The sequence below is a fragment of the Heterocephalus glaber genome, unplaced genomic scaffold (genome assembly GCF_053883595.1).
Source record: "Heterocephalus glaber isolate CG9 unplaced genomic scaffold, H.glaber_assembly_v1.0 deba00001523, whole genome shotgun sequence".
In the NCBI taxonomy this organism is placed as follows: Eukaryota; Metazoa; Chordata; class Mammalia; order Rodentia; family Bathyergidae; genus Heterocephalus; species Heterocephalus glaber.
The window spans coordinates 27,736,632-27,808,720 of NW_028258327.1; the positions used below are offsets into that span (position 1 = coordinate 27,736,632).

The 72,089-nt window shown below is 35.1% G+C and overlaps 1 protein-coding gene across 1 annotated transcript; it reads right to left on the reverse strand.

Annotated features, from left to right (window-relative positions):
• Positions 1-20,453: 20,453 nt before the first annotated feature.
• Positions 20,454-30,715, reverse strand: LOC147825016 (cysteine-rich secretory protein 3-like). Its single transcript, XM_087188139.1, has 7 exons — positions 30,613-30,715; positions 27,663-27,779; positions 26,642-26,729; positions 25,003-25,148; positions 24,521-24,618; positions 23,731-23,819; positions 20,454-20,716 (listed from the first exon to the last, which is right to left on the reverse strand). Exons 1-7 carry the CDS (start codon positions 30,682-30,684, stop codon positions 20,589-20,591), a joined length of 738 nt encoding a protein of 245 aa, XP_087044265.1. The 5' UTR covers positions 30,685-30,715; the 3' UTR covers positions 20,454-20,588.
• Between the last annotated feature and the right edge of the window lie 41,374 nt (positions 30,716-72,089).

Here is a 72,089-nt window from a genome sequence, read left to right on the forward strand (position 1 = left end):
AGGTGCTAAGACAACCAAATCACAAATAAATAGTATCTTGGGACTTTTACATCATTTTCCACTGATTTTTTATTGGGAATTAATTGATATACACATTAAATAGGACAAACTCATGACATTATATAGTTAGGAAATTTAATGTTATTGTAACATGGTTAATAAAACATTACAAACATTAAAATATATCACTTAAAAAGTCATCAGTTCAAATTAATGCTAGGAGAGGAAGTGCTGATTGGAATAGGTTTTGTTTTATTCCCCATAAAGCATCCAAAGAGTAGGTGAATGGATCCTGAACAAGAAAACTGTATTGTAAAAGTTACATTCTAAAAAGGTTATTTCCAAAGGGAACAATTAAAATTTTAATGAAAGAGACTGAAACTGGGATTATTTGGGTAAGATTGTACTTGCCTTTTTTCTCCCAAATGACTGTTTTTCTTTTCCTTTCCACTGCCTACTTTGAAGTCAGTCACTAAATTCAGTGAGGACTCAAAAGTGTGCTGATAGGAATGAGGGGCTGAGCTGTTTTGACATTTTGAGGGAAGAGTATATACATATTTTATTTTTCAATTCTTCTCTAAAGAAGAGTTAAGGGAAGAGAGATTTCAAATGGAAGATGCGATCATATTTACTTATACAGACAAATAACCAAAGGTCTTCATTGATTTTGACAAAATAAAAAAGTCAGGGTTACTTTAGGAATAACAGTTGCAAGCTAATTGCATGGATGAAATACAATGAATGGGGAGAAAGTGGGTAGCAAAGAGGAATTAAAGACAGTACAGCTGGACACTTCTTTGGAGGTGTTTATTTAGGTGCAGTTACAGCAAAAGGAATACAGCCCAAGATTCATGTGACAAGGATATTATTAGCTGTTTTTATTTTAGTAACATTGGTTCTGGTAATATCTCAATTCCAGTCCATAATTCCTGTGGCTTGAACCACAGGAAAATATGACTTTTAAAATCCTCAACTCCATTAAATTTACTGAATTGAAATCACAAAAATCACATATCACAATAAAAAGTTATCATTTTTTTTTACTTTGTAACCCTTTTAATGAAACAGATTTCTGTAAAATAAGAAGCAGATCCAGGAAAAATCAAAAAGATTTTGCACTGTTTAAAATCAAATATGTAGCTTCTCTATATATAATTTTCATAGTAGTATAAGCCAAATCTAAGTAGGTGATGTGGCCTTTCTCCACATAGCCCTGCTCACGTGCACTGGCAGTTAATAAATTTTGCCTTCACAATTGCAGGAGGCTGGGCAATGGTTCTTGACTAATGGATTATTACAGGTCAATGATTTTTTTATATCTTCACAGTTGGAATATTTATCTTGATAATCACAACTATTGGCTGAAATAAAAACAAAGCAATTAGTCACTGCATTATCACTGTTCTCCACAGCAACCACAGGAAGAATACATTCAGTGAGAATGGAGAGGAGACTGAACACACAAGTTGTCATTATTGTACTGTGATAACAAATTTCATATCTTGAGGAACTGACAAAGTCCCTTAGTTAAACTCACTGGGTGATCTAATGATTCTTTTTAAAGTTGAGTTTTTTGAAAAGTTCCTAAGATGAATTTTCTTATTTTCCTCTGAAAAATGTTGAGTAAAATTAAATGAATCTCTGTAGAAATGCACTATCTAAAATAACCACTAGTTGTGTGCTTCTTTAATTGAAATTAAATTTTTATATCTTCAGCAACACTAGTTGTATTCCAAGTGCCAAAGTATGTATGGGCTACTCTGTAGGACAGTGAAAACACGGAATGTTTTCATCATTGTGGAAGATTATACTGGACACCATTGCTCTAGAACAGTGGTGGTGAACGTATGGGATGTGTGCTGCAGCATGCAGGCAAAGCCCTCTCTGTTGGCACAGGAGTCACATCACCCCAGAATCACACCAGCTACTGAGCATGATATTCAAGTTTAATTGCAGTGTTGGCACTTTGTGATAAGCAAGTGGGTGTTAGTTTGGGCACTTGGTCTCTTAAAGGTTTGTCATTACTTCTCTGGAATCTGAACTCTAATGGCACCAGGGGTTCTCAGAAGTGATCTTATGGCAAGACAAATATGTAGATACATTTCTTTTACATTAAAAGTGGAGAGAGTATCAATATAATTATTGGACATTTCTACTTCAATGTTTCTAAGTGGCCACAAATTAAACAAATATCAGCCAAAATCCATCATCCTACCCAAAGGCTTGACATTTCTTTGATATCCAACCCCACAACCCTCCTTTGAATTCACCCAGTCTCAAAGAAATGGCACTCCTAATTACTAATTCAAACAAGGAGCTGAGTCAACAGAAACATATTTTTTCCACTTTTTTTTTTGTTTTCTGTGATGGGGCTCATTATGTTGCCCACCCCTGTACTCAATGACCCTTCTACTTCATCCTCTCAGTAGCTGGGACCATAGGTGTGCACCACCATGCCCATCTCTCTTTTTATCAGCACTCAGAAATACAGGTAACCAAAAGTGAGTATTCTTTCTTCTTTTCTCTTATACTTATCTTTATTTTCATTCCTTTTGGACTAATGTCATAGAACTATCCATTTATTTTGGAGTCCTTGTCTCCTAACTAGTTTTCATCTAATTGTTTCTTCCTACTATTGGAAGAAGCTCCTTGTATAACACAATTCTGATCTGGCCACTTCTGCCTAAAATCTTTCAATTGGCTATTCATTACTAAAAGGCTAGATTCTAAACTCCTTAGCCAAAGTATTCTCAAAGCTGTGTATTCCTAGCTTTTTCTTCTGTACTTAATTTATAGCTTTCATATCATTTATAATCTTCTTTAGTAATGCATGTTAGTACCACAGAATAAAGAATTTAGTTGTGGGAAATTGGTACATGCCTATAACATATATTCATTATTTTCAACCCCACCATCCCCTCTCTTTTCCCTCATCCCCCAGTCATTTTCTTTTTCTCTAAAAGTATACTTTCTAGTTTCTTTCAACTCACATTAATTAATTAAATAATTAATATGGTTTCTTATATAAGAAAAAATATGATATTTAACTTACTATATTTGATTTATTTTATTTAACTCAATGATCTCTGATTCTCTCTATTATTTTGCAAATGACATGATTTAATTCTTCTTAATGGCTAAATAATATTCTATTATATATATCTTATTTTATTTATTCATCCACCCATTGATGGACATCTTACCTATTTCTATAGCTCAGCTATTGGGACTTGCCCTGCTATATACACAGGTATGCATGGATCATGGTGGTATGATATTTTTAAATCTTTTTGGAAGATATCAGAGACAAGTAGAGTTGGGTCAAATGATATTTATGTTTTCAGTTTTTTGAAGAGCCTTCATATTGACCTCTGTAGTGCATATACTAGATTACATTCTGCCAACACTGTAGGATGGTTCCTGTTTCCCCACATCCTCACATGCATTCATAGTTTTTATTCTTTTTTTTTTTTGTATTAAATTCCTTTATTGATATATTGTAGGTACACAACACAATTACATTTCTTATTGGGAATTGTACCTTTACATAATGCATCTTGGTTCTTATTTTTTCCCCATTCCTAGCCCTTCCTTCACGCCCTCCAACCTTCCCTATTTACAAAGACTTTATTTCCATTTTTTCCATTTCTCAGCATTTTTCCTTTCCCTTCTTTCCTTTCCCCTGCCATTTCAATACCCCTATCCCTTTGGACCTTTTCTTCCTATTTTACATAATTGATTATTCATGCTAATCATTGGTACATTTTAAGTATACAATACAATGGCATTCATCATTGGAAATTTGCACCTTTACATAGTCTCTCTTGGTTCTTATTTTCACCCTTGCCCAGCCCTCCATTCAACCCCTCCATTCCACCCTATTTACAAAGATTTTGTTCCTATTTTTCCATTTTCTCATATTAATCCCATTCCCTTCAATTCTTTCCCCTAGCCCTCCCACTTCCTTCCCCTTCGCCCCTTTTCTTCCTATTTTACATTACATATTATATATTTAGTCCTTATGTACACTTTCAGTTTTTCACACCAGAGAAATTATTCGGTATTTACACATGTGTGTCCTATTTATTTCACTTAAGAGTATTGCCTCAATGTGCATCCACTTAGCTATAAATGTCTCTAATTTCTAATTTTTTATAGCTGAGTAGTACTCCATTTTATAAAAAAACCACATTTTCTTTATCCAGTCTCCAGTTGATAGGCATTTGGGCTGTTTCCAAGTTTTAGCTATTACAAATTTCGCTGTTATGAACATGGGTGCACATATATCACTGTGGTATGGTTCTTTTAATTCTTTGGGGAAGATCCCCAGCAGTGGAATAGCGGGGTCAAATGAGACTTCTAGTCCTAGTTCTTTGAGGTATCTCCATACTGATTTCCACAGTGCTTGCACCAGTCTACACTCCCACCAGCAGTGGAGCAGGGTTCATCTTTCCCCACAGTCCCGCCAGCATTTGTTATTGGTTGATTTCATACAGCAGCCATTCTTTCTGGAGTGAAGTGGAATCTCACTGTTGTTTTCATTTGCATCTCTCGAATGACCAGTGATGTTGAACATTTTTTCATGTATTTATTTGCTATTTCTACTTCTTTGTCTGAGAAATGTCTGTTCATTTCAGATTCCCATTTTTGGATTGGGTCTTTAAATTTGGGAGGTCTGATCGTTTTAACTTCTTTATAGATTTGAGATAGTAGACCCTTTGTCTGAGGAAGAGCAGGTGAAGATTTTTTCCCACATTGTGGGTTGTCTCTTCACACTGCTGGTGGTTTCTCTTGCTGTGCAGAAGCTTTCTAATAAGAAGAGATCCCGTTTTTGATTGTTTGTGCTAGTTCATGGGCAACTGAGGTTTTGTTCATAAAATCTTTTCCTACACCAATGTCTACAAGAGTTCTACCTAACCTCTGTTCCAACTGATTCAGAGTTCCTATTTTAATATTTAGATCTTTAATCCATTTAGATTTTAGTTTAGTGCATGGTGAGAGATACAGGTCTAGTTTTAATCTTTGGCAAGTTGAAGCCCAATTTTTCCAGCACCATTTATTAAAGAGGCTATCTTTCCTCCAGTGAGGGTGTTTGGCTCCTTTATCCAAGATGAGATGCCTGAGTGTGTCTGGCATTGTTTCTGCATCTTCTAATCTGTTCCACTGGTCCTCAGATCTGTTTCTTTGCCATTACCATGCTGTTTTTATCACAGTATCTTTGTAGTATAGTTGCAGGTTGGGGATTGCGATTCCCCCTGCCATGTCTCTGTTACCTAGAATTGCTTTTGCTATTCTGGGACTCTTCTTGTTCCAAATGAATTATTGGATTGTTTTCTCAAGGTTCATGAAGTATGCTGCTGGGATCTCAATTGGAATTGCATTAAATCTATAAGCAGTTTTGGAAGTATGGCCATTTCACTATATTAATCCTTCCGACCCAGGAGCAGGGGATGTCTGCCATTTTCTGATATCATCTTCAATCTCTCTTTTCAGAGTGCTATAGTTTTCAGAGAAGAGGTCTTTGATTTCATTCGTTAGGTTGATTCCTAGGTATTTCAGTTTTTTTGGATGCCATTGTGAAAAGAATTATTTTCCCTATTACTTTCTCAGTGAGTCTGTCATTTGTGTAGAGGAAAGCTATTGATTTTTGTGTGTTGACCTTGTAACCAGGTACTTGACTGAATTTGGTTACTAAGTCTAGAAGACTTTTGGTGGAGTTCTTGGGGTCTTCTATATAGAATATCATGTCATCTGCAAATAATGACAATTTGGCTTCTTCATTACCTATCTTTATTCATTTTATTTCTTTCTCTTGTCTAATTGCCATGGCTAATGTTTCCAGAACTATATTGAACAAGAGTGGTGATCGTGGACATCCTTGTCTTGTTCCTGATTTTAGTGTGAAGGATTTCAGTTGTTGGTTTTTCATAGATGGGTTCTAGCAGTTTGAGGTAGAGACCATCTATTCCAATTTCTTGTAGGGTTTATATCATAAATGCATGATGGATTTTGTCAAATGCTTTTTCTGTGTCTATGGAGATAATCATAATGTTTTTGTCCTTGGCTCTATTGATATAGTGTATTAAATTGATTGATTTGCGTATATTGAACCATCCCTGCATCCCAGGGATGAATCCTACTTGATCAGGGTGTATGATCTTCTTGATGATCTTCTGCATTCTATTTGCTAGTATCTTATTAAGGATTTTTGCATCTATGTTCATTAGTGAGATTGGCCTATTTTTCTCCTTTTCGGTTGCATCTTTCTCTGCTTTGGGGATCAAGATCATGCTTGCTTCCATGAATGAATTTGGGAGTATTGCTTCCCTTTCAATTTCATTGAAGAGTTTAAACAGCAGTGGCAGCAGTTCCCCTCTACATGTCTTGTAGAATTCAGCAGTGAAGCCATTAGGGCCTGGGCTTTTCTTAGTTGATAAGTTTTTAATTACATTTTCAATTTCATTGGTTGATATTGGGTTGTTCAGAATTTTAAGCCTTCTTCGTTCAACTTTGGTAATTCATATGTATCTAGGAATCTGTCCATTTCTTCTGTGTTGTCCATATTATTGGCATATAGGTTCTGGAAGTAGGTATTGATGAACCTCTGGATTTCTTCCGGGTCTGTTTTAATTTCACCCTTTTCATTTTTAATTGCATGGATTTGGGCCGATCTTTCCTTTTTCTGATAAGATTGGCTAAGGGTTTGTCAGTTTTGTTGATTCTTTCAAAGAACCAACTCTTGGCTTCATTGATTTTTTTTTTTTTTTATAGCTACATGGATGCACATTGAGGCAATACTCTTAAGTGAAATAAATAGGACACATATGTGTAAATACCAAATAGTTTCCCTGGTGTAAGAAACTGAAAGTGTAAATAAGGACTAAATGTATAATAGGTAATGTGAAATAGGAAGAAAAGGGGCAAAGGGGAAGGAAGTGGGAGGGCTAGGGGAAAGGATAGAAGGGAATGGGATTAATATGAGAAAATGGAAAAATAGGAAGAAAATCTTTGTAAATAGGGAGGAATGGAGGGGTTGAAGGGAGGGCTGGGCAAGGGTGAAAAATAAGAACCAAGAGAGAATATGTAAAGGTGCAAATTTCCAATGATGAATGTCATTATATTGTATATCTGAAATGTACCAATGATTAGAATGAATAATCGATAACGTAAAATAGGAAGAAAAGGTCCAAAGGGGTAGGAGTAGTGGGAGGGGCAGGGGAAAGGAAAGAAGGGAAAGGAAAAATGCTGAGAAATGGAAAAAATGGAAATAAAGTCTTTGTAAATAGGGAAGGTTGGAGGGTGTGAAGGGCGGGCTAGGAATGGGGAAAAAATAAGAACCAGGATGCATTATGTAAAGGTACAATTCCCAATGAGAAATGTAATTGTGCTGTATACCTACAATGTACCAATAAAAGAATTTAATACAAAAAAATTGATTACATTGGTTATTATTGATGTTCAAGAGCTAAATATGTTATTATAAAATGTTTACATTGGTTAAAAAAAAAAAAAAAAAAGTAAGTACTGCACCTGAAAGAAGTTCTGAAGTACACCTATTGATGCTAAGGACCTAAAGCCCCTCCTCGAATTTACCATACTTTGGGGAGGTGTTCTCTTTGGGAACTGCCCATTCAGCAGTAACAGCTCTGTTCTGGTTTACATCTAGATTTCCTCTTGGTTTATGGGAGGATTATCACTGACCTGCCCTTGAAGTGGGGTCCAGTCAGAAGAGACAGGTCTCTGGGGTGTGGCCTGGAAGGTTCATCTCCCTCCCTAGATCCTCCCTTCGCTCTTTGCTTCCTGTTAGCCCTGTCTCTGTGCCATGTCATCTTATTTTGGAGCCTGGGGGCTATGGACTGAAATGTGAGCAAAATTAACTGTTCTCCTTTTAAGTTCTGGGTTTCAGGTATTTTGTCTCAGCAAAGAGAAATAACTAAGACCAACTCCCTACCATTGCATTACAGTACTACTGTGATTAGCCCTCGCTGGTTACTGAGGCTCTATGTACACCATTTTAAATTAGTGTTTCTTCAAACCAGAAGTTGTAAGGGCTGTAGTTTAGTCTTTGACCTTCTGAGTACCCTACATCATTTTTCTAAAAATTATCTGCTCTTCTTCAATACTGTTGCACATAGCTAAGTCAGGTAGAGACTGATAAGCAGTTAGAAAGGGACCATGTCCAAAATGGAGTCAGAACAGAGATGAGACGAACCAGGCTGTAGTGGAGGGTTGATCTGAGAGAAGGTAGGCCCCCAAATGGAGACACAGTGGCTGGGCCAGGGAGCCTCCACAGAGATAAACAACAGTCCAAAGCTGTATTCTAGTTATCTGATCCAGTAAGCCTAAACAATATGACAAACCTGAACAAACCATCTAATAAACACTTAGCAAAATGACCAGAACACTCTAACCCTCACTCCTACCCCTTCTGGAAATGCTTTGTTCTTCTCCACTCTTTGTAACCTTCCTTCTTACCTTGTTTTTCTAGTAGATCAATATTAGCTAAGTGACTATATTTGTAATCCTATAGGCTGGTTTTATAACTTGACTCGTGATAACCTGTGATGTGATATTGCTGTAGAAAAAACTGCTAGATAAAGAGGCTCAGAGGCACCCCAGTTCTACGAGCTCTCCTGACTCTCAGGAGCATTCTCTTAATCAAGTTTTCCCACTCTTAACCTTCCTCATTCTCGAGTCTATTCATTGGAGTTGTGAGACACAAACTCAGCACATTGTACATATTGGGAGTTAATTCCCTGTAACTATGCTTTTAACCCAGTCTACTCAACTTTGTCCATGGAGCCAGTGTTGTGACTTATTCTCTCTCAAGCTTTATCTTTAATACTGTACCTCAGTCTCCAACAAACAAACAAACAAACCAAAAACCAAACAATAACAACAAAAAACCCCAAAATATTATCTTTCTAGATCTTAAAAGGGAAGGTAATCATATGATTCTTTCCTTTACAAGGGTTACTAATACAATCTTTATTAATATCTTTGATATATTCATCTAATTTGCCTTACTAATTAAAATTGTTTTACTTCTAAGAAAATACGTTATACTACAAAAGTTTGAGGTATTTTTTTGGTATAACACTGGTGCTTGAATTCAGGACTCACACTGAGACACAGCTCCAGTGCTTTTAATTTTGAGGCAAGATCTTGTTAAGTCACTAAGTTACCCAGGCTAGAGGAAAAATCACTATACTCCTGCCTTAACTTTCTAGAGTGGTGATTAATTTTTCATTATATCAGTACATGTAAGGGTAAATACATTATAGACTAATGACATATTCAACAATGGGGAGACAAAATGCCTATATAAGTCAGAATACATTCACTTACTGAAGTATATTAGATATAAAAGTAATTATACATTTATGTTAGTTTTGTAATATGGAGGAAGTTAAGTTTTTAAAGAACAGAATATTGAATTGTACATGATAGATTGTTTTTAAAAGAACAGAATATTGAATTGTACATGATAGATTGTTATCCTTCTGTTATATATTGAATGACTATGTCCTGACCACTCTCACCCTCATATGGTGACACACAAACCCAAATTTTGCATTTCTTTGGAGAACAGACTACTGAGAAAGTAATCGAAGTTCAGTGAAATCACAAGGTTGGGATCCTGATCCAACATATTCATGTGCTTAGAAAAGGTACCAGAATGTGCTCCACCCCTACATGCACGTGCGCGCGCGCACACACACACACACACACACACACACACACACGGCAGAGACCATGTGAGAACACAGTGTGGAGGTGGTGATCTGCAGCCAGGAAGAAAGCCCTCATTGGGAGATAACGAGGGCAGCTTGATCTTGAACATGTAGCTTTCACAACTGAGAAAATAAATTTTTCTTGTTCAAGCCATTCAGTCAATCATATGTTGTTATATTGTCTGACAAAATTAATATGGATTCTCCTCTTTAGTACTTGAAGCCCAGGTTATTTCTGAGTGAGTTCCAAGGTCTGGGAGCAATGGAAGGTTGAACCCTGGAGCAGCAGGTCTGCGTTCGGGCATATGGGTCACAGCCAGGCACCATGAGAGCTGGTGCTGCTGGGACTGTTCAGTGCTCAGGCTCAAGGCAGCTGTGCTTTTCCCCTTTGCTATGTGACAACAGCTTTATGAGAGAGAGAGGCCGTCCAATGTTTAAAATAGCCTCAGAGGGTGTTTCCCTGAAAAGAGACAGTGATTACTCTGTACTGTAGCTAGGGCTGGAAATGGACACATTTTGATTCTCCTGGAGAAGAGTCCTTAAAACAGGACCTCATCCCCTTCTCTCATGAAACTAATGACCAGACAAAAAGCCAGGCAAAGAATTAAAGAGACTAAATAGAAAGACAAGGGAAATAGTTCATCTTCATGAAGAAAGGAATTATCTTACATGATTTCAAAAGTAGGTCAACATTGTAACCACAGTGATTCAGAAGGGAGAAAATTTTATAAAAAGAAATTAACTCTTGGAAGTTCTTCTGATTTTGCTAAATCAATTATTTCAGTTACTTTTTAGCAATATAGTGAAACTCATAATTTAGACATTGTGATGTCTTTGTCAGAAAGAGTGGAGGGACAGAGATATTATATGACCTCCTGATAACTTGGTTGCTTGTTAGATGTTGTTGAAAATGGACCTTTGTTTATTTTAGCCTCCATATTTACTTCCTATTATCTATGTCATGCTAATGCTTTTAGTCATGTTAAATCCTTACAGTGGATAATAGCTACATTCTTCAATGATATTTCTAAGTCTCTCTAGCTGATAAAACTCATGGGCTAAGTCCAAAAACACTGATTTCCCTCAATTTGTGCATTTGCATTTTGCTTTTACCAAAACTATATTGTGAGTTTGAGGAGATTACACTTTTATCTTCACATCTCCTTAAATGCCTTATAGCTAAGGATTATTTATTCAGTACTTTTCCACTGATTAACCTGCAGAGACTTTTTCTATAGCTTCCAAAGACCTGCTCTTACCTAGTTTTCTTGGCCAGGAAAATCCCCTGGTGATGGTGTCCAGTGGGCCTCCCGAAGAACACAAGGATTAAAGAGGCCTTCTTTTGTTTGTCAAGTCAGAGCCAATTAAATATGTACATTCCTTTCACTGTCATTGACCATGTTTTGCACACTCCAATCAGAACAACTTATTAGCTATTGCTGAGCATGATCAAGTGAACAGGATACAATTAATTTTTCTCTCCAAACCTCTAGGAATCGTTAGATGAGCCCATCCATCAAATATCCACCCCTGAGCTGTTGACCTTTTCCCACATGTGCAAACGTGGAGTGTAAAGTTGCATTTTCTTTTAGCCTGAACCATTCCAGTCCTTTCTGGAGAGAGATAGGGAAGAATCTTGACAATGTGGTGCTGAGCAGGTAAACATTTCAAATGTGGTAAACATGACAAAGATTCAACATCATCAAAACATTTAGTTCCCTCCCACCACTCTTCCATATGGGCTGCTGAAAACAGCAAGTTTAAGTGGAGTGTGAAATGCTTGCAGTTCATCTGGTAGAGAAATTCAGAAGGTTTTGGAAAAATTAAGGAAAATAATTGCTTCTATCTTGGCATTCACTTGTATGTAGGCAATTTCCAAATGTTTGCTGCTATAGATTTCCTTTGCTGTTTCCTATGAACAAATCTTCACTTCTTTTAATTCATTTTTCTTAAAAGAATTATTTTGTTATGTTCAAATAATTTAGGTTCCCATTCTTCTTTCTGTATCTCTCCTTTTAAGAAGACATTAATAATTCCCAGTGTGTCATCAGAGGGAAGCCAAATCCAGAAATATCAAAGATTTGCAATTTCAGGTCCTTATAGTTTGCTGCTAATTATGAATCTACAGCAGAGAAAATCTTTCTGAACTAGAAATAAATGTATATGATTTAGTTAAGCAGCAATATATACTTCTCGTTGTTAGAACCACTATTGTTTGAAGCACTTGAAAAAGAAAAAAATGTTCTTACATGTTATCATTGCACATTAAGTAACAAACAGATTTATAGAACTTTTACAAGCATGCCATGTGTTAACAGTCCACTTTGTAGAAATAAAGATTTCTAAACTACAAAGTAGAAAAACTTTGTTTAGTGGCAGAACTCATTGAATTGTTCATTTAAAAAGTAAGCCTACTATATCAGCATATTTTGCTGCCAATTCAGAATTAACTTTGAAGGAATTAGAGGAGCAAGGGAGAACCATGTCAACCAAATCAATACCAAAAAGCTAGCAAAAAATAAGAAAAAAGTGACGTGGTCTCTAGTATGTGTGTATGAATGTGTGCTTCTCTATGTGTATAAGTGTCTATACATGTGTCTTAGTTGCTTTCTTATTGCTGGGACAAAATACCTGACACCCACAAGGAAGAGAGGTTCAGTTTGGCTCACAGTGCAGAAGTGTCAGTCCATGTTCAGCAAGCTTAAACATGGAAAGGCCTGGTAGAAGTGCGTGCATGGAGGAAACCTGCTCCCCTTATGGCTACCATGAAGCAAACAGAGAAGTGCGGAGCCAGTAAAGGATATGCAGTCTTCCAGGCCACACCCCAGCAAACCTACCTCTCTGATGAGGCACCAGCTCCTAACAGCAAGTCAACTACAGAGACCCCATGGTCCAATCCTCTTCCAAAGCCCCGCTTATGAGCACACGAGTCTCTCGGTGACTTCTACATATAAACCATAACAACACGTGTGGTGAAGGTGAAGGGAGGGGGAGTGTTGCGTCACAAGGAAGCAGCTAGCCCGATGATATAATGAAAATAATGGCTTTTAATTCATATTCTTACCTTAAAACAATCCTTTCCCTTTATTTATAAAAAAATTATGCAGCAGCAGAACAGAAACTTGTTCTAGTGCTATAGATCAACAAGATGGCATCAGGGGAACATCTAAGTCATTATGGCTTAAATGAAGTAAGGTAGGCTCAGTGTATGAATGAAGTAAACGAGGCTCATGTTCTCATGTGTATGTAGAAGCTAAGAAGGTTGCTTTTAAGGAAGTAGAGAGTAGAATAATGGGGAGTGGAGGAGAGAAAAGCTGGGAGGAGGATGAGATACAGTGATTAGAGCTGGTTATCAAAATATAGTTAGATAGCAAGAAGTTAGAGTGCTCCACAGCATAGTAGGAGAACTAGATGTTACAACTTAATATATATTTTAGAATTACAAGAGAAGAGTCCATAGCTTCTGAACACTAGAAAATGATAAGTAATTAAGGAGATGAAAATAACCATTACCCCTACTTGATCATTATCTATTATATACATGCATTAAATTATCACATCATAAATATGTGCAATTATTTCATGTCAATGACAAAATTTTTTTAAATGACTGGGACTAACTCATAGAACTGTAAACACATAGATCCTTCATATTCAAACTGAAAAAAAGTCAAAGAAATCAGAAAAAAATGGAATATTAAGGGGAGACATCCTTATCTTATATCTGATCTTTGAGGGAAAGCTTTGCATTTCTCACCATTAACCATAATGTGAATTGTAGTTTTAGAATATGATTTTTTATTAACTGAGGACATTCCTCTCTAAGTTTGTGAGGAATGCTATCAATGGACACTGAATTTGTCAAATGATTTTACTGCATTTATTGAAATGATCAAGTGGTTTTTCTACTAGAGTATGTTGTGGGATAGATTATATTACCTAATTTTGAATGCTGAGCATATCTTGGTTATGTGTTGTATTTTGGCACTCAAAAGTTAATCTTCCACTATTTACCCTCTTCCCATACTTTGTAGCCTCTCCTGTTCATTATTCTACTATTTATAATAAAATTAATTTCAAGGTTTTCTACAAAGCTACAGGAATAAAGATAGCATGGAATTGGAAAAAATAGCATACTAGACCAATGGGAGGTGAGCGCAGACTACATAGAACTACATTCAACTGATGCTGATAAGAAGCGGAACATTCTGATAGAACTAAGACAGACTTTCACCTGAGTGACTCTGCAACAATTGGACAATCACAAGCAAGAAAAATAATTTTAGACACAGATACTACTTTATTCACAAAATTTAGTTCAAAATGTATCTCAAATCTCAATGTAAAAGAGGAAGCTTTAAAACTCCTAAAATATAACATGGGAAAAAAGAGATAGATGATCTTGGGTATGATGGTGAGTTCATCCATAAAATACAAAAAATTCCATCACAGAAAGAAATGATTGATTAGCTGCATTTATGAAACTTAAAATTTTGATTCTGTGGAAAACCTGTAAAATAATAAGGGAAGCCAATCAGAGAAAATATTTGTAAAAGATACATATCATAAGGGCTAGGGGTGTGGCTCAGGGGTATTGTGCTTGCCTAGAATGTGTGAGACCCTAAGTTCCATCCCTAGCATGAAAACAAGCAAACACAAGTATTTCATGTATTTTAAATATACAAATAACTCTTAAACTCAACAATAAAGTAATATACAACCTAATAAAATTAGGGAAACAACTTGAAAGGTAGATATGCAGATGACAAGTAAAAGTATGTTAAACATCAAATGATATAATTTGCATCTTAAAAAGAAATAAAATGATTTATCATGCCTATTAAACTAAATTACTGACAACAGTAAATGCTAATAATGATGTGGAAAAACAGGAACACTAATTTGTTTCTGCAAAGACTAATATTGTGAAGCCATTTGGAATGCATTTTGGTAGTTTTTTTTTTTTTACAAAACTATGTATATTCTTACTATATGATTCAGCCTGTGGTAATCACATAGGATTCTCACCCCTCCAGTTTAAAACTTATGCCCACAGAAAAACCTGATAATGAATAAAAAAACCTTTGTTCATAATTTCCAAAACTTGTAAGCAATGAATATGTTTTTCAACAGGTGAATGATTTCATAAGTGCTAGATATATACAATAAGGCAATGCACAGTGCTTCCAGAAACTGAGCTATCAAACTATGAAAAGAAATGGAGGAATGTTAAATAGATATTATTGAGTGAAAGGAGCCCATCTAAAAAGTGACCTACTGTAGGATTCCAATTGTATGACATTCTGAAAAGGACAAAACTATGGAGATAAAAAGACTAGTGGCTGCAAGGTGCTAGGGGAGAGGGAAAGACAAATACACAGAACACAGACAATTATTAAGACAGTGAAACTATTCTCTATTAACTTACATTGGCAGGTTCATGCCATTAAACATGTGTCAAAATCCATAGAATATACAACACTGAGAGTGAACCCTAAATAAATTGTGGGTACGGAGTGATGGTGTGTCAAGGTAGGGTCATTAGTTACAATACAGCACTGTGGGACAGGGCATTGTAATTAAGAGGTGGGGGGGGTGCTTATTTCAGGACTCTCTGTACTTTCTGCTCTACTTGCTGTGTGCATATTGTTGCTTCAAAAAATTCTATTAGATAATCTTTATTTTAAGATGTAAAAAAAACCAAGATGTAAGAACTCTGGTGTATTGAAAAAATACTTTCTGTACCAATATTTAAAAAATGTACCAAAACAACAAATACATGTATATAATTAGACAAGACATCTATTAGAAAAGATATTTGAGAAAGACATATTTCATTAGCATATATAGATATGTGTGTGTGTCTGTTTAGATATATATGTAGGTATGTAAATTTATATATATTCACTTATGTCTTAAAGAAAAGAGTAAAATAAAGCATTTAAAATAAGTGATTTGGGGCTGGGGATTTAGCTCAGTGGTTCCACTGTCTGCCTCGCAAGCGCAAGATCCCAAGTTCAATTCCCATTACCAAAAAGAAACAAACAAATAAATAAATAAAATAAATAAAATAAGTGATTTGCATCTTCATGGGTATCTAAGGTGAAAGAGCAGGAACTTGATAACCTCTGTCATCTGAAAGAGCTTAGAACATCTAGAACACGATCTGGGAAACAGCATTGGAGACAAGAGCAGCAAAGGTGAACCAACATTTGGCTCATTTCCTGCCTGGGGAAAGTTTCCAGCCAGAGAGGCAGCACAGGACCCCAGGTGGACTTCAAGGCCTCTGAAGTGAGGAGATGCCAACTAAAACATTCTTCTTTCATACAGAACTTCATCTGCCCTCCACTCTGTCATTTGCTAAATATTTCTTTTTTATCAGAGGGCTTGACTTTTATAGATTTAATATGAATACACATTGAGTTAGGGATCAGCAACTGCTGCAAAATTTAGATTTTTACAAATACTAAGATTGGAAACTATTTAAAAGTAATTTTTATCAGACATATCCACTTTTTTTAGTTTCACTGTGAAAATACATAGATTTAGGGATCTCAAAGTCTGATACAATGTTCAGCAGAGCTCTGATTTGATAAGATGGGAAATTAGTTAAAAAAATTAGCAGAAGTTAAAGGCCAAGAATATATTTTAATTTTATATTTTAATTTATTTCATCCACAACATTATTAGCTGGTATTGCCTGAAATAAGTTATTATAATTAAGATTATTTTGTTGAAAATACATAGAAAATACATGGCTAGTCATGTTGAAGTTTGTGAGTTAAATAATTAAAATTTCAGTGTTGGGCAAAACAAACCCAATAGGGTGAATCAGTACACCAGACGTTCCTGCCATCTAGTGGTATAGCACCTTAACTTTAAGTATTTTAAAATTTCGGTATTAACAATTTGAAAACTATTTTTAATGCAGAAAATGAAAATTTGTCCTATAAAACTGTTTCAATTGCACAGAATAATATATATATATATATAAATTCATTCACCTATATCATATATGCATGTGAGCATTTTTACCTGACCTTGTAATAAAAGACATTGATTCTTTATTCAGTGCTTTCAATTTTTTTTATTTAATCCTCTAACACCATTTAAAATTTTGTTCTAATAACACTTGATCATTTTTAAATTGTATTTTTTTGGTACCAGGAATCGAATTCAGGACCTTGTACTTGCCAGGCAGGCATGGCACCACTGAGCTAAATCCCCAGGCCCAATTTTTTAAATATGCTTTATGACTTTATTTTCCATTTCATTTTCTTGTCTTCTTAATTTCTTTTAACTTCTTTTACAATGTTATTTTTCCTCACGTGATGTATACTTGTTATCTAATTGTTCTAATTTTTTTCCAGCAAATCACCTACACAAGTATGCTCTATATAGCTCTTCCAGTATATTGTAAAATTTTTATAGGATTTTTTTTTTCTTTTTTTTGGTACCGGGGATTGAACTTGGGTCCTTGCAATAGGATCTTATTTTTGAAGAAGCTTTAACTTCATTCATTGTTTTCATAAAAGTGCACTTGCAAAGAGGCTAGGAAAACTGTGTAGTGGCTCTAAGTGGCCTGGGTTTCTAAAATCTGCTTCAGAAGAGACCCAGGACTTTAGGAACCAAATAATATTTCTCAATTGGTGAATCAAAGGGTCTCAAATGAAAAATGAATGAGAAAGTTCCTCTAGAGAATAGAACCAGTCTACCCCAGCAATTTCTCCCACTGCCGGGACAGGGAGTTCATGAAGTTCTGATTAAATGTGATTTCTTTCACAATTCTAATGAAACGATGGGGTTTGTTACTTCACTGTTTTTTATCGTGGTTTCACTCGCTTTTCCATTGGTGTATATTGGGTGTATATGGAGTAGGGGAATAGGGAGGCTGAGAAACATGAGTGTATTTTTACTTTGCTGGACTGTTTAGCTCTCCTATAGTTTTACATAGTAATGTTAGATATATCACCAGGATGTACCTAAATATGAATAAGATGCAATAACTGGACAAGTTATCTGTTTGCACCTTTTGGAGAAGGGATATTTTCTTGTAAGAAGAGTGCCTGGATACTTGGATGGCCAGAGTGACAGTTTGTGCAGTGGCTGTACATGATCTGGGTTTTCAACATCTGCTTCAGAACTTGCCATGGACTTAGGAAGAAGAACAGAATATCGGCTCTCCCAGAGATGAAAATCTAGCCATGCCAGTGTCACAAACAGCAGGACCAAGATCATCGGTGATGTTATAACATCAGTAAAATTCTCCCTATATGTTACAACAGTAAAATCTTCCCAGGACATTATTTCCCTCCTACTTGCTTTTAGAAATAGATTGTATTGATTTTTAGTTGGAACAAGATATCCAGCTAGAGATACTATTCTCAAACCTTTCTTCTGGAGTAGACAGCATCTCACAACTAATCACCAATACAGTAAGTGAATGTAATTTTTAAAGTCTTGAGGTCATGTATTTAATATAAAACTAATTGCTTTTCATTAGCTCTCTACCTCAGGTTGGCAATCCAGCAGCAAAATCTCATTTGGACAAAGGATGATCACCTTATTTAACAGTAGTAGATTTGTGTTACTGCTTTGTTTTTCTATAGGATCTCATGGAGAAAAGCCTACATTTTTGCCCCCAACTTTTATGTAAGAGAGTAAAAACAAAAAGGTTGTTTCAACTACAGGAGTTTTGCTAGTCGTTTTTTAAATTTGTTTTTACAATTATATCTTAACTCTTACTTATTCCTCAAGATTATTATGGCACTTTAATATCTGGGATTGTGATACCTCATGATTTGCTATTGTTACTCAAAACTGCTTTTGCTACTCTAGGTCTTTTCTGGTTCCATATGATTTTTTGTTTCCTCTAGATCTATGAGGAATGCTGTTGGTATTTTGACTGGGATTGCTTAAAATCGAGATATCAGTTTTGGGAGTATAGCCATTTTGACTGTATTAGTTCTGCCTACGCAGGAACAAGGCTTTTCATTTTCTGATGTCCTTATCCATCTCCTTTTTCAGTGATATGATTTTCATTATAGAGGTCTTTCACTTCTTTTGTTAGGTTAATCCTAGATATTTAATTTTTCTTGGTGCTATTGTGAATGGTATTGTTTTCCTAATTTATTTCTCATGGAGTTTTTAGTGTGCAGAAACACTTGATTTTTGTGTGTTGATTTTGCATCCTGCTACCTTGCTGAGTTTGATGATTAATTCTAGAAGTCTTTGGGTCTTGGAAATAAAAAAACTCCAAAAGACAGAAAAGAAATAAAAAGTAAAGGTCTATAATCTAAAGATGCACCTTGATATCTTAGAAAAACACATGGCAAAACAGTAGGAATGAAGAAATTGAGGAAGAAAGAGCACAGAAATTGAGGAAGTGAAATATTTCAAACAATAACACTATACACAGGTTAGCCAATGCAATTTAAAGTATACCTTTTATTTTGTATTTTATTCTATTTTTCCCCATTTTCACCTATCATTCTAACATATTTTACATAAATATTTTTATAAAATTTCTGTTACATAAATTTTGAATAAATTTACTATTTTAATTTTTAAAACATTATTTAAAATACACAAAGAATACATGCAAATCTGCCAAAATTAAATTCCTATGTTATCAAAATCACATATGAGTAATTTATTTAGGACCTTTGCATCGTTTTCCACAGATTGTTTATTGGCAATTAGTTGAGATACACATTAAAGAGAACCAAATCATGGCATGAGAATTAAGAAATTTAAGGTTGAAAAAAGAAATTTAATGTTAGTGCAACAGGATTACTAAGACAGTAAAAACATAAAATATATTATTTTTAAAAAAACACCATCATTTTAAATTAGTGCTAGAAAAGGATTGATGTTTTGGTCAGATTAGGTTTTTATTTTCCCTAGACTCCAAATTATGGAAACAGTCACATGGAACAAGAAAAATGCTCTAAAAATTGTATTTTTAAAAGGGTATTTACAAAGGGAACAACAAAAATCTTAATGAAAGAGACTGGACTATATATAGATTACTGGTTAAGATGGTATGTGCCATATTTCTCCAAAGTGACTATTATTTTTTCTTCCCATCCTCTAGTTTTGAAAGTGAGTCACTAAATTCAGTGCAGATTCAAAAGCTGAGGTGGGAGGAGTGCTGAGCTTCAATTCTTGAGGGAAAAGTATGTATATATATTATTTTGAATTCTTTCTTAAGGAAGCTTTAAGGGAAGGTGTGATCATACTCTACTGTGGAATTTATGCAGGTGAATAACCAAAAGTCTTCACTGACTTTTACATGATGAAAGTCAGGGTTAATTTGGGAATAACAGTTGCAAGTTAATTGCAAGGTTGAAATCCAGATGAGTGGGAGGAAAGTGTGTGGCAAAGAGGAATTAAAGACAGCACATACGGGCACTTCATTGGAGATGCTTATCTAGGTGGAGCTACAAAAAAAAGTACAGCCCGAGATCCATGTGACAATGTGACAATAAACTGTTTTTATTTTAGTAACATTGTGTTGTGGTAACATCATTCTCAATTTTAGCCCAATGTTTTAGAGGCTTTAATCATTGGAAAATGAAGCTTTTAGAATCATCATCTTTATTAAATTCATTTAATTTAAATCATAAAAGTATCATAACTCAAAGTTGTTATGACAGATTTTTTTTTTTACTTTTTAATTCTTTTCATAAAAGTGATTTCTGTAAAACAAGAAGCAGATCCAGAAAAAAGATTCTTTATTATTTGGAGTCAAATATGTAACCACTATTCTTATAATTTCCCTAGTAGTACAGGTCAAATCTAAGTAGGTGATGTGGCCCTTCTTCACACAGCCCCGCTCATGTGTACTGGCAGTTAATAAATTTTGCCTTCACAATAGCAGGAGGCCTGGCAATTGTTCTTGACCATTGGATGACTACAGGTTACTTTATTTTTCAAATCCTCACAGTTGGAATATCTATTTTCATAATCACAACCATTGGCTGAAATAAAAATAGAACAGTCACTTCATTATCACTGTTCTCCATAGCAGACCGAGGAACAATAAATTCAGTAAGAATGGGGAGGAGACTGAGCACACAGGTTGATATTACACTGCGATGACAATTTCAAGTCTTGAGGAACATGCAAGTTCCCTTAAACTCACTGTGTGATCTAGTGATTCTTTTTAAACTTGAGGTTTTTGAAATATTTCTAACATACATTGTCTTACTTTCATCTCTAAAAAATTTGAATAAAATTAAGGGAATCTCTCTAGACCTGCACTCAGTAAAATTAGTAGGGATAAGCTGTGTGCTCCTCTCAGTTGAAAATTTATATTAAAATGTTATGTCTTCAGCAGCACCAGTTACATTCTAAGTGACAATGTGTCAAGGGGTTACTCTACAGGACAGTGAAAACACTACTCATTTTCATTATTGCAGAGAGCTTTATTGGATACTGTTCTAGAATCTAGACTCTAATCTTTCTAGGGATTCTCATAAATGATTTATGGGAAGACAAAGATGTAGAAATGTAAAAGGTGGAGACAACTATCAATATGATTATTTGATATTTCTACTTCAGTGTGTCTCAGTGGCCACAAAGTGAACAAATCTCAAACTAAATTTATCATACTATCTACAAAGCTTGATGTTTCTTTGAAATCCAACCTTACAATCCTGGTTTGGTCCTGGGAATTGAACTCAGGGACTTGCACTTGCCAGGCTGGCACTGTATCGCTGAGCTACATCTTGGCCTCCTACAACCCTCTTTTGAAGTCACACAGTATCAGAGAAATGGCACTCCTAATTACTGGATAATTCAAGTCAGGAATAAGGAATCAACAGAAGCTTATATTCTCGAACATTTGTTTTCTGAGATGGGGCTCCGGATGTTGCCCAGGCTGGTCTTGCACTCTATACTCAGATGATTCTGTTCCTTCGTCCTCTCAGTAGCTGGGGCCATAAGTGTGCACCACCATGCCCAGCTCTCTGTCCTTTTTTCAGCACGCAGAAATGCAGTGGTACCTCTGTTCATGAACTCTTTCTTTCCTTGATTCTGATCACAAATCGAGTTTGAGGAGAAATGAATCAAATTCACTGGATAGGTTCAATAATGACCTTATGGGGAAATCTGATTCGGTTCTCTTCCAGTTCGATTTGCAACCAGAATCATGGAGAGAATTGAGTTTATGAATTAAGGTACCAATTATAGTAACAAAACTTTTTTCTTTTGTCTTATGTTTGTCTTTCTTTTCATTCTTTTTGGGCTAATGTAGTAAAGATATCCAATTTTTTTAAGTCCATGTCTCCTAGCTGGATTTCATATAATTGTTTCTTCCTACTATTGTTACAAAACACAATTCTGACCTGGCTACTTCTATTTAAAATCATTCAATTGGCTATTCAATACTAATAAGAGAGATGCTAAACTCCTTAGGAAAGGCATTCCTCAAAGTTGTGAATTCTTGTCCTTTTCTTCTTTAATGTATAGCTTTGATATTATTTTTATACTGTATTTATTTGTTCATGTTAGTACTACAAAATAATGAGGTTGGGTGTGGGAATTGGTATATGCATGTAACATATTTTGATCATTTAAAATCCCATTATCCCCTCACCCTTTCCTCTCCCCTACCTCTAACCCCTTTCCATATCTTCAAAAGTATAATCTAGTTTCCTGTCATCTCACACATCCCTAATTAATTAACTAATTAATTAGGGATCTTATATAAGAGAAAACATATGATGTTTAACTTACTAGGTCTGATTTATTTTATTTAACTTGATGGTCTCCAGTTCCTTGTACTTTCTTGCAAATGACATGATTTCATTCTTCATGGCTGAATAATAATCTATCATGTATTATATCTAATTTTCTTTATTCATCCAGCCATTTATGGGCATCTCATCTATTGCCACAATGGAGCTATTGTGAACTGCTCTGACATAAACATGAGTATGTATGTATCACAACAGTATGTTGTCTTTTATTCTTTTGGAAACATACCCAGAAGAGGTATAATTGAATCAAATGGTATTATATTTTTAGTTTTTTGATGAGTGTCTATACTGATTTTTATAGTGGTTGTACTAGTTTGCATCTCCAACAACAGTATAGGATGGTTTCTGTTTCCTCATATCCTCACCATATTTCATAGTTTTTTATATTCTTGATGATATCATTAATATTCTGAATTATATTTGTTCAATTCAGTCAAAAAAGCATGCTGCAGTTCAGTCAGGGGAATGCTTTTGAAGAGTCAAAATTGCCATGAATAAGTCAAGTAATTTGTTCATAATGATTTTAATAACATATTCCAATTACGCACAAATACTCTTGCAGTTCTATTCACAACACTGGAAATGAGATAATATATGTTATTTATTTTGCTCACTCTCTTTGCTAAAATATTTCTGAGGCTTTTGTGAACTTAGGTATGAATTTGATATTTGGCTTTTAAAATTTTACATAAACTTACTAGCAATCAGAAATGCTTGTGGTTATTAAAGCTGATGATTGTAGGTACACGATGGTGGAGGGGAGTAATTTATTGTGAGAAACTCATTGGTCTATGAAGAATTGAAACATGTGATGTGTCTCTCTGGACTGAGCCATATTTTATAATTTCTAACTCTTACAGTTTTGTTTTCTGTTTTAGAAATGCCAGCTTTGGTATAATAACAATGTTCTTGATTATAGGAAACTTAGCATTTAATTACTATGAATTATTTCCCGAGAATCATTTTTATAGATTTTATTTGTAAAGGGCTCAGTGTCAAAACAGTATAAATGGATTGTGGGTGTTTGTATTACATTTAGTAACAATTTTTCATTACAAATAGTGCATATGTAAGGAAGAGTGTAAAAATTGTACTTAAAAAGGCTATGAAAAGTAGTATTAGTTTTTTCCATGAAGATGTCCTCAAATTTGCTTACATTCAGAAGACTTCCTAACTCTTAAAAAGTGTATCATGTTATTTTATGAACTAGCAGGTTAATCCATCAAACTTACTGCATAGTCTGTCCTCACAGTGATCAGGGCAACTGGCACAATGGGGTCCTTGCTTGTAAGGGGCATATCGTCTTGCCACATAATTACCACTGAAATTTGAAAGGCAAAATACCAAAAATTATTTTAAAATTTTCTGCTCCATATATACTCATCAGCAAATGTGTGTATATGTATATATATTTAAACATTTCAAATAATTATAAGCCTAACATACTCCAAATAATGCTGTTTAAACTTGTATAGTACATCCTTATCATTAGTATATGTTGGTCATTATCATCTGAATATAGAAAGGAATCAAATTCTTGATTGCAACAATGGGACAAGAGGCCAAGGCAATGTGGCTATAGTCTCTCACACAGACTGAGAAAAAATAAAACTGTGAAATAGGTGTAAAAGCATTCTAGAAGTTTTTATCTTTGCTTTCTTCTTTTTTTTTTCCCCCACTCTGACTCTCACCTCAGAAGCCAGGCCCCAGAAGTACTCATCTTTTCACCAGGAACTTAAATCATCCTCTTAGAGTCTTTTCAATTCCTTCTTCAGAACACTAATAAGACCTAGCTGAAAATTCATTTCAAAGTTCTCACTTTTAAAATTGGATCTCCACATCATCTAGTTTATCTAGACTTAAAGTGAATCATGTAAGAAGCTTGATTTGTTGAGACCCTCTGCATTCAGTGGTAAAAAAAATTTCATGTATGAGAAGGAAATTAAAATCAACAGGTAGATTGTTAAAATAGCTTCATTACATTTGGTATCGTTGACAGTAATCTCTGAAGTGTATACTCACGCAGGACAGTAATGGCAAACCATGTAGTATTTGAAAACTGGGTTCCTAGGACAGTGAGCAATTCCACATCCCACACGGGAAGAGGAGTACCAAACCACCTACAAGCCAACAAGGGAATATATGAGAGTGTAATGGAGGAAAAAGAAAAATACAAAAACAATGTTGCAAGGTACTTTGTTTCCATGGCTTTTTATATGTGGTTAAATTATTGAATGGAATGAACAAAATTAAAAATATTACATTTCTCTGTGCATTCACTCCTTTATACTTTTAAATTATCAGAAAAATACAGACTATTTTTTCCTTACAAAAGACCTGCAGCCTATCGAAAAATAATAGCTCAAATACTCAACAAATACCAAGACTACTATATGTCCTCACAAGCTCCTCCCTCACATTCCACTTTGGAATCAGACAACATTTGGACACACTTTCCTTTTAGTTTATTTAAGACCAAGGGTATTTTATTCATTTTTTCTTACCTGAGTATAGTGTCCAATTACTGCATCGGGTGTCTTTGGCCCTACATTGAAGATAAAATTTCTTCTCTCATCATACCACCCTTGGATTGCAGATGACCATGAAAAGGGAGCACTTGACATAAAGAGGTTCTCACCACAGCCTACATCTAAGAGGGAACAGATCATTCATGAGGAAAGCAATAAGGAACACAATGGAACATACACACATGCACAAACAAGGCAGAGTCCCTGGTCTTTAAACACAGTACCCAGAGCTGCTGCTGTTGGGTAATCCATAAGGAAATTGCCTTAGATCCTTATCAGCTGTAAAATGAACACCAGCCAGGCTTGATCAGTGTATGTAGTATGGCCTCAGAATGCAGAGCTGTGAGTAGATAAAGAAATCTTTCTCTAAAGTCTGATCTCCTAGGACTCATTCATGTACACATTAAATTCTCCGTGTATATCTTAAATGCATCATATGTGCTCAGCTTTTTGTAGGAAACTTACTAACTCCCTCTAATTTCTCTCCTGTTCTAACCCATACTCACTAGAAATTTTCATATATAAAAATTTGAATATTAAAGATTATTGTTTTGTATAATCTATAAAAAAATCTTACAATCATTCTTTAAAATAAGCATGAAACAAACAATACCAGGAGAGTATTTTTAAAGCTTATGGTTGTCTCCTTAATCAACCAATCAGAACAGCACAGGCCAAAAATCCTGCTCCAAAAATTAGGAAAAAGTATCTTGCATCCCTACAATGTACTAATATTTTTCAAGCTCTGCTAATGATATTTATATTTGGATGTCAATTGTAATGTCTATATGTTGCTTAAAGAGAGAATAAACTATTCTTGGACAGTTTCTTTTAAAAGGAAAGAAAGAAGCTAAGATTTTCATAGTAGACTGGGATTTTAAAGACCAATTTTTATGTCTTCTTCTGAATATAGAACACTCATCTTCATAAATTGTAACAATTATTTTATTATAAATATCAATAACAATGAAGACCTGTCTTCAAAACAGGTCAGTTAATTTCAAACTAGGTTTGAATTATGGGATTTTGAAAATTCAATACATGTTTTATTTCATAGTTCATTTATAGGATATTTTGTTACTGTTTTCATATTCTTTGAGGTTACTGTTGTTTAGTATAATGTGCATTGTAGATAACCAGAACACACACAATTTTCTGTCATCAAAAATTTAAAAAGAAATAAAAGTAGGTTAATGTTAATACTAACTATATTTGAGAAAAATCAGGAATAATATTGTTTATAATTTCAAAATTAATTTTCAAAATTTAAACAGGCTACATAATAATATGAAATGGTTATTGGATTAGAAGTCAGAAACTCTAGTGTTATTTTAAATTTTTTATATGTGACCTAAATTACCAATCATTTTCCTGCAGATAGATGGTTTTCTAATCTTTAAAGTAGAGAAAGAGATGATTAATCTGCTTTACTCATGAGCTGGTTGACACATACAAAGGCGATACTCTGTGAGACAGATTTTCAAAACAGAAAACAATAAACACAAGGTAGTGATTCTCAGTTACTGTATCTACATTCAGAGATACCTAATTTGAAAAAGGCAGGCTTAGAAGCAGTATTTATTTATAAAATTTTAATATTTGTTGATTTACGCACTGAGTTTTCGGTCTTCTTTCCTACTGTGACGGTACTGGCACTGGTCTGCCCAGGCTTGGGCCTTCTTTGCAGCTGCCCTACTCCATTCCTAGGAGAGGGAAAGAAAAAAGAGATGTTCACTCAATGGTTGAAAAGTCAAAGACACATAATATATAGTCAGATTGGTAGGCTTGTTGATATCTCTATAAAATTTCTGCAATGGAAAGTTAAAAATTCCATCGTTTCTCTTATATGAGAAATACAAAATATAACTAGTTTTAATAGCAAAATAAAGATAGATGATAAGAAGCAGGGAAGTAAGCTTTGTTGCAATGGGAAGGGATCTAGGGAGAGGGGAAAACTGGATAGAGAAGAGGGGAAGGGGTGCAAAGGACTAAGATTCAGTACCAATTCCCCACCAACAATATATTTATTATGTATCACACACATGATAATAAACAATAAATAAAATAAAGTTTCTGTAAAGGCATTTTTAAATTTTTAAAATCCAAAGTACAGATATATATTTTAGTGTGCCCTTTTCTGCTACCTAAGTAACTGAAAAATCTAAGATAGCTACGGTCTGATTATCATAATGGCACAGCAGGCACAACTAATGACTTGTAGTAATTGTCTTACTCTAAATATTATTATTATTACCAGTTCATTCCTCCATCCAGTAAATTTGGAATACATGTGGTAATTGGTACTGTTAAGTACACTTAACAGCACTGACCTACAGGAAGAGTCCTCCTGGCCCTAGATCAGGAGAGACAAGAGAATGAGCAGAAAAACCCAATGACCTTTCACTGGATGCCTTAGGATATCCTAGTTCTATTGTCATAACTTAAAACAGTCCCATAAACTTGACAGGTTATTTAAGTGTTGTCAAGAAATTTGGCCCTGACCATAAAACAAGTGAAATGCCAAAATCAAGGCAGGACTTCTTAGGTAAAAATTTAGAGATGTCACTTGCCAGCTGCCTGCTCTTACCACAGCTCAAGGTGGCTCAAGTCACTTTCCCTACATTCCAACCTCTTACCATCTTTAGCATATCGCTGGCACTTGGAGAGACTGCTCTCCTGAGTTCATTGTGTTTATTTACAATCTCCTTTTGGACTTCTGGTAGGGTGGTTGACAAAGCAGCAAAATCTTGATTCTAAAGAGAAATGAAATCAGGTTTATTTTTCATATATTTGAAAATTACAAGTGAATAAGTCTTTGATCTTTCAAAACAACAAAGAGCATTTTGAAAAAGTGTTTAGTTCAAGCCAATATTAGCTGTTGAGTATTACCGATGATTCTAAGGCAAACCTATGACTTTTAAATAGAAAAGTAGTAGACTAAAGCTTTGAGAATAGAGAAGTAGCTGATGTCAGGACAAATTAAACTCTCCTCTTAGCCCACCAATGCCATTTTTGTTTTTAGAGAAGTATTACTGTGATTTTTCTAGAGGTATTATATGAGTGATAACATCTTACAATGACAAAGGTACATAGAAGGAACCAGTGAGAAGGTCACACTCAATTAGGTTGCAACAAGCGAGTGCTAAGGTGCAGGCTGATAGGTGGATCTTTTGGAAGGTGACAGGCTCATGGGCATGTGCTACTGGATCATGAGTGTGTGATATTGGATTAGTTCCCTGATGTGTTTATCACTGGGTGGGATGTGGGGGATGAAGCCCAATGGAAAGAGGTGGGTCACATGGGCACAGGTTGGAAGTGTATATCTATCCTTCCATCTTCCTTGATGCCCGCTGTTTTCTGCTGCTGTCATGAACTGTTTCTCCTCTGCCATACCCTTCTGCCACCTTACCTTGAAGCCAGCCAACTATGGACTGAACCTTCTATAACTGTGAGCTAAAATAAACCTTTCTTCTTTTAACTTGTGGGCTTTGGGTATTTTGCCCTGGGAAGAGAAAGTAAATGAGACCGAAATCAAGGGTTGGGTGGAAGGGAGAGGGAGGGAAGGAAAAAGAGATGAAAAAACAGAATTAAGGTTCATTATGTACCTGTACCAACTTCCCACAAAGCCTGTAAACATTATATACTACATACATGTACTAATAAACTAAAATAATAATAAAATATCAATAAAGAATAAGAGTAATTTGCTGGTCTAAGTTTACACAAAACCATAGTGTTTTGTAGAGAAGAACAAGATTTTAAATTCTAAATGTAAACTGGCAAGACCCTTATAGAATTTGCTGAAAACATGGGATAAGTCATCTGCCTCTCCCACCATACTGAGATCCCTCCAGATTTCTAATACTCTACTCATAGATCCGACCACATTGTATTGCCATCAGCTACTGTATGTCAATTTTTTTCTTCTGTTTTTAACATCCTAAGAACGAGGACAATTAGTAAATGTCTGGTACCATTAGATGCAGCACAGCAGTGACTCCTAAGATAGAAAGGAGATGCATGTTAATCATCAGTAGAGCCAGATCTCTGAAGCTCACAAAAGCACAAAGTAATATATCTAGATATTTCCTATTGAGCTCACAAACCAACTTCAAGTAGTTTTATTTCAAAACACTGACAAGTTGGTTTCTGAGAGAGAAGTAGTTCTTTTCTGCTTCTTACATCTTGGTTTGTAGATAAAAATTCTGAAGAGTTATATTTGTTTTTTTAAAATGAGTATCAATAAACCTTTTATTACATGACAAGAAATATTAAAAGTATTGAAAATAAAATATGATGTATATGTTGAGGAGTTTATATTGGATAGGTACAGGACACATCCTGTATAGAAAAACTGATTGAAGGGATGCTATGTAATATAGAACGAGTGATCAATTGGAGATGTTCAAGGTCAATAAAGCCTTTACAAAATATGATTAGGGATCTCTCTGGTACTGAATTTTAATAAATTTATAAATAAAACCAGGAGACAGACCAGAAAGGAAATTGATGAAAAGTGAAGGCCATACCCGGATTCTGCAGAAAAGTAGTTGAAAACAAATTACCTGAATGAAATATTAAGTGAGGAATAAACTGCCTCCAGGTTGACAATGTGATTGAGGCAAGACAATGGGTATTTTTTGTATGAAAAATGAAATTTTAACCAAGCGTTAGAGTTCTCTAGTGCAAGGAACCCTAGCTAGTGTATGTACAAAGCTGAAGCAGGGTGTGATAACCGGGAGAAATACCCTAAGTTTCTGGCATCCAAGAAGTTCTCTGCAAGATGATAAACCCTTTCCTTGGGCAACTACACACCCTATCTTTGAAGAGGATGAATGACCTTGTTTTCAGAATTATTTGAGGAAAATGCTTCTTAGAAATAACTGGAGTATGGGCAAAGTATCTACTTAATAATTTTAGTAAATTTTCACTTAAAAACAAGTATAATTTTTCTCACATATTGTCTGTAAAAATTAGATATAACAATGAATATGAAAAAGTCATACTAATTTGAGATTACATATAAATATATTGCTAATTTTCTGTGGGGGTTGTGTTTAAATGGAATAAATAAAAGCAATTAAAGCAGCTCTTGGGGCAGGAGGAGTTATATTAGCTTTAAACCCATAGACTTATGTTGTCCCATCAAAACACAGTTCAAATACCACATATGATTTCAATTTTATGTTGGGTACTTTAGAAAGGATAAATAGGTGAATTTAATAATATATATTACTTAACAAATATAACCAAAATACTGTTTCATTGTCATCAACATTAAACTTATTATGAGATACTTTACCTCCTTTTTGAGGGACACTACCTTTGAAATTTTGTATACTTTAAATGTATGCCCACCTTGATTTAGATAACCATGTTCCCAGTGGTCAATACTCCCACACGGCTAGGGGATACCATGTTGGTCAACACAGCTATGCACTTGTGTCAGTTTTCCAGAGCTACCAACGAGTATTTTGTGATGCACCTGACACTCCAGCCCTTTTCACTTTTGAAGACTGATCTAGTGACTTTCTCTCTCTCATGGTTTCCTGAGTTGTTTGAAAAGATTTTCAACCTTAAATTTACCTTATCCCCTTTTACAGGGCAAGATGGAAGCAGCATAGCAACCAGGAACAGGATGACTGGGAATAATGTCATTTCTGGGAAAACAAAACAGGGAACAAAGATCTCCATTAAAATATTTAGTACATAGAAGTGGAGGCATGAGGGGCTCCATTATCCAAATTCATTAGTAATGTAACAAGAGAAGAATGGCCAAAGGAATGATAGTGGCCTGGGCTGCAGAAGGACCCTCTATAGGGACAGTAAAGAACAAATCGAGGTACTTAAGAGAAGCTCTGAAGCATACCTATTGATGGTAGTTGTCCTTTTCCTCCCAGTGACACACTTGGATTGTGCACTTTGGGTACAAATACTTCCCTTTCTCCTTGACCATTCAGTAGTAGTGGTTCTGTTATAGTTTACACCTAGAGGTCTCCCAAGAGCCTCCTGCACTCATAGGAGGGGGATTGGAAAGGTGATTGGATTATGGGAGCATTATAGCTGACTTGCTGTTAGAAAGTAGGTCTGAACAGACAGGTCACTAAGGAAGTATCATTGATGGATTATCTCCCTCCCTGGATCCTTTCTTTGTACCCTGTTCCCTGTCCACTATATCCCTGTGCCATTTTGTCTTGCCTTGGGTCCAGAGGACTATGGAATGATAGGTTAGCCAAAATAAACTTATTCTCTTTGAAAACGTGGGCGTCAAGCATTTTGTCTCAGCAAAAAGAAAGTGACTAAGACAAGCTCTCCACCATTGCATTGCAGGTACTATAGTGATTATCCCTTGCTGGCTACTCAAGCCCTGTTTACATCCTTTTAAATTAGCATTTCTCCAGAGCAGAAGGTAGCAATGACATTTATCTTATGCCAGGGCTCTGGTTCATTCTTTGACCTTCTGAGAATTGTAGGTCCTTCTAAAAAGGACCTGCTGTTTTTCATACTTTTAAACCAGTCTGCTCAACTTTACCTATGCAGCTAATGTGACTCATTCTCTGCCAAGACTTTATCTTTAATACCATGCCTTGAACTCCAAAAAATCCCAAACAACCCCCAAACAAGAAAAACAAACAAGAAAACTACAACATTCTCCTTGTAGATTTTCAAAGAGAAGGTAATAATCTGATCATTCCATTTTAATGGGTTACTAACAAAATATTTATGAATATCTTTGATATTGTTCACAAAATTTGCTTTACTAATTCAAATTATTGTACTCCTAAGAAAATAATAAGTTATACTATAAAAGTCTGAGACCTTCACACTGAGCTACATCTCAAGCACCTTTTTTATTTTGAGATAATGTCTTGCAAAGTCTCTAAGGTGCTTAGGCTGGGCTTGAAATCACTATCTTCCTGTCTGAACTGTCAAAAATGCTGATAAATTTTCATTATATCATTATATGTAAGGGTAAATACATTATAAACTAATAACATGTTCAAAAATGGGGAGATAAAAATGCCTAAATAAATCAGAATACTTCCCTTTAGAGAAGCATATAAAAGCCACTATACATTTATGGTAGTTCTGTAATTGAGAGAGTTAACTTAAAAAAATAAAGAACAAATTGTGCAAAGTAGATCTTTAGCCTATTGTTAAACACTGGATGGGTGTGTCCCTAACGCCCTTAAATTCATATGGTGACTCATTTACCCCATTTTCTATGTATTTGGAGATGAACCCTCTAAGAAAGTACTTGTTCAATGAAATCATAAGAGAGGGACCCTGATCCAATAGAATTTGTGCCCTTATAAATGATACCAGAATGTGCTCCCCCACTCACACACACACAGGGCAGAGACCATGTGAGGACACAGTGTGGAGGTGGTGATCTGCAGCCAGGAAGAAAGCCCTCATTGGGAGATAAGGAGGGCGTCTTGATCTTAAATATCTAGCTTTTGAAACTGTGAGAAAATAAATTTTTCTTGTTTGAGCCATGCAGTCAATCATATGTTGTTATATTGACTGACTAAACTAATACACATTCTCCTTTTTAGTACTTGAAGCCCAGGTTGTTTCTGAGTGAGTTCCAAGGTCTGGGAGCCTTGGCAGGTTGAATCCTGGAGCAGCAGGTCTGTGTTCAGGCAGGTGGGTCAGAGCCAGGCACCGTGAGAGCTGGTGCTGCTGGGACTGTCCAGTGCCCAGGCTCAGGGCAGCTGTGCTTTTCCCCTTTGCTATGTGACAACAGCTCTATGAGAAAGAGAGGCCGTCCTATGTTTAAGAAAGTGTCAGAGGATGTTTCCCTGCAAAGAGACAGTGATTACTCTGATTTTTTTTTTTTTTTTTTTGTACCGGGGATCGAACTCGAGACCTTTTGCTTGAGAGGCAGGCGCCAGAACCACTGAGCTAAATCCCTGGCCCGACAGTGATTACTTTGGAGTGTAGGGTGGCTGGGAATGAAGACATTTTGATTCTTCTGGAGAAGAGTCCTAGAAACAGGACCTCATCCCCTCCTCTCAGGAAACTAATGATCAGACAAAAAGTCAGGCAAAGCATGAAAGAGACTAAGAAGAAATCCAAGGAAAATAGTTTATCTTCATGTAGAAAGGCATTCTTTTCAGTAATTTCAATAATAATTCAACATTGTAATCACATTGAATCACATAGGAGAAAATTGTATTAAAAGAGATTAACTCATGGAACTGATCTTGACTTTAAAAAACCAGTTATTTCAGTTATTTTTTTTTTTTACAACAGTGAAATTTAAAGTTTAGGGATTATATGACCTCCTGATGGCTTCATTGTTACTTAGCGAATTGGTGAGAATGGACCCAGGCTTCTTTTGGCCTCAGTATTCACTTCTTGCTAATTGTATCATACTAATGCTTTTGATCATGTTAATCTTTTGAGTGAATAACGGCTACATCCTTCAAGAACATATCTAAATCCTTCTCCACAAGGAAATGAATAGGCTAATTCCAAGAACACTTGTCCCTGGATAAATGAATTTAAAGTCTACACAGTAAACTTGTCTTGTATTGAATTTTTCAAATTGAACTGTAGTACCTTATTTCTATCAATTTATTCACATGTATTTGGCCTTTTTCCATAACTATGGTGTAAGTTGTGGAAGTGTGTTGTGGGTAAGGATTATTCATTCTGTATGAGCCCACTGGTCAACCTGAGGAGATTTTTGTACATCTCCAAAGGGTTCACTCTTAGTGTAGTTCTCTTGGGTAGGAAAATCCCCTGGCAATGGCTTCCTTGAGACCTTCTGGTCAACTCCATAACAAAAGAGAAAAACAGCTTCTTTTGTTTTCAAGTCAGAGATAATTAAGTATTTTTCTTGCCTTTCACTGTTTTCACCATACAAAACTTGACCTTGTTATGCAGACTCTATTCAGGACAACCTCTTAGTCATTGCTGAGCACAATCAAGTGATCAAGACACAATTTCTGTACCCAGAGCCCTGGTAATGAGTAGGGGAGCCCATCACTCAAATACCCATATCTGAGTTGTCAAATTTTTCCCTCTTGCATAAAAGTGCATGGTAAAGTTTTATTTTCCTTTACTCTGACGTATTTTAGTTCTTTCTGGAGAAAGGCAGTGACAAATCTAAACTACTTGGGGTTGAGGAGGTAGACATTTCAAATGCGGTGAATACATCATCAGAACATTTGGTTTCATCCTGTCCTCTTCCCTAAGGGCTACTGTAAACAGAAAGTTTAAATGAAGTTCCATCTGTCAGAAATTTTAGAAAGGCTTTGGAAAGAATTAGGAAAAGCAACTGTCTCTAATCCTGTCATTCATTTGTACAGAGGCAATTTCTAAATATGCAACATTACACATTTTCTCTGTTGTTTTCTAGGAACAAAGCTTGGTTGATTTTAAATTATTTTATCTTAAAAGAATTATTTTGCTATATGCAAATAATTTTATTTTCCATTTTTCCTTCTCTGCTTTTCCTTTTTTAAAGACATTAGTAATTTTCATGTGTGATCAGAGAAAAGCCAAATCCAGAAATACAGATTTGCAATTTCACTTCCTTATGGTTTGCTACTAATTATGAATCTACAGTACAGAAAACCTGTCTTCCTGAAGTACAAATAAATATACATGATTTAATTAAACTCCAAGATATACTACTTATTGATGTTAGGACCACTATGTTGAGCACTTTTCTGAAAAGGAAAAAAAATCTTCTAACATGTTGTTATTGTGCATTAAATATTTACAGAAATTTTACATGTGCCTTAAAAGTTCATTTTGTCGAAAAAAATGATTTCTAAATTATGACATATGAAAACTTTGTTTAGTTGCTAAAAGAATTCATCAAATTGTTCATTTAAAAAGTAAACTTTTTACTTATCACTATATCGATACGTTTTTCTGCCAACTCAGAATTAACTTCAAAGGAATTATACAAACAAGAGGGAAACATGGATTCTAAATCCAAAAACCTAGCAAGAAAATGCCATGACTTTTGGTATGTGGATATGAATATGTGTTTCTCTGTGTGTACCTGTAAGTGTCTATACATGTGTCTTAGTTACTTTCTCATTGCTGGGACAAAATACCTGACATTCACAAGGAGGAGAGGTTCAGTTTGGCTCACAGTGTGAAGTGTCAGTCCATGTTCGGCAGGCTTAAACATGGAAAGGTCTGGCAGAAGTGTGTGCATGGAGGAAAGCTGCTCCCCTTATGACTTCCAAGAAGCAAACAGAGGAGTGAGGAACCAGTAAAGGAGGAGATGCACTTTTCCAGGCCACACCCCCACGGACCTACTCTCTGACCAGGCACCAGCTCCTAACAGCAAGTCAGCTACAGAGACCTAATGGTTCAGTCTTCTTCCAAGAGCCTCATGGGCACATGAGGCTCTCAGTGAATTCTAGATACAAACCATAACAACACGTGTGGTGAAGGTGAAGGGAAGGGGACTGTTGCATCACAGGGCAGGAACTGGTGTGAGGATGTAATGAAAAAAATGTTTTTTAATTCCTGCTCTTACCTCGACAATTATTTCTTATTTTTCATATATAGAAAAATTCTGTAGTAACAGAACAAACACTAGTCCTGTTGCTAAATGTCAACAAGATAACATCCAGGAAACATATGAGCCATTGTGCATGAAGAACTAAAGAAAATCAAGATTAAGAAGGTCAACAACTAAAGGAAATAAAGATATGTGTAGCAAGACTGCAGGGCTATTGCAGTTACTCCTTTTATTCCTCCCAAACTTGAGGGCTGGGTGATGAAAAGAACCATTGTACTCGCTGTTGATCTTTAGTATACTACTGCTACCAAAATAATGATCTCCTTTATTTTGTTCTGTTTCTTTTAAAGCTGGATATAGGGATTGCATTTAGTAATGTTTTGTTGTATGATTTCTCTATTAATGTTAAAATTTTTTTCACTGAGTTTTCTCATTCTGAAGTATGCTCACGACCTTTTTATAGCTCTGTTAGATTATTTTTATCATTTGTTCGAAATTAATGAAAACAATTTTTTGTTAGAAATTTTTGCATTTCATTTATAAAACAGGCCCATTATTCTGGGTGTGGGAGTGCATGCTTATAATTCCAGCCCTCAGGAGGCTGAGGCATGAGGGTCATGAGTTCAAGATCAGCCTGGGTTAGATAGCAAGCTGGGGGCCAGCCTAGATTACTTAGTAAGAGCCAGTGTCAAAGAAACCGTAAGACTCATTACTATTTACTATTTTCCTCATCTGTTTTAGAGTCAATCTCAAGTCTTTTCCATTTGCTGCCATTCTTCAGGTTACACTTTATGGAAGAAACAGCACGTGGAGAAAACAGGGCTGCTAAGCTACAAAGTAGGAGCAAATGGAAATGGCTCTGAGACTGATTCCTACAAAAGATGAGGATGTCATTATATATCTCCACAAAGGGCCATGTGTTGGAAGCTGGTTGCCCAGGTGGTGGTTTGGGGAGGTATTGTGCAATCTTTAAAAGGTGGGGCCCAGCCCCACATGGTCCTTAGGTCAGTTGAGATCACTGTCCTTACAAGGCATTAGTTAGTTCTCTTGGAATTGTTTGGTACTTTTCAGAAGAGGTTATACAGACCTCACCCAGCTCTCTGTTGTCTCCTTCGGGAATGTGATTCCTCCATCCCGCACATGATCTCACAATGTCACCATGCTGTGACAGAGCTGGAAGCCCCAGAGCTGAGCTGATGGCAGAGCCATGTCCTTGAGCCTCCCAAACTAAGAGAACCTCTCTTCTGAGTACAGTTAACCTGCTCCTGGTGTTTCATTGCAGTGATATATGATGAGCTAGTACAGATGATCAAGGTATTTAATAGATAGGCCTCTTTTATAAGTAGAATGCAAAAATTCTACCAAAACATCAACTCATTAATTTCAAAACTGCATTAAAAATAACATGATCCAGTACAGTTCTATTAGAATTGAAAGGGGGATTCCATTAGAAAATTCATTAGTAAAATTTGTCACATTGGTAGGCTAAAATATCATAACACAAACATGTTATTAAATTCAATCCATACCCATCATTATAAAGTAAACAGAATAGATCATTAATTTAGTAGCAGTAATCTACTAAATAGCAATAGCAAGGAAATGGTTATTTAAAAACCAGGTACATTCAATCTAATACTGTATTAGGAATAAAAAAGAATGACTAATGCTGTTGCTTAACATTTTTCTGTGAGATAATAATCAAAGCCTTAAAAAGAAAACAAATGTGTGACATTTGTAAGTCTTGTAAATGAAAAGATAAAATTATTAGTTTTTAAATATGGTCATCTGTCTAGAGAATACAAAACAATCAACAAATTTGCTACATAGACCATCATCTTACTATATAGAGCAACACTCAAGCAGAAAATAAGATTCCAAAAAACCGCTAATAATAGTAACAACACTACAAAGTGTCCAAAAAACAACAAAGAACAAAAAAATCTTTTTGAGAACTTAAAAAACTCCACCAAATAATACAAAAGACTTTAGTAAATTAAAATTTTTATATTCTTAATTGGCAATGTACTAAAGTAATCATTAATCTTAATGCAACTAACTTATAATTACTTATCATTTGACTAAAATCTCAGATTAGTACATGAATAACTAAGTAAATGTTCAAACATGGTAGCACAGGCTTGTAATATCAACACTCTGGGAGGCTGAGACAGGAGGATCACAAATTTGAGACCAGAATGGGGAACTTAGTTACTCAGTGAGACCTAGTGTCAAAATAGCAAAATAATAAAGGGGATGTAGCTCAGTGTGAAGGCCATGGGTTAAATCCACAGTACAGAAGATAAAGAAAAAACAACAATGGAATAAATTTCTAAAGAAGTAATTGCAGCATTTTTCCATATTGGTTACTAAGACAGACACCAAATATTTGATGGTGAAATTTAATATTATTGTAGGAACAGGTTTCAAAAATGGCCCATGCAGGTCCTTAGGAAGTATAGGTGACAGATCAAATAAGGTAGCATTAAAAAGCAGTAAGGGAAGGACAGATTATCTAGCATATGATGTTGGGAAAACTGGCTCCCTATATGGAGAAAAATTAATTATGTCCTTTTAAGCATTATCTTTAAAGGCGAATATATGTGGATTAAATTTATAAATAAATAAAATAATTTACATGCAACATTTCAGAGCTATATCCCTTTACCATAATTTCAGTATGCATCATGAGACATATAGTGATTTTGTTTTGTACCAGGCACTGTGTTATTCTCTAGAAAGCAACATGGTAGATACTGCTACTCAATACTACAATTTACCAATGGCAATCTTGGGATGAGAGAATTAATAATGAGAAACCATAAACCTGCAAGTAGCAGAACCGATTGACAAGCACAGTCAGAGTTTGGTTTCAAAGCCCTCACTCCTATAATGAACAGCACAGGAAAATTTTAAAGGCTTATGCAGATCAGAAAATATGTCATTAAAAATAACAGCACATGTATGTGGAATGTGTGCATTATATCTATGGACACATTTAAAGACAAATCATAGCACAGAAAGGTATCTGACCCAATATTTTCTAATTTTAAATGTAATATTTAATCCTCATTCTGGTCACTTTCATCTTATCAGGAATCTATAAAACAGAAAGCAGTTATGCAAATATACAGTTTACAAACCTGTTAGACTTCATTTGTAAGAAAACTGGAAAGATATTTAAAGAAGAATAACTGCCTTGCCAGTTTTGATAACTATCTTTTTCCTTTCCAAGAATGAAATTTTTCCTAGTTCCTTGAATTGACTAAACAGTACTACTGCTTTTCTTAGCTGTATGTGATTGACTCTGCTTAAAAACCATCTGAGCTCATTCCAGGGGCCCCAATTCACCTCGCAAAGCATTATTAAAGAGTAGTTTTCAGGCTTGAAACTCGTCATCAATTTGACAACTTTTGATCCACCTTTAGCAGTTTAGTCATACAGACAGGCATTCTAGCTTTGTAGTTGAACCAGCAGAGACGAATCTGATCTCCACTGGCAGGAGGTGAGTGGTCCTAGAGCTCCTGGATAGCACGAGGTCATAGGGGTGAAAAGCACTTATAAACACATTTTGGTAGTAAAATCTTCCCTGAAGGGGTATATAATGCCTCCTGTTGCCTTAAGGTAGTTATGTGGTACCCAAATATTCTCTAGAATTGTTTTTTATTTATCATAAAATACAAAGTTCTCCATGGAAGTTATTTCTTATATAAAAATACACAATACATATTACGTTTAAATTACCTACAAAAATGTGGGAGACTAAGGAGACAGGAGTTGGACTGGAAAATTTCTAAGCCTCTTAGTTTCTTTTTTGTGTATGTTTCATGGGATAAATTATGTTTTATGTTGGTGATCATTGAGAAAAATATTTTTTTATCTCAAAAGAAAAGCTATAATTTTGTTTTGACCAATGTGAAACTATTAATGAGGATGCTTTCTCATCCTTACTCTAATGACTGTATTAAGGCATAGTCATATGTGTTATGATTATTAAAAACTAATGCTCAATAGAACCAGTTTTTCATTTTTCAAACAATTAAAATTGCAAAATATAACATTCTAATATACTCTAATATATAATTCTAATATAATCTCTTGGACATGAAAAATAATTGTATTGCTGCTTATAGAATGAAAAAAATTACACTTAAATATCAAATTGGATAAAGTGGTTTTTTTAAAAAATGTAGCTACTTATACATTACCTTCTTAGCTGAAAAAATGTTTATTAAAGTAGTTATTCTCAGAACATCTAATCAATGTTGTGAAAATCATAGCTTAGTTTATTAAATGTATCATTTACCACTATCCAGTTATAAATATATTCACATAATGAAATGTTCATCCTGAAGTAAAGGAGTTGCCACTTACCACTCTTGGTTCTCAGAGCAGGATGAAGTATTTGTTTCATCTGCTGGAAGAAGAAAGGTGGACAGGGAGAGAAGGTCAGAGCCTTACATATGTTACATCTATTTCCTGTTTAGCAAAGTCTGGTTGTACAAGTAAATCCTGGCTAACAATACCTGAATCAGGAGTTGTCATATCAGTGGTGTCAAATTTCATTGCTTGTTGTCTAACTGAACATTTCCCATTATTTAGCGATTATCCACATAGCTAATAAAAATAAATTGCTATGAAAATTTTCTTATTGCATATTTGTTCTTTGGAGGTATAATACTGTCCCCCCCCCCCCCCCGTACTAGGGTTCAAACTTAGCCCCTTTCTCTTGCCAGGCAGGGGCGGCAGCACTGAGCTACATCCCCAGTCCTGGAGCTATAATATTGTTAAAACTGATCCATATTTTTGCCAATAAATATTTTGAAAATTCTTTGTTCTAATTACTCTCATTTCAGCCACAGAGATTTCAGAAGGACTACTTCCATGGTAATAAAGCTAATTTTTGGATGTTGAGGCTAGAGATCATAAATTCGAGCCTATCCTGGGCAATTTAGAGAGACCTTGTCTCAAAATAGAAAATAAGAATGGCTGGGCATGTAACTTAGTGCAAGGAACCTGGTCTATTGATATCTGTGACAAAAGAGTATAATAGCCAGTGCCTGTTCAACAGACACACCATTTAATTTTAAATTGATTTTATTGAATGTGATAAAGTGATAGTATATGTGTAAGCTGCCTGCTAGGCTATAAGAATTTTTAGAGTTAGTTCTTTTCTACTTTATGTGCTTCTTTTCCTTGGTGTCCAGTCATCCTGCCCCTAACACTTGTCGAATGTGGGATTGCAACACATCACAGTTGTGTAAGGGTACAGAATCCTCCTGATGAATGTGATCAATATCCCTGACAAATATGTAAGAGTGAAAAGAAAAGTTAAAAAAGTGTGGAATTGCATTTGAACTTTATGTGAGATGATTTGATCGACTAAGCCATAGCTACTTTTGTGAGAAATTCCTATGAGAAATGCATTGAAAATGGTATAAAAAGGAAAAATACATTTGGACTTATTATTCAGACTTAATAGTTTTTTTCTAATTTTATATTTTATGACTACTAAGTACACCATGGTATTTTGCTTGTCAAATGTTAGCATCTTTACTGTTAAACTACATGCGAATACTGCATCAAAAAATACCATACTCTTAGTCAACCAACAAAATGTTCTTAATCTTCCAAAATGACTGCTTTTAGCCACTTTTGTTCCCTCATTACCCATTATTTGGTTGTTTTTTTTCTGTACTAATATATATTATAGTCATTCTTGGTCCTTCACAACCCTTGTTTCCCAATTTTAGAAGTGAGTATCTTCCAGCTCATTCTTAGTTGGGTGAATTAACTCTGATAAAAGGACAAATATACTGTCTGAATAAGCTACAACCAATCCAATTAACTTTCTAATGAAGTTTTAAATGAAACTTTTCATGTGTTTTTCTGTTAGTCATTGTATCCTGTTTAAGAATGGGAGCTCCTTGTCTCACTCCTTAAGAGTATTCTTATGCCAGGTTTGTGGGCGCATGCCTGTAAGCCCAGCCCTTGGGAGCTCAAGCAGGAGGACTACAGCAAGTTCTAGGCCAGCCTGGGCCATAGGGGGAGTTGAAGGCCAACATGAACTGTATAGCGAGACCTTGTATCAAAGAGAGAGAGGGAGAGAGAGAGACAGGGACAGAGACAGAGACAGAAAGAGAGAAATATTCTTATATTCCTGGGCTTTGTCTGCTAAAATTTAATCAGAATGTCTGTAGCAAGAACAAATAAACCTGGATAGTGAGTGCCTTTTTTGCTGACCACCAAACACAGATAAGCTACTGCAAAGGTAACTCGGATCCCTGTCTTACAGTTAACTTCTCATGGCCTTTCTTCCTGTGATTTTTACTTTTCACTTACCAGCTAGCTACAGTTTATGGATAGAGTACAGTTTTTGGAAAATGTCAGATATGGGAAATCTTCCGTGTGCTTCAGCTTTTTCTTCTCTAAAATGTGTATTTTAATTTTATAGCTTTGTTTCAATCATTCAAAGGCATGCTATTTGCATACTGAATATTGCTGAATAAGTGCATTTTAAAATGAGCATTAATTTAAGCACATACTCATGAATGAATAGTAGGATTATGAGTTGTGAGTTTGTTAAATTATCCCTTAAAATACTAGTTTAATTTAATGATATAAGTTTCCAGGAAATGGAGATTCTCTGTATTCATGTAGTTGCATTGCTGTCTGACTTCCTAATTCCTTATGGTTAGTTTCCTTAATCCCTTCTTATCATTTATATACCTAGTTATATGAACAAAATATCTGAATTCTGAGTTACTCAAGTGTCTTATTATTGTTTATGAGGCACTTATTATAGAGACACACATATCTATACACATATATATTTACACACACACATATATACATATAATAATATTTGTATCATAGGATGGGATTGCCTACAGTTTATTTTGCAAGTGAACTTCAGAAAAAGCTATAAGGTAGGCAGAAGAAGCATTTGCAAAGTTCTAAGGAGGAATGTTATCTCAAATGTTCTATGACCGAAATGGGGAATGCTCCTGAAAGCCTTCAAAAATTATTATTATTGTTGTCATTATTATTATTATACAAATTTAAGGGGCACAACATGATAATTAAATATAAGCATGCAATATTTAGTTATTAAATCAGTATACTTAATTTTCCCCAGAAATATTTGATTAATCCATATTAATTATATATATATATATTTTTTTTTTGGTACTGGGGGTCAAACTCAGGTCCTTGTGCTTGCGAAGCAGGCAGCGAAACCACTGAGCTTAATCCCCAGGCCCTAATTGTACATATTTATAGGGTACATTGTAACATGTATACAATATGTGCTTACCAAGTCAGAGTAATTAACATTGCTATCTCTCTATCATTACTTTGTGTTTAAACATTTGAATTTCTCTCCTCTAGTTATCCTTAGAATACATTACAAGGTATTGTGAATCATAGCCCAGTGTGCTGTGTAGAACACTAGAATTTAGTATTTCTATCCAACTGTGTTGTGGTACATGTTATCCATCCATCCTCTATTACTGCCCCCAACCTTCTGAGACTCTAGTAATTACATTTTACATTCAGATCAACTCTGACACTTACATATGGGATAAATCATATGGTGTTTAAAAACCTATAATCCGTCACACATGAGTTGCAGTGGGGAGATGAGATTTCACTGGGCAGATGGCTTTGTTGGTCAAGGGCAAATCTCTTGATGGGGGACAGGTGTGGTTACTTAGTAGTCAATCCCATAGCATCTGGGCAACAGAAGGACCGCTCCGGAAATGGAATCACTGTGTGATGTCTCAACCTCACCTTCCAGACATTTACAGGCATTTACAGGCATTATTGTAATAGTGCATAGTATAAAATTGAGGTGAGGAATAGTTAAGGCATTTATTTTCTCTATGAGTCACCTAAGTCATATGATGAATAAGGGGGCAGATAGATGCTTTTATTCACTAAGTCACTGGCTCTTGTCAGTATTAGGTTTAATCTAGCTTCTAGTTTCCTTTCCTGTAAAATAGAAATGTGTATAATACTTAGTGTTATGAGGATCAACTACATTTGACATACAGGAAACAGTATATGTCAATATCATACCTGTAGTAAATATCTATACGTATTACCAATTATGAGGGTCAGCAAAGTGGTGAGATTTCAAAAATTGTGGTAAAAGAACTATTCAACTCTATTGAATCATTTTGTAAAATTCACTTATTTTTTTTCATTGTAAAGTTAATAGAACTAATAACTTTTTAAATATTTCAAATGGATTTTTAGGTATTTGGCTTAACTGGAAAATCTATAGAAAAGAAGTTAATGAAAACATACCCCAAAATGAGGAAAAGAATTATTAAATTTTACCAAAAAACTCTTCTCTTTGACATTATTATAGTGAAAACAAATAAAATATATACAAAGGAAAACATTTTTCACAAGGAAAAAAGATATTCTCTTCCCTTCATGGCAGGAGCTGAAATATATATGTGAATTTTTATCATTGAATTACATAATAAAATTTTAATAAATATATGTGAAAAATATCCAGAATCAATAGAATAGGCAGAAAATGTACTCCTTACAGTTATTCAAGCTCCTTGGTTATAAAGCTAGAAGTTAATTTTAGAGTTGTGGTTGTCAAAATTATGATCATATATGGCATGCTCTGACAATTTATTTAAAATACTATTATGGTTTAAAAAATAACATATGATCTTATAAGTTGGAGATTAGAAATAGTAAATTTTTTGGTATAACTTTTTTCAGTCTCTTTTGCATATTTATTTTTGTATTTTTTTAATACAGAGTGGAATTTTGACTTTTTCTCCAAAGTTAACAGAGAAACACTGTATGATGACTTTGGAAGATGATCAAAAGATCAGAATTTTGAAAATCAGTTGCTGCTGAATGATTTTTTTTCACTGTATTTTCTCCTTCTGAAAATCAATATCTACTCAAGTTGCTCACAAATGCTATGGTTTGAGTGAGGTCTTTCCCTACCAAATGCATGTTGATAGTCTGTCCTAATATAACAGTGTGTTTGGGTCCTTCATTGGGAGCACTGTTTTTCTAGTTGAAGCAGGTTCTAGCTCTCTTGAGACTGGATCATTCACCGCAAGAGTAGGTTGTTACAAAACGAGCATGGCGCCTCCCCTAAGTGTCCCTCACCATATGACCTCTTTTCTATACAACATTCTTCTTTGCTTCCCACCACAAAATGTTCATCAGGAGCCATGAAGACATGGACTTCCCAGCCTCTCCCACAACCATGAACCAAAACCATTCTCTTTTCTTTGGAACTGATGCAGGTTCATATATATTGTTATGTCAATACAAAATGGGTAAGAAAGGGACAAATCATAGAGATGAGAAACTCATGACTCCATCTTACCGAGCAACAATGATTATTAATCACTATGCATTCTTTTTTTCTCTACTTTTAAGGCTCAAGAGGAAAACAAAAGCAAAATCTCCACAGTGGGAAAAAAGGAAACTAACTTAGGCATTTGGGGGTGAGATACAGTAGTTATTCTAAGAACTGTGGTCTTAAAGAGTCTAGTTTAATACACACTTCAACTGACAAGGAACAAAAGCAGAAAAAGATTAACTAACACAGAAGTCTGTGAAATCCAAATTCCATATCTGAAGTTATTAGAGAACCACAATGAAAAAGGGAACCTCACAAATACAACTATATCATGATTTTACATTTTTTATAAGCTTATTTTCCCTTCTTGGGTCAGTACTGTACTTAATGACATTTTTGAAGAATTAAATTAGGGTCATATAAGCCTTTATATAACTGATGCTTTTTTGTGGTCCTGCAACATTATAAATAATAGAGCTTCAAATAAAAATTTTAGGGGAAATCACCATTTCCCTGAAAATTCTGTAGCCAATAGAATTTATCGTCTGGATTATTCAAAACACTTAATCTAGATTTTTCAGCTTGAAAAACTACTGATGTCTAGGTCTTTCCCACAGAGAACAGTGATTCAGTAGATCTGAGGTATGTCCTAAACAGTGATTTTTAAAAACTCCCTGGATCATAACTAACATCAAGGTTGAAAGCCACTGTACAGAACAGACTCACTAGAAAGCAAAAGCAAGTATTACTGGGTTCCTACAACACACTTAGTATAACTTAAATACTGTGAAGCTTGAGACTTTTTTTTTTTTGGTACTGAGGATCGAACTCGGGACCTTGCGCTTGCGAGGCAGGCGCCGGAACCGCTGAGCTAAATTCCCAGCCCTAAATACTGTGAAGTTTGAAAAAAGAAATCTGACCCTAAATTGCTGATGAGATAAAACTGGCATGGGAAAAAAATCATATATCGGACAATGTATGAGTCCACCTGACTAGTGATAGTACGAAGGGTGCCCATAAAATGGTTATAAGAAGTTGGGAAAAAAGATGCACATTGTGGATAAGTAGAAGATACATACATAGAGAAAGTTGAAGATTAGTTGTTATTACTGAGCAGCAAAACTTCAGGCCTTCACAAAGTTAATAAAACCGATTGGATTTTACTTGTTTATTGCCATTGGAAAGGTATCTGTATTAATTTCCAGCTTCTTTACAGGTATACGTGAGAGAGGGAATCTCTGGGCCAGGAAGTATTAGATGTTTAAAGTGTAGGTCAACTGAGATGAAAACAATGTGTCACTGGATACATAATTAATTCCAATGTATCTTAATCTATTAGCAACATTGTATTTCTTGGTTTATTGTCAGTATTAATTCTGTCTATTTGGTTATTTAATATGATCAGTCTGAGGGGATTTTACTCTTCAATAAACTATTCACATTAGCTAAAAATTGCTTTGATGTGATTTATTTTGTATAGGCCCAGGAATGAAACCATGATTTCATAAATTTTCACAATTAGAGCTCTGTTAATTCTCAATGCTCTAGAACAAAGTTTTAAAATCTGAGTTCTGAACCAGTGCTGGAAATCAATGGAGTCTTAGGAATTAGAACATATGAAGGGCAGCAGAAAACTAAAGTCCTGATTTCTGACAAAAGAAAACTAATTTAACCATATTTTAATAAATTTTGATATTTGTGATAGAAGTAGGTCTATAATCATATATATCATTATACTTAGTTTTTCCACTTTTTTACCTTGAAATATCAGGAACAATTCTATTTGTGTATGTGTGCAATTAACAAAGATTAAATCTTCATTGTTGTGTGTATGTGTGCATGTAATAAGCAAAGATTAAATCTTCATTGTTGGGGAAAAAACTATGAGGAAAGAAGTTATACCTCTTTTGTAACTTGAGGAAGTTTGCAGGTTTAGAATCCTTTGAAGAGCTAAAAGATTAACAGCATAATTTGTAATGATGTCATACTTTATCTTTGGGAAATAGAGAGCAGTGCTTACACACCAATAAAGCATTTTCAAAAACGCCAACCATATAGAATCAGTATTCTTCATTCAAGCAATTTCCCTGGATTGAGATAGCCTTCAAGCTTTAGAAGCATGTGAAAGAATACCTAGAATATGCAGAGATCAAACTCAGGAGAGAAAAAAGGGTTTGAAACCCAGAAGATAGTGTGAGGTCATTATATCTAAAATGTGTTCCAGTACAGTTATCATGACACCTGACTTCAAAATATACTACAAAGGCATAGAAACAAAAATAGGACGGTATTGGAATAAAAACAGACATGAAGATCAATGAAGAAAAATAGAGGACCCAGAAATAAACCTATGCAACTACAGCCAGCTGATTCTCTACAAAGGTGCTAAACACATACACTAAAGATACCAAAGCCTTTGGTACAAATGGTGCCAGGAACAATGGTTATCTGTCAGTACAAAATTGAAACTGTATGGCTATCTATTACCCTGTGGAAAAATTGATTCAAGATGATATCCCTGCCCCAGCTCATAGAGAGTATTAAGTTGCAATAAGAAGCATTTCTAGGGTTGCACTTATTTAAAATACTGAGACTTTCTTAGGAACTCTAGAGCCCCCTCCATGATTTCAGTTGGGAATGCTATGCTATTGTTTTTCTCTGTCTGAGCCCTTTGTTTCTAATGTCTGTCACTTTTTATACCATATGTTATTATTCATCTTCATATTCTACACCAGTAGTTAAAAATGACAGGAATTATACTGTCCTCACTATTGTCCCTTCAATTTCCCCTTGTCCTGCTCCAGAACCACCCTGGCCACTGCCTTCAGGACACACATGGTTCTTCCCTCACCTGGCAACAGGTAAGTCTGTGTTTGGCACAGCAGTGTCCTTCTAAACCCGGGTCCAGTGCTATTTCTTAAAAAACTGTAATCATCAGTGCCTGTGTTGTACTTGTTATAAAATATTTTTTAAAGCTGCCCAAGAATACATGTCCTCTTTAGAAGAAGAAAATGTTTCATGTGTTGGCTCCTTCACACCTTATCCACTCTCTCCCAGTCTCTTTCCCCTGCCATCTTGCCTTTGCACCTGCTTCTTGAAACTCTTTCTTCTACTTGTCTGTCTCCTAAAGTCCTACAATTGTTTTAATTATGTTTAATGAGTATTTTTATGATAGCCTTTCTTGTAAAAATATTTGAATGCTTTTGCTATGTTCATACTTACTTTTTACATATCTCTATTTCAGTAATGAATATTTATTTTAGAATTACACATATAAAAATGTTTAAGATTCATTAGCAGGAATTCATGAATGTGAAACATTTTGAGCTGAACATTGGAGCAAATAATGGATATGGAAGAATGGAGATGAAGTTGATTCACATTCCCAGTGACAGTAATAACAAAAGCAAAGCAAAGGAAGACAAATGAGACACTGTTGGCTGGAGAATGACAATATTTGGATAGTAAGTGAATGAAATAGAAGAAAGAGAACTACTTTTATACCTTCATGCTTATGTGCCAGTTTGAAGAATTTAGAGCTACACTACTGGAACAAGTAAATCCTTGGCTTTATTTCCTTACAGTGACATTGAGTTTGAAACAATAGGCAGTTTTTTCCTTCCTGGGGTTGCTTCCAACTCCATAAATATTATCATCTGTACAAAAGAGAGATGCAAATCCATGCTAAATATTCACTAATCTTTCTGTACAGTACCATCCTGAGCTCTTCTTGTCCTTCTCTCATAGGCCAACTATGGCTGCTTTGGCCTTCTAATTTAATGACCCTTGAGCATGTAGTTCTTTATTAACTCCCTACAAAAAAAGGTTCAAGGAATAAATACATTCATTTAGTGATATATCTGGTTGTTGGAACAACTGGCTATAGTAGCCCTATCTTTGACATGTGAATTTTTGATGTTAGTTTAATAAATAACATCCGAAAGTTATTTATGAACAGATATGAGCCAATGCTTGGGACTGGCAAACTTTCTTTTTTTTTTTTTTGTATTAAATTCTTTTATTGGTACATTGTAGGTATACAACATAATTACATTTATCATTGGGAATTGTACCTTTACATAATGCATCTTGGTTCTTATTTTTTCCCCATTCCTAGCCCTCCCTTCATGCCCTCCACCCTTTCCTATTTACAAAGACTTTATTTCCATTTTTTCCATTTCTCAGCATTTTTCCTTTCCCTTCTTTCCTTTCTCCTGCCCCTCCCACTACCCCTACCCCTTTGGACCTTTTCTTCCTATTTTACATTATCGATTATTCATTCTAATCATTGGTACATTTTAGATATACAATATAATGACATTCATCATTGGAAATTTGCACCTTTACATAGTCTCTCTTGGTTCTTATTTTTCACCCTTGCCCAGCCCTCCCTTCAACCCCTCCATTCCTCCCTATTTACAAAGATTTTGTTCCTATTTTTCCATTTTCTCATATTAATCCCATTCCCTTCTATCCTTTCCCCTAGCCCTCCCACTTCTTTCCCCTTTGCCTCTTTTCTTCCTATTTCACATTACCTATTACACATTTAGTCCTTATTTACACTTGCAGTTTCTCACACCAGAGAAATTATTCGGTATTTACACATGTGTGTCCTATTTACTTCACTTAAGAATATTGCTTCAATGTGCATCCACTTAGCTCTAAATGTCTCTAATTTCTCATTTTTTATGGCTGAGTAGTACTCCATTTTATAAAAAAACCACATTTTCTTTATCCAGTCTCCACTTGATGGGCATTTGGGCTGTTTCCAGGCTTTAGCTGTTAGAGACTGCACTGCTATGAACATGGGTGCACAGAGTTTTGTTTTCTACCCTTTAATTTTCAGTCCATGAGTTTCCTTTTGAATTAAGTGTGTTTCTTGTATGCAGCATATTGTTGGATTTTGCTTCTTGACCCATTCATTCTGCCAGTCTATTTCTTTTGATTGGTGAATTGAGACCATTAACATTGATGGTTATAACTGAAATGTATTGACTTATCATTGCCATGACTTTTTCTTTTTGTTGCGGTCTCCCCCTTTACATTTAATATCTTGTCATGCCAGATGGGTTCATTCTGCTTTGCTTCCTGGGGTTGTGATCCTCAATCTCTGTTCCTAGGATATTGTGTAAAATTCTTTGGAGCGCTGGTTTGGTATTCATGAAGTTCCTAAAGTGCTCTTTGTCATGAAAGTATCTTATTTCTCCATCAATTTTGAAAGATAGTTTTGCAGCGTACATCAATCTGGGTTGGAGGCTGTTTTCTTTTACGGCTTGGAGTATGTCACTCCAAGCTCTTCTTGCCTTGATGGTTTGTGTTGAGAAGTCTGCTGTGATTCTGATGGGCTTTCCTTTGTATGTGATTTCTTTCTTTTCTCTGACTGCTTGGAGAACTTTGTTCTTCTTTTGAGTTTCTGGAATCTTAAAAATTATATGTCTATGTGTAGATTTTTCTTGATTAAGGCTATTTGGGGTCCTATATGTCTCAGTTATTTGTATGTCAAGCTCTTTTCCCATGCTTGGGAAGTTTTCTGCTATTATTTCTGTGGAGAAAATTTTTATGTCATCTCCACTCTCTCCTGTTTCTTCATTGAGCCCAATCAGTCTTATATTATTCTTCTTTGCATCATCTAGCAGCTGCTGGATTGATTTCTCATGTTCCCTTATAATTTTGAAGCAATTTTTCTTTTCCTGGTCACTAATTGCAATCTTATCTTCTATATCTGAAATTCTGTCCTCACATTGGCTCATTCTGCTGTGTAGACTTTCAATGGAGATTTTCATGTCCTGGAAATCTATTTGCATCTGTTTTATGGATTCCATTTGTTTCTTATGTTGGAATTCCATCATGTTCCTCAGCTCCTCTCTAGATTTATTAATCATGTCTTGCACTAGGGGCACAATTTCTCCTGTTATCTGAGAAATTATTTCTGATTTCATTTTTTCCAGATCCCCTTTTGTTGCCAGTTCAATGGGTCCAGGTGGTTGAGTATCAGAGTGCTCCATCTCATTTCCCTTTGGGGTTGCTGTACGTGATCTGGAAGTCTGGTTTTGAGACTTATTTATGTATTTTCTCATTTCGACTGGGGCAGGGGGCTGTTAGCGCCTGCACGGATTACCTCCTCTGAGCTGGGTGAGGTGGGACAGGGGCTGGGAGCAGCGGTAGGGATGGTGGTCCAAAAGCCCTTTCCTTTGGGCTGGGAGCAGTGGGAGGGATGGTGGTCAAGAAGCCCCTTACTCTGGACCAGGAACAGTGGGATGGTGGCTCAGAAGCCTCTCCCTCTGGGCAGCGAGTGGTGGGAGGGATGATGGCCTGGAAGCCCCTTCCTCTGGGCCAGGAGCAGCGGGATAGAAGGCGGCCCAAAAGCCCTTTCCTCTGGGCTGGGAGCAGTGAGAGGGATAGTGACTGGGAAGCCCCTTCCTCTGGACCAGGAGCAGTGGGACAGTGGCTCAGAAGCCCCTACTTCTGGGCCAGGAACAGTGGAACTCAGTACCTTGGTCTAGTGGTCTGGTGTCCTCTGCATCTTTGTAGTGTGGAACCAGGTGGCTGCCTGTCTGCAGTGGGGTGATTCGGTGTCTTCCGCATGACTCAGGACCTCTGTAGGGCGTGCACAGATCTGCCTGTCTGCAATGGGCTGATTCTGCATGTTCTGTGCAACTCAGGACCTTGGTAGGGCATGGGTAGACCTGCCTGTCTGCAGCCGGGTGATTTGGCATCTTCTGCGCAACTCAGGATCTCAGCAGGGCATCCAAACTTTTTAACACTCATTCAAGAAGAAATCTCATTTGCCTTTAATGTGCAACTTGTAGATTGACTATAGTTTTCTATTTCTATCATTTTAAGGTTAGTAATTATTTCTGTAATCTTCATAGATAGAATGAGGAAAATCTAGCCTTCATCAAGTTGTTAGCTTTAATCTTGGGGTTTTATTTATTCCAAATTAGTGAAACATGAAGACGACCCATGTCCATTTTCCTGACTTTTTAAGCCAGAGCACAAGTTTTAATGACATGCTTGGATTACAGAATACAATTATAGATTTGTACACACAGATCCATTTGTGTGATCCCAGATGATGTTATTTACTCAAATGATATTGTCCTTGGTAAATTTCTTTCCATTAGGAGGTACAGAATCTTCTCTTCTGCCTGCCAGACAACATTTTAGATATATGCTGTCCTCTGGGTTTCAAAACGTTCCTTTCTTAGGCTAAGTGTCCAGATATTCTGGGTATTCATTCACATGTTACTACTTCTTAAAAGGTATTTCTCAGTCCGAGGAATCTCCTCAGAGGAGAACACTATTTCTATAGGAACGATTCTGAAAATCAATTTGAAACAGCTTTAACTCACCCATTGCACCTCATTTGATGGTTTGATGTATTTTTTAGACATTCTCTCCTACCTGCTCTGCTCTCTAGATTTGTTCTTTACTACTAATATTACCTGGTGCTCCTCAAGCACATTCCAGTCCTCCTTCCTGAAGATGATGTCCCAACACATCACTTGATATCATTTGCCATGAAATCGCCCCCTCCTTTATACACTCTGCTCTGGACTCTGCTGAGCTGCTCTGTCCAGTCACTTCTAACCTCATAACAGCTTTAGGGTTACTTTCCTCATACCTACTTAAGCTCCTCTAAATTCTTTAAGAATTGTGCTCAAGTCTTTTGCAATGTCTTTGTTTTTTGAAAAATTTCTCTTTTTTTTTTTCCCATTAAGTTTATTGGTACATTTTCAGTATAAAATACAGCTACATTAATCATTGGGATCTTGTACCTTTACATGAGTATCTTGGTTCTTATTTTTTTCCCCTTTCCTTGACCTCCCTTCACCCCCTCCACCCTTCCCTATTTGCAAAGATGTTGTTGCCATTTTTTTCCTCTTCTCATATTTTTTCCTTTCCCTTTTTTCCCTTCCTGTACCCCTCCCAATTCCCCCGCTCTTTTAGACCTTTTCTTCCTGTTACACAATATCAGTTATATATTTTTTAAATTACAATATTAAGATCTAGGAGACATTACCACAGATTTTACAGAATTTAAAAGGATGTAGAAAACATATTACAAAAATTATTTTTGAAATAAATTTGACAACTTCTAAGAAGTACCTTGGAAGACAAATTAATGAAACTAACTCTGGAGGAAATATAAAATTTGAATAGCACCTATTAAAGAAAGTATATTCCTAGCTTGAAAACATACCTATGTGACAACAGCAGGCTCATAAACATTTTAACTGATAAATTATATCAAACAATTAAAACAGAAAAAAGAAGGAACACTTCTCCTCTCATTTTAGGAACTCAACATTGTGCTAATCCTAAAACTGGATAAAGATAATAGAAGAAAAAAGTATGAACATAGATAGAAATTTGTTTAACAAAACAAACTATTGGAAGTCAGATCTGGCAGCATGTAGAAAGTGCTTTTGTTATAGGGATGGCAGTGTTGGTTCAGCATTGGAAGATCCACCCCCAAAAGTCATCATTTTAACAGAGGAAAGGGAAAAGCTATATGATCCTGTCACTAGTTGGAGAAAAAGTATTGGACTAAATTCTACAGCTGTTCATAGTAAAAGCTATCAGGAGACTAGAAGTAGAACAGAACCTTCTCAACAGATTAAAGACAGGCACTCCATACTTCCAGTGAGAATACCTTATATGAATGGAGAAGATAAAATACTTTCTCCTTAAGGTGGGGAACAAGGGCAGATACCCTTACTCTTTATCTATCTATTCAACTTTGAAACCTAGTCCCCACCAAAATAGTCTGGCAATAAAATGACACAACTAGGATAGGATTGGCATGGCAGAAGCAAAATCTTTATATGTAGATGAAATGATCATCTACAGAGAAAATACTAAGAAATCTCTAGGAGCCCCTAGAACTTGTACTTGAATTTAGCAGGATTAGAAAACACAAGGTATATATAAAAATTCAGGTCTGTGTATACTTGCTATAAATGAAGAATTAGATATTGAAATTTAAAAGTTATGTAGGAGTACAAAGGACCTAGAAAAGTTAAAAACAAAAACAAAAACACTGTTGGAAGATGTTTAGTACCTAATTTTAAGACTTCTAAAGCTACAGGAATCAAGGCAGTGTTGGGGTAAGGAAAGACATATAGATCATTTGAATAAAACAGAGAATCTAGAAATAGAACCACACATATATGGTCCACTGAGTTTTGAAAGATTATTTAACATTAGCATTTTATAGAATATAAACTCAATTCAAGAGCCGAGGAAGAGATAGTGTTTTCAGCAAACAGCACTAGAACACCTAGTATCCATATATAAAAAATTAACCTCAACCCTTTTTTTCCATACATGAAAATAACTTGAAGGGATCTATGAACCTAAATAAGAAAGCCTAAAAGTATAATACTTTAAGAAGAAATTATAAGGGAAAATATTTATGAATTCAGGGTAGGCAAGAACTACCTAGGATACAAAAAACATGATGTATAAAAGAAAAAAACTGATAAATGAGATTCCATCAAAATTTAGAACTTTAAATGACATCATTAAAATGAGAAGTAGTCCTTAAACAGACCATATTTACAATACATATAATCTACGATCAGAATATAGAAAGAATAATTAGAGTTCATTAATAGACAACCCAATTAAAATGTAGACATAAGAAGATGACAAATAGCCAGTATAGCACAAGGAATGGTGTGCAACTCTAGAATCAGAAAAATACCAATCAGTACAATAATAAGATTGAATTGTGCACTCGTTAGGGAGATGAAGTTAAAAGTTTTAAAAGCTTTGTCATGACTTTTTCTTTTTGTAGGATTCTCCCCCTTTGCATTTAATTTGTCATCCCCAATGGATTCATTCTGCTGGATTTCCTGGGGTTGTGATCCTCTTTGTCTTTTCCTAGGGTATTGTTGAAAATTTTTTGGAGTGCTGGTTTGGTATTCATGAAGTTCCTGAGGTGCTCTTTATCATGAAAGCATCTTATTTCTCCATCAATTTTGAAAGATAGTTTTGCAGGGTACATCAATCTGGGTTGGAGGCTGTTTTCCTTTAGGGCTTGAAATACATCACTCCAAGTTCTTCTTGCCTTGAGGGTTTGCATTGAGAAGTCTGCTGTGATTCTGATGGGCTTTCCTTTGTATGTGATTTGTTTCTTTTCTCTCACTGCTTCTAGAATTTTGTTCTTCTATTGGATTTCTGGAATCCTAACTATTATATGCCTATGTATAGATTTTTTTTGATCAAGGCTAGCTGGAGTCCTATATGCCTCACTTATCTGTATGTCAAGTTCTTTTCCCCTCCTTGGTAATTTTTCTACCATCACTTCTGTGAACAGTTTTTTTATGTCATCTGCACTCTCTCCTCTTTCTTCATTGACTCCAATCAGTCTTTGTTATTCTTCTTTGCATCGTCTAGCAGCTGTTGGATGGATTTCTCGTGTTCCCTTACAATTTTAAAGCAATTTTTCTTTTCCTCCTCACTAATTGGAATCTTACCTTCTATATGTGAAATTCTATCCTCACATTGGTTCATTCTGCTGCACAGACTTTCAATGGAGTTTTTACCTCTTGGAAATCTGTTTGTATCTCTTTTATGGATTCCATTTGTTTCCTATGTTGGGATTCCATCATGTTCCTCAGATCCTCTATTTTTTTATCTGTGTCCTCTCTAGATTTATTAATCATGTGTTGCACCATGAGCAAAATATTTACTGTTATCTGAGTAATTATTTGATTTCATTTTTCCCAGATCCTCTTTTACTGCCAGTTCAGAGAGTACAGGTGGTTGAGTATCAGATTGTTCCATCTCATTTTCCTTTTGGGTTGCTGTAGGTGATCCAGAAGTCTGTTTTTGAGGCTTGTTTATGTGTCTTCTCATTTCCACGGGGCGGGGCGGGGGGTTGCTTCTGGCACCTACACGACTCACCTTCTCTGCCCTAGTAGCTTGAGATGGCAGTGGGGGAGCTTCCTTCCAGGTTCTGGGACTGGCTGAGCTTCTCTGCCCTAGGAGCTTGGGATGGAGGTGGAGAGCTTCCTTCTCAGTGCTGGGACCAGCTCACTTTCTCTGCCCTTGAAATATTTCTTGACTCACCTAGATTATATCGCAAATATAGGTTCATCATAAAAATTTGTAGAAGAAATGATTAGATAAATTTGGTATTAAACATGATTTTTGAGCAAATAAAATGATGCCAAAAGTACTGGAAGTGTGTGAGTAGGTGAGATGAAAAGGCCAGAAATAAATACATTAGCACATTATAGTTTATAAAATAACTTCACATAAATTATATATTTGTATTTTTTATGTTTGTTAGAGATAATGTTACTATATCCATTCCATATGGTTACACAAGTTCAGATTTCAAGATCATATCACTAATAAATAAGACAGATTAGAATTATATACTTACATTAAACAATATAATGATTTTTTCCTCTGATACATTGGCATTCTTTGACTTAATTTGAGATTAGTAACACAAGATATGCTAGGTGAAATGTCAGGATTATCAGGTGAATGATGTTAGTAACAAGTTAAATACTTTTATAGATATTCAAATATTTTCCCTGCTCCAGGAAAACAGTATTAAGCAATTTATGTGCAATCCTATATGCTACTTTTAAATTAGCCTCTTCCACGTTGCATCATCAACTGCTAACTTTCTGCTTTGGTTTTCTCTCCATAAGTGAGAATAATTATGGGATATATTTCATAAAGAAATTGTGAAATTAAATTAAATTAGATTGTATAAGTAAATATTTAGAATATTGCCTATTACAAAGTGTTGCTCAATATATAAAACTCTACTATGGCTATTTTTATTATTTTTTATTAGTACAATTAAATATACTTAGTAAAGGCCTTCTTTCAAGATAATACTAAAACTGTAACATAGATGACAGTTTTATCTGTAAATTATTGGGACTGCCATAGTTAACAACAGAAGGGTTCTTTCTTTTATTCGTTTCTCTTTTTTTGTTTTTTCCTTAAATTTTATTTAATTAGTTTATGTTTGTAGTACATACATTTTATAATGATCTTTTTCATTCCTATTGATATTAATGTTAGTTCATGTTTATGCCATGTAATGTCCACATTCATTGTGGTTATTAGGACCCTGTACATGGGGATAGCTTCATTCTACCTATTTCCGTATCTTATAACTTTGAATGGATGTGGCTTATCTTTGATGGTTTTCTAGGGTGTGCATTAGCCTTAAACAAGAAATCTAAGAATGAATGTATCTTGGTTGAAACTGGGTTTGACCTATAACGCTAAGTTTAAAAAGGGTATTAGTATAAAACACATCAGAACTTAAAAAGAATCATAATATTTCAGTGATTAGGAGGATATTATATACAATCTGGTTTCTAACCTAAACTCATAATGTGAATAAATACCTAGTTCTTCATACCCCTTTACAGGAATTGTGGAAAATTTAGTAATTTCTTGCACTTAGAAAGATTTGATGTGCTTTATGATTTGTTTTAACAGGGATTTGTTTCCTCTTCACCCTCCATATTTCTTCAAGTTAGATTGTGCTCAAAGATATCACTTATATATATATATTTTTTTCCACTTATATTTTTAATATAGGAGTCCCTAACCAAGACATTGAAGTTTAATGCCAATACTGTAGTTAGGAAAGAGCACTTGGACAATTTCTAAAATTTAACTTCATTTGCAAAGGGATTGATAGTAACTCCTACTAGGAAGAAAAGAACAATTACTACATTTTCCTAAAAGACTTTACATGTAGAAATATCTCCCAGTCTCTGATCTTATCTGCAATCTTTTGTCAGATTCCTCAAGTAAGAAGTAATGTCTCCCTATGATTAGTCTGAATAGTGGATCTCAATAGCACTAAAATTAACACTTTGATCTGATCATAGATTTTTTTTTAATATATCCCCCTTTGCTATCCTGGAAATGAAAACAAAGCTCTGGAAGGTGCAAACCCTTGAGGAAATATTTTTGTTTCCCATTATACTTATACAGTTTAACATACCTAAAATCAGCAGATAAGTACTTTCTAGTGGCCCGGTATAATTGATTCTATAAAAGAACAATTTACACACTGACCAGCAGAAATAATACATTTACCTGGAGCTGCGACCCTGCCCAGAGCTGGAGGCATCTTGTAGGCTCAGTCATGGTGCTTTGGGGTGTGCAGTCCCAGGTGAAGATTAGAGAGTTGAAGAGAAACCTAATGGGGAGAAAGAGACTGAGATCCACACAAGTCCTTAGCTCAGCTTGGGACACACTTCTGCGACAGCGTTAGTAACTTTAGACTATGCCATCCAAACAGGGAGACTGACGGTATCTTCAAGGAAGTTACTCCGAAGAGCAAGAGCCCCATGCTACCCAGGAACTGGGCAGCATCCTGCTTGACTCTGTCTTAGGACAATATGAAAAATATTTTAAAAGGTTGATTTTAATACTGTTTAAGTATAATATATCAGAGAAATAAAATGAAATTTATAATAAATTATGTCTATTTCATAAAATTAAACATAAATTATGTTTATTTAATAAAATTACACATTATGCCTTAATGGAAATGTCAAGTGATTTGCAGCTTTTTTCCTGATAGATTTGTGTTTAAGAGAATGAGGCTATCATAAATCATTCTGTACAAGTGTAAGAAAACCAACCACAGAGGCATAGACACTAGAAAAACAAGTTTAGAATAGCTAGTTTAAAAATCAGACATATTTGTATATGATGAGAGAAAGAGGGAAATAGTTTTAAATTAATTAAGGCTAATGGGATAGGGTGATTAAAATATTGACAAATTGGAAACAAGGAAGTAAGAACTCATAAATAAACTCAATGTTTTCTACAATTACACTGTAAACAAAATTTCTTCAGCTGTGATATGGATGTCAGGGAGCCACTATGCTTTTGAGTGATTTCTATGAAAATTTCTGTTTCCTTCCCTGTGATTGGGACTCACTGGGGTGCACAGTGCCATTCAAGCTTGCCTGTACCCAGGTAGGTGCTTGTGTGGCTCATGAGTCCTGTTATCCATTTGTCCCTTTAAATTGCACCCAATGTTCTCCACATAGAGTGAAATAATGCAGTGAAGGATGACAGCAATTAAATTTATTATCTTGAAATCCACCACATTTCAAGCACACTTTCAGAATAAACTTGGAGGCTGTCTTTTACAAGCGGTGATGGAGACTGTAGGAGAGTTTTAAAAACTACAAGGCAGGGCTTGCAAGCTCAAGGACCCGAGTTTGATCCCTGGTACCAAAAACAATAAACAAAAAAACAAAACTACAAGGCAGTTGACCTGGCTATAGAGAAGAGTATAATAGTATGAAAATAAGATTTAAAATCCCCATTATCTCTAGAAAATTTCCCTCTAGTATTTGGTAGGGAAGTTGGAGGGCGCTAAAGAATTGCAAGTGGAGGTATTATGTTGCAAATTTACAAACATTTCCCTGTTTTCATAAGCAATCTGTCCTTATGTGGATGGTAGAATCAGTGATTCAGTAAAGTGAAATCTGATTTAGAGTTAGTCTGCCACAGCATTTCTTATTTTGCTTTCAAATACTGAGCTTAAATTGGAACTTTTTGATTAGTGACATGTTCTGAGAGTTTAATGTGCTTTGCATTGTTGCAAAAGAATAAGCATTTATTTTATAACTAGAAAAACATGATTTTGCTTGCATACTTTGTTTTTAACCAAATGAAAATATTTTAGAAACCAGTGCAAAGCAGTACAAATGGAAATCAAGATACTATGTAATCAGAATATGATTATTTGCAAGATATTATTCTAGTTATTGAATAGCTATAATTCCCATTATTGAAAATTCTGTGGATGAAATACATGAAAGATTGTACATGTTAGTCTAAGAAAGTGATTTATTTGTACAATTTGCACTATGTGGTTTTGCCTTTAGCATGAACATGGCTCTAGGATCATTCTTGCCCCACTTTTAAGGATGTCCTAGAGCCTGAAACTTCATGTATCTTTGGACTGCAATCATGAGTTTTTGACGATGTAAAACAGTTCATCATACACTTGAATAAAATTAAATTTTATTGAATTTATTTCTGGCTGTTCTCCTGTGTTAGTGAATCTGCAGGGAATTTAGAGTTGTCTTGGAGTGGTCAAGTTTGATACACCCAATCTAATGAGGTATAGTACTTCTGTATATTATTTTGTTTCTATTGGGATAGAAAGAAGGGCACAAATATCTGTAACTGAAATTAAGCTACATTTCTGCAAATAGAAATGTTATTTCAACTACAAAATTGATGTGATAATATCCAGTTCATTCCAGCCTTATGTTTATAATGCAGATTATACTGAAAGTAGAATAGGAAGTGTAAATGAAGTTTCCTTATTTAGTACAATTATGTTTTTGGATTTGAGTAATACAGTGGTTCTGCAAAATCCTCGTGCAAATATTTACACTGTGCGGTTGATTCAGGAAGAAATATAGTGTTTTCTTTAGTTAGTTCCACTTATGTCTTTTTCAGAATTGTATCTTATTTCCATACCTAATGTATAGAATGAAAAAAACAAAAGCAATAATGATATTGTATATATGTAATACTATCATGACTGCCTTATGGATATGTTTTTCTTCAAGAGTTGGGGACACAAATTGAGAAGTAAATATATACATTATTCTGAGGTACACCATTGATGCTATCTAGTCATTTATATCTCAAACATTAAGAAGTTAGGAATAAATACTCTGATTCATTATTAATTGTATCAAAATTTGCATATATATTATAATTTATTTGCACTGACACCTTTGGTCCTTGTGTAATACCTCTGTAATTCTGAAGAATTTCTTTGATTCACCTCCTCAGTTCCACCATCTTTCCCAAGTAGGGTAAGGGATAGTTATGGATTTTTGTTTGGAATATCTTAACCAAAACAATTTTTTCCATTCCCTCCTTCAAGGTAGTACCTTCTTGTTAGCAGGTTTTTCTCCTAAATACATATAGCTAAGTCCTCACTTTCATATTTAAAAATTACATCTCTAAAACCTCCAATCAAATCTATATTAACAATACTGTTCTTTGCTCTCCAGAAAATCTAAATCATCATAAACGTCCAGGACTAGTAGAGAATACTATTATGAGACAAGTGGTGATTAACATTACACATTGTATTATTCAGGGTTTTCCAGAGAGACAGAAACAATTGAATACGTATCTCAAGAAACACGAGAGAGGATTCGTTAGGGAATTAGATAACATGTTTATGGTGGTTGAGGAGTCCAATGACAGGTGGTTTGGAGGATGGAGACACTGGATGCTGAGTAGGGTGGCTCAAGCTAAGTTCAAAAGCCTTAGAAATAGCTATCTGAATGTGGTAACTCTCAGTTTGAGGTTAAAAGCATGAGTAAAAAGAGAAGGTATTGATCTTGTAAGTTCTGGAGTTTGTGGATTGACAGGCCTGGAGTGCTGATGTCCAAGGCAGGAGACAAGTGTGCCATAGCCTTGGCTGTATGAGGTCACATGCCAGCTCTGCCTTGTAATTGGCCCCAGGCAAGTGGTTGCTGCCCACCCACACTGAGGGATGGTCTTTCCTACTCTGTGCACTCACACTAAGATGCCCGAGTCCTCTGGCAATACCCTCAGGGATACACTAAATACAATGGTTTTCTGTCTCTAGGTAATCCTAAAGCAGTCAAGTTAATTAAACACCACAGGAATTCCAGAACATTCTAAATTAAAAAATTAAATAGTAATAGTTTATGTCAAATTTGAGAGAATAATCCTAACATCTTAGGTAACCTTCACATTTTCCACTGAGAAGCATCATGCTTTTTTGGTGATTATTATTTTTAGGCCAGTTTTATGAATGGTATTTCTCTCAATTTATTGCTTTATAAAAACATCATTTGGGGGTAGTTCTAGCTCATTGGTAAAGTGCTTAGGTGTCATGCACTTGGCCCTGGGTCTGATTCCCCAGCATCAAAAATAAATAAATTAAAAATCAACAAACAAATAATTAAGAGGAACCCAAAGTTCACAGAATTATTCTTTGGTTCCATGTGGATATGCTATACAGATTTTCCAGTCTCCTTAGACTACCACTAGGACTTTGGCTATATGGTATTTAGTACACCATGGCTCCATACTTTCTACATCTAAAATTTTAAAATAAATAAGTGATTTGTGGACTTTCACTAAAACATATGTGACTATGATCATTTGCAGAAAAAAGAATTAGCTCAATTTTTAAAATTTACTTTACTGTTTTCCAAATGGGACAGTCACTGAGGACTACAGGCAAAATTTCAAGGGAATTTTGGGCCCAAATAGATTAATGGAAGTTCTCAAATTCTGTGTCTGTACCTTTTCTTAAAATTGACTAGCCAGAGAATATGTGCATCACTTTTTAAAAAATTTGATTTTGTACTTTTTAAAGATTTTGTATTGATTTTAACTCTGCTGCTTTTCTTACTATTCCATTTATGGTTGGATACTTCCCATCCTACAAAATAAAAGTACATCTCACATTAATGGAATCACCATTGCCTCAAGTTATAGAACCCTAAGTAAAGGAACACTCTGAGACTTTAGTATAAGAAGAAACTTTTTAAACCTGAAGTTCCAACACCTCATTGTAGTTATTTAAGTTTCTCTTTGTCATATTCATATTGTACTAAAAAACCCATCATATTAAGACAGATATTTAGGATGGGTTGTAATATTCTGAATTTTTGATATACTTTGGAATGGAGAGTGGAAATATTATAGTTTTCAAACAATGTTTTACATCTGCTAGCCTCGAGTTTTGTCAAAGAATTCACTGATCTTGAAGGATAGTTTCCTGTTAAAAATGAAAAAAGTTTTGCTAAGAATTATAAAAATCTAAGTGAAAAATACAAGTTTTCTATTTTTTCCTTCTGCCTTGCATACCAAACTTAGAATTAAATGTGTAAGATATATTCATTAGATGTCTATTATGAATTATTAGTTGCAATGAATTCATTCCTTTCCATATATACCATTCTCAAGAGAAATAAGCTTGTGGATATTCTCCTTAGTTGGTGTCTCAACTGCACAGTCTGCATGGTTTCAGTGGGGAAGAGGTGACACTCTGAAGTGCTAAGGCAGGCAGATTGAAAGTTCAAGACCCGCCTGGACAACTTAATGAGTTAGCAGAACCCTATCTCAAAATAAAAATAAATAAATAACCATATGCTGGGGTTGTAGCTCAGTGAGAAGGCACTGAGTTCAGTACCTAGGTCAACAAAAATATGTCGAAACAGTGACATGTCCTACATTTACACTTTTGATTAAAGAAAACATTCTGAAGAGTTTTATGTTTTTGAATAAAGTTAAGTATTAAATAATACAATTCAACATGTTTTTAAATGCAAGCAAAAAATTCTTGCTCACAGTAATATAGTCATATAAAAATTATTATTCTAAATGGGACTAGGTTTTGTTTTTAACAAAAAATTTATTTTTCACAGAGAACAGGAACCTCACCCTTTGAAAGTATTCATGTACTAACAGTCCCTTGTTCATAGGCTGTTTTCATGATAAAAAATAGTTTAACTTTCATTGGTGCATATACAGAAAAATAATCAAATATCATCAAAATATCAAATCATTGGAAAACAAATGTGTATATATATATCTGAGAACAGGGTTTACTAATTTTCTCTCTCTTGATGTCTCTGCCTTACTTTCTGAAACAATATCTTGGGATATATAAATTCAGAAAGTTCAGTAGGAGGCAGTGCACCTGGTGGTTACAACACAAGGTGTAAATAGAGTCCATTACCCAACCTTGCACAAGTCCTCTTCATCCCCTTTCTGCCTTAAGTGTTTTATTTGTGAAATAAGATAATTCTCCACTGTAGTGTAATTGTAAGGATTAAGTGATAAACCATTGGTAAAATGCTTAGGCTAAAGGTAATGTAAATTCACTATAAATGGAATCTATTATTAACCCATACGAAAAGAATAGAAGGTAATAATTTCTCATTTAATTGATCATTTTATTTAATAAAAACTTTTTGAGCTCCTATAATATGCTTTAATTTTTACATGTTCTGGATAAGACATGGCTCACCTATTAAAAAAATGTTGTATTGAAAGGATGCATGACCAAATAAAAACACAGTAAGTACATTTTACATATCACTTAGGCAGATATCTAGTGAACAAGAGCAGTCCTTGCTCATCCTATGGCTATAAACTAATTAAAGTTGCTCTATTCCTTCCAAGTAGCCTGTTAAGGAAGAGAAAAAGACTATACATGTCAAAATTTTAGTTGTGTTATATTGGCAGATTTCATCACTAGGAAAGAATTACATTAAAATTTTAATAGTCAAAGCAGATTTTAGCTAACTATAAAATGACTTGAGTTAATGAATATGTGGTAAATAGATTGCAGAACATATCCAACCAAAACTTAACTAAGCACACAGAAATACTGCATGTTAACAAAGAGCTCTATAGGCATTTTATATGATGGATTTACATTCATGTAAATGCTTTCCTATAATTTCCTAGATTTCTCTATTATATGAGAGAGCTCTGATCTTGAGAGTATGTTTTTAACCATCTGAGTAGAAGCATAGATTAACCACTCTTTCATTTTTATAAGAGAGTGCTTAAAAATCTTTAAGCTTTCTACTAAATACCTGGTAAGTAGTTAGAGAGATTATATCCTTTGGGCTTATACAAATTTAATTTTAGCACAGTTATTTGAAGAAAGGTCCATACATTTTGCAGTGCTTCGAATGAGAAGTTTCTCAGTAGTGGGAACTGTGATCCTCTATAGGCCGAACACAGTGGCAAATTAGAGAACTTGACTGGATATGGCTAGGCCTTTACCTTGTTTACAAATGTTCCAGTAAGTTGGTTACATTTGATTACCAGAAACTGGCTTCTTGTTATATACCCAACTAATTTGGAGTTTGTTTATGTGTGTGTGTTAGTTTGCAATTCATTATGCCAAAATTAAAAGTGTGGAGAACTCTTGCCTCAAAGGCCTCCTGCCTATTTAGTTTAGCAGTCTTCAAAAAAACCCACATGGACAAATGCATACATGTCAACACCTCATAGTTAATTTACCTGGATGTTAGCTACATTTTTTAGATAGGAAAGCATGTATGTGTCCACAGTTTTCCAAAATTAGCAAGTTTGATCAACACTATGTTGTTGAAAACATAGTACTGTTGAACACTATATTGACAGCTTTGAAATTTAAACCTAAACTGAATGATATTTCCTCTTGGCTAATGAATGTAAAAGAATAGTTTCAGTCTTTCCATTGTTAGTTTACAATGCTTCTATTGGGGGGATTATTATATTCATTACTTAACCAATTACAAATTTCACCATATATAATATATCTACTTTTTTCAAAAGCCAAAACAATCCCAGTAGTTCTAGTTACTTGATAGACTGTGAGAAATTCAGTAAGGCTATTTACCTGAGTATTGTTAAACTTTAAATTGGTATAACTGGAAAGGTAGTTAAACTGATAAAAATTAAGAGTAAGATGAAAGGAAAATGGCCATGTATTCTTACTTTATATCATGTGTGTCCAATGGGACAGAATGTGCATGTTTGGAAATAGTCAAGTAATTTGCTTATTGTATAATAAAGTCAGAGTTGTCTGTATATTTTGAGACTCACTGGATTACATCTACATGCTTGGGTACAACACTCTAAAAGGTCCGTCAAAACCTGTAACTCAGCCAGAGAAATCTGAGAGGCTACAAACTTGTTTGTTCCTTCAGATCCAATCTCAGTCTCTTTCCACCCAGATCCCTGCCCTAGGAGTCTGATTCCTCACAAATGCTCTTATATTTTGGCTTGATGTTCAGTTCTGCTAGTGAGAGAAAACATCAGGCAATCTGAATGTGGAAAAAGAAGATTTCTCATTTAATCTGAGTTATGGCCCCATACTAAAATTTGGGAGCGGTTCTGTACCACCTATCCAGCAGCCTGTCTCATTTTTCCCTATATCTTTCCCTTCTCTTTGATAACAGATCCCTTTCTTTACTTTGGCATATATTAAAATATGCTTTTAATATTCAAGTATTGTGAATATAAATATATATTATACTGATACGACATATAATATTGTTATCCATAATATATGTTCATGTAAGTAATATATTCTCTTTCAGTTACTGGCCCTTGAGCATTTCATTTAACTTTTTAAATTGAACCAGATAAAAAATGTGTCTTCAGTATCTGCCTTAAAAGAAATCATCCTCCTTATGGTGATCAGCTGCCCTGGTGTAGGTGACAAACATAAATTAATTTTAATACTGAAAGTCATGCTAAGCAAACTGAAACACTTATCTACCCTCTAGTTAGGTATAAGTACTTACATGATACTGATGTTAAGATATTTAAGGCTCTGGTAAAAATAAATTCTTCATGGTTGAAAGGTAGGGAGCTGTTTAATCTGGAAGGAGAAAGTTATGATTTACTTTGAGATAGTTGACTTATTTTACAGTGAGTAATGTAGGTGGTAAAGAGAAGGTTTGGAACAAGAAGAGACAAACATAAGGTGAGTACATAACGTATCAACACTGCTGTAATTGAACCACACTTGAACTGTATCTTTAGTAACTGTGTTCAATGAAGTCATCCTCCTCATGGAAACCAACTGCCCTGGTGTGCGTGGCAGTCATTCATTTACTTTAACACTGAAAGCCTCATGTTCCTCATGCTGAGCAAATTGGAACACTTACCTACCTTCTATTTCTGAATAAGGACTTATATTGATGCTATGATACTAAAGTATCATAGAAAGAATTGGAACACGAAGAAACATGTAAGATAACAATACGATATATCAAACACTGTGGTAGCTTATTTTGTAATATATGTTTACCATGTCATAAGTGTGGCAGACTAATGTAGTATTATATATGTCATAGAAAATACAGCTAACTGCACAAGAATATTAGTCTAATTCATCTAAAAATCATTCTGTAATATTTTAAAAAGTCTATTTATGTCAGAATATTTTAAATGTAACCCCAAAATTAGTTGAGAAGTTCTGTATTAACTGCAATGAATGAAAATGAGTCCTAAACACCATTAGGTAATTTACTTAGACAAAATTATGTAAATAAGGAAGAAATAATTAGAAGTGAGGAGAGCTTTGATAAAACTTTCAATTTATTTTCTGCTAAGGAAATCACTCTCCACTTAGTGGGACAGAAAGAATTGGTTTGATCTGATATAACTCAAAACTGCACTCTCAATACCTCATCATGATCACTGGTGCCCTCCTCCCTGTGGTACAGTATACAGATTCCTTATTAGCTCCATGATGACATTCAGCAAAGATAGCTCACTGGCTGTATAGGAATGTAACTTTCTCTTTTTCTCTAATGTTGATCACTCTATATCTGGGTAGTTTACATTCTTTTCTGTACCCTATTGTGTTAAATGGAATGTTCAGTTTCTTCTGTAAGGAAAAAAGAACTTCCTGGTAGTGAAAAGGGGTTGCTGTTAGGTAGCAACCTGGACATTGATCTGCTCTGCTCTCTTTGTACAGCTTACATTTACCACATCTCCCAGTGTCCTGTGTGCTGTGCTTTTAATGCAGAAAACAACAGCATCACTAATAACTCAGTGGTTGTGAACTTACTGTGTGCCAAATATTGGGTTATGTGCTGAAGTCAAGATTTGAATACAATCCAATTTTTTACCCTTAGAGTTGTTGGACACAGATATAGAAACAAAAAAAAAATATCTCAATAGTGTCAAAAAGTAAAAGACAAGGTAGGTAGGTCTATTAATTCCTCTGTATGTGTGGATTGGGGAACAAGAAGCTGAGGTAAGACTTCTTGAAAGAACACTATCTGTCCTTAGAGAGATAAGCATATTTTTTCTCAATTGGATTATTTTGACCATATTGGAAATGTGGTTAATGCATCAGTTTATACTGTATAAAAATACATAAAGCAATTCAAGTCCCTTTCCCACTTAACACTTTGTGGAATTTGCACAAGCAATCAAATCATGACTTTCAACAAATAACCCAAAGCAAACAAAGCAACAAACAAAAACAATGCAGACATTTAAATGTGTATTCTATTAACTATAGATTCCTTTCTATAGATATCAACTCTAAACTACAACTCTAAACTCCCTCTGAGTACCTCCTCTTCTCTACTTGAGAACATTTTCAGCTTCTATTTGTATCTAAATGTTTCTGCTAAGGCAGAAAGTAGTTAAACTCATTTCATTTCATTCTATAGTATTTCTGTTTCTTTTGTATCTACAGCCCTGTACACTGAGGATAAGTTTGCTTTCATATATAGGAGCTAAAAGTCAAGTTGCAAAAGGAATGTATATTTTGTTTTTCTTCCTTACCATTTTTTTAACCTTTACCTTTATATGAGGTCCCTCTTCTCCTTGGTCCTTCTTCTCCTGGACTATGTGTCAAGAGTCCTAGTAGATCAGAAGTGCAGCCAAGAGTCTCAAGTATACAACCAGAGTTTCAGAGCCATATAATTTGAGATGTACAGTTAACCTCAGACAGTAAGTAGCTGAAAATCACCAAGAGAAGTGAAATGATTTGCCCCACTTTACACAACTGAAGAGTGCAGTGACTGTCACTAGAATTGATTCCAATTCCTCTTTAAAGTGGTCTTTATCCTATACCTGGTGTTCTCCTAGAGTAGGTGCAGCAGAAACAGTGGAGAACTTGTTGAGTTACAGGTTGCCGGGTCCCCTCCGGAGTGTGAGATTGAGTAGATCACAGGAACAGCCCAGTGATCTGCATTTCTAAGAGTATCTGGATGCTACTGCACTGAAAATCTTGTTCTGTAGCAGCTTCTTGAGGCTTCTGGTTAGAATCCTCAAAATTTAACTTCTGATAATGTATTAGTAGAGCTTCTCACTCTAAATTTGTATTTCCTTTTCTCTCAATGGGGCATTATCTTCTCTCTGGAGTTTTCTTAAAAGTTTTGATTGCTAATGACTTTGTCTAGGACCTGAAGATCTTCTCTGGATAATTACTTGTTTATTTAATTTAAAGTCAATGAATGTATTCTCCTTAAAATACTAAATAATAAAATATATTTTTATCATATACCCTAGACCTTTTCATAGATCTAAACTTTACTACACCACCATTCCTATGTACACATTCTGTCTAATTAGGTCACAAGTCTGTGAATTACTTTGTCACAATTACTAAGCCTCTTCTGATCTGTTACCCCTATCCCCACCAGTCTTTCTCTTGATCTTTCATTCACTACCTGATTTCAGGTGGACTCTCCAGAAGTCTTCCATTAATCTGCAACCATCACATTTTTTTCTCTTGTTTCACAAACACATACTTATTAAAATCAGCCTACTTTTAGCAAAATTGGAGTTTCCGAATTCCTAGCTTTTTATGAATGTAACACAAAAACAAAACTTAAATGGTTTGAGTAGATGTAACTGCTTTACTGTTCCTTTAAGAACTCACTTTAACATTCCTATGTAATTTTTGCCCTTCTAAAACTGCAATATTCTAGTCAATCACTTATAAATAAATACTTAATTTGCATCCCCTCTTTATTTAAAGGGATTATAAGTGTTTTTAGAGAAAAACCTACAAGTTAGATAGGATTTAACTAGGATTTTTGTCAAAAATATTACCGATCAACAGGAGGGCAGTGAAAGGTCCACACCTGTAATGCTAGCACTTGGGGAGGCTGAGGCAGGAGGATCACATGTTACAGCATAGCCTGGTCAATAAAGTGAGTCTTATGTTAAAAAAAATGTCCCAGTCAAGTACCTTTTCTTTTCATCTAGATAGGTGTAATAGTTTGTATAGAAAAGAGATATTATGAGACCCTGTAGTAATACACTTGGGAATACTGAAGGACATGGTATTCTCCGTAATCCCTCTTTTCCTCATAATTTGGTATTAATAGCAAAGAAAAATATCCACAAACATATTTGGGGCAATAATGGAGCCATTATGAAAGCAAGAATTGATTTTTTTTCTTGGAAATTTAAATGTACACATGCAGAGGCCATATTTGCGAGAACATTTATTTCTGAATAAGTTATTTTAGGGGAGAATGGGAAGTTGACTTTTGAGGAATCTTACTAGTCTTACTTCTTCAGAGATTCTATAGAGCAGTGAGGGAGAATCCTTTAGAGACCAAGAGCCCAAACTGCAACCCAAAATCCAGTTACTCATTGTAAAGTGCCAATGCTTTAATAAAACCTGAATGCTGAGGTTCTAGTTTAGAAAAAAACAACTCATACATTAACATCTTTTGTCTTAAAAGAAAAACAGAATAAAAAACATATACCATAGGTTCACCACCACTGCCGTAGGACTTCTTCATGATTCTAGAGTTGGAGAAATCTGGGAGCACCCCAAAAGGGAAACTGGAGACACATCTTTGCTTTACCATGGGCTCTGCAGAGAGGCCTTGGGAAAGACTGGTTACGTAACTCTGAGTGTGAGGCGTGTAGTGCAAAGTAAAAATATTGAGCCTCAAGTTAAAAATTACTAACAATTACAGAAAAGCAACAGTAGAGCATTAAAGCAAATGCAGGGGTCTTGGGACATGAGCCCAGGTAGGATCCCCTGCCTAGTAGCCACCCCTGCTCAGGTTTCCTTGAAGCTTGTGAAGCTCAGATCATTTGCACAAGAAGAATAGCTAGGAGTTCACAGTAGAAAATGCATGGGAATAAAGGATTTGCATGTGTACAAAGCATACATTTGTACCTTTTAGTGAAAAAAAATGTGCTCAATGTTATAATGATGAGGGTAAGAAGCATTCTGGGGTTAGAAAATCTTCTCCATTAAGTATTTCATGTAATCCCTGCAAAATAAATAAGTAAATAGCAGAAATACTATTGATCCTTGAGTGTTGATTTTGTATCCAGCTATGCTACTAAATTTGGTTATTAAATCTAGAAGTATTTGGTGGAGTTTTTGGGGTCTTCTATGTTGAGTATCATGCCATTCACAAATAAAGATTCTTTAACTTCTTCCTTTCCTATCCTTCTTTGTTTTATTTTTTTCTCTCTTGTCTAATTGCTCTGGCTAATGTTTCCAGAATTATATTAAATAGGACTGGTGATAGTGGACACTCTTATTTTGTTCCTGGTTTTAGAATGAAAGCTTTCAGCTTTTGATCATTTAGTATGATGTAGGTTGTTGGCTTGTTGGTTGGCTGTTGGTTTCACTGAGAGAAATTAGAGAAATCAAACCTTTAACAATAGCATCAAAAAAAAATTCTTAGGAATCACTCTAAAGAAAAAAAGGAGAAGACTTTTACACTGAAAACTACAGTAATTTGAAAAAGGAGATTCAGGAGGATGTCAGAAAATGGAAAGATATCCCTTATTCTTGGGTAGGAAGAACCAATATAATAAAAATGGCCCATATTTCCAAAACTATTATACAGATTTAATGCAATCCTTGTTAAAATTCCAACAGCATACCTCACAAAATTAGAGAAAACAATCCTAAAATTCATTTGGAACCAGAAGAGACCTAGAAGAGTAAAGGGAATTTTGGGCAACAAAGGCAAGGCAGGGAGCATCACAATCCCTGACTTGAAATTATACTACAGAGCTACTGTAATAAAACAGCATGGTACTGGCAAAAAAAAAAAAAAAAGACCCAAAGATCAGTTGAACAGATTAGAAGATGCAGAAACAACTCCAAACACACTCAGCCACCTTATCTTTGACAAAGAGGCCAGATACCCTCACTGGAAGACAGAGAGCTTCTTTAATAAATGCTGCTAGAAAAACTGGCTTTCCACATGCTGAAGATTAAAACTACACCCATATCTTTCACCATATACTAAACTAAAATCACAATGGATCAAAGATCTAAATATTAAAACAGAAACACTAAATCTGCTGGAGGATAGAATAAGTAGACTTGTTGAAGACATAGGTGTAGCCAAAGACTTCCTGAGCAAAATCCCAATCCCATGAAAAATAATACAAAGAATCAACAACTGGGATCTCATTCTATTAAAAAGATTTTGCACAGCAAAAGAAAGCACCAAGTGGGTTGAGGAGACAACCCACAGAGTGGGAAAACGTTTTTGGCAACTATTCCTCAAAGGACTAATATCTAGAATATATAAAGAAGTGAAAAAATCAGACCCCTCCAAATTTAAAGACACAATCCAAAAATGAGCATCTGAAAAAAATAAATAGATGCTTCTCAGATGAAGAAATCTAAATAGAAAATAAATATATGGAAAAATGTTCAACATCTTTGGTCAT

Excerpts from the sequence above, each read along its gene's own strand:
- LOC147825016 (XM_087188139.1), bottom strand. The coding sequence starts at position 30,684 with ATGACATTATTCCCAGTCATCCTGTTCCTGGTTGCTATGCTGCTTCCA. Across the intron at positions 27,780-30,612 it reads GCCCTGTAAAAGGGGATAAG|AATCAAGATTTTGCTGCTTT; the intron begins GTAAATTTAAGG and ends ATTTCTCTTTAG. Across the intron at positions 24,619-25,002 it reads TAATTGGACACTATACTCAG|GTGGTTTGGTACTCCTCTTC; the intron begins GTAAGAAAAAAT and ends GTTGGCTTGTAG.